Source organism: Macrotis lagotis, chromosome 2 (genome assembly GCF_037893015.1).
Source record: "Macrotis lagotis isolate mMagLag1 chromosome 2, bilby.v1.9.chrom.fasta, whole genome shotgun sequence".
NCBI classification, from domain to species: Eukaryota; Metazoa; Chordata; class Mammalia; order Peramelemorphia; family Peramelidae; genus Macrotis; species Macrotis lagotis.
The window spans coordinates 139,157,674-139,229,762 of record NC_133659.1 but is presented as its reverse complement, the minus strand read 5'-3'; the positions used below and the strand labels follow the sequence as shown (position 1 = coordinate 139,229,762).

General features: G+C 35.5%; 1 protein-coding gene across 1 annotated transcript; it reads left to right on the top strand.

Annotated features, from left to right (window-relative positions):
• Nucleotides 1–36,462: 36,462 nt before the first annotated feature.
• Nucleotides 36,463–64,049, top strand: EXO1 (exonuclease 1). Its single transcript, XM_074222904.1, has 14 exons — nt 36,463–36,554; nt 36,897–37,058; nt 40,985–41,104; nt 41,522–41,645; nt 42,544–42,681; nt 43,290–43,502; nt 44,626–44,813; nt 45,271–45,367; nt 48,006–48,234; nt 51,603–51,849; nt 54,710–55,274; nt 59,518–59,622; nt 62,111–62,304; nt 63,808–64,049. The coding sequence occupies exons 2-14, from the start codon at nt 36,898–36,900 to the stop codon at nt 63,953–63,955; spliced, it is 2,529 nt and encodes an 842-aa protein (XP_074079005.1). The 5' UTR covers nt 36,463–36,554; nt 36,897; the 3' UTR covers nt 63,956–64,049.
• The last annotated feature ends 8,040 nt before the right edge of the window (nt 64,050–72,089 follow it).

The following is a 72,089-nucleotide window of genomic DNA, read 5'->3' as shown; positions in this document are numbered from 1 at the left end:
AATTAACCACCTCCTAAAAGAAATCCCAAAAGAAAAACTTCCAGGAATATTATAGCCAAATTCCAAAGCTTCCAAGTCAAAGAGAAGATACTAAAAGCCACCAGAAACAAGCAATTCAACTACCATGGCTCTAGAGTCAGGATTACACAAGATCTGTCAGCATCTACCTTAAGGTCTCTTGGGCTTGGAATATGATGTTCTAGAAATCAAAAGAGCTTGGATTACAACCAAGAATCAACTACCCAGCAAAACTGAATGTCCTCCTTCAGGGGAAAAGATGAATTTTCAATGAAACAGGGGACTTTCAAACTTTCCTGTTGAAACAACTAGAACTGAACAGAAAGTCTGATCTCCAAGTACAGAAATCAGGTGAATCACAGAGAGGGTGGACAAGAAGAACTTAATGAACTTAATGAAGTCAAACTGTTTGCATTCCTGCATGGGAAGAAGATACTGATAACTCATATGAACTTTATCATTTATAAGAGCTGTTAGAAGGAACATATATAAACAAGGTACAGGAAGGAGCTGAATATATAATATAGTAAAAAGATGGAGTCAATGGGTGATAAAGGAAAGTACTGGGAGGAAGAGAAATGAGAAGAAAAGGGGGCTAAGAGATTTCACATAAGAGTCAAAAAAAAAGCTTTTTCAATGGAATGGAACAGGGGGAAGGCAAGGGGGAATGATTGAGCCTTCATTCTCATAAGAAATGGCTCAGAGAGGAAATAACATACACACTTAATAGAGTATAGAAGTCTATCTTACCCTAGAGGAAAAATGAGAAGAAAGGGATGAGATAAGGGAGAATGGGGGGAGGGAAGGGGGGGAATAGGTGATCGAAGACAGGGAAGATCATGGGAGAGGGCACTCAGATACAACACACTTTTCACCAGGGACAGGATGAAAGGAGAGAGAGAGAGAGAATAGAATAAATAGAGAGTAGGAAGGAATAGAATGGAGGGAAATACAGCTAGTAATAGCAACTAGGAAAAATATTGAAGCAACTCCTTTGGTGGACTTATTATAAAGAAGGCAACTCATACCAGAGACAGAGCCATTGGAATATTGGAAGTACATTTTTTTCTCTCTCCCTATTCTTGGAGTTTCTTATCTTTTGGGGGGATGGGGGCTTTATGTTTACTCTCAAAACAAGATTATTGTAGGGGCAGCTAGGTAGCACAGTGGATAAAGCACCTGCCCTGGAGTCAGGAGTTCCTGGGTTCAAATCCGGTCTCAGACACTTAATAATTACCTAGCTGTGTGGCCTTGGGCAAGCCACTTAACCCCATTTACTTTGCAAAAAAAGATTATTTTAACAATATTAAATAAATAAATGAATAAATGGATGGATGAATAAATGAATGAATGAAGAAAGAAAGAAAGAAAGGAAGGAAGGAAGGAAGGAAGGAAGAAAGAAAGAAAGAAAGAAAGAAAGAAAGAAAGAAAGAAAGAAAGAAAGAAAGAAAGAAAGAAAGAAAGAAAGAAATTTAAAAGCAAAAGGTAATTGAATCTATAACTTCTCTGGGGAGAAAAAGATGGGCTTTTTGCTAAAGGCCACAGTGCCACCTTAAAGTATTACCTAAGCTAATGTTTGGAAAGACCTCTTGAGAGAGATATTCTACATTTTATACACACACACACACACACACACACACACACACACACACACATACACACACACACATACTAAATAATAAATAATGGGTGTGTATACATACACATATGTATACATATATACATATGTGTATGTATCATATAATTCACTGGAGCTGCCATGATTTTAAGGATACTAAGAGAGTACATGTTTAAGATACTTGAGTGGCCAAAGGAGAACAAGTAGGCTAGAAACAGGAGAGTGAGGAATCAAACACATTTAATTTCAAAGTGTGGAAAATTCTTGCAAGCAGAAGTCCACCCTCTGAGAAGAACTTGACTTGCTGGGGAAAGGGTAGAGCTTATATAAATGAAAACAACAGGGGACGGCTAGGTGGCACAGTGAATAGAGCAATGGCCTTGGAGTTAGGAGTACCTGGGTTCAAATCCAACCTCAGACACTTAATAATTACCTAACTGTGTGGCCTTGGGCAAGCCACTTAACCCCATTGCCTTGAAAAAAAAACCTAAAAAAATAAAATAAATGAAAACAACAAAGGAACAAGATCACAACACAATAATTTCTAGGTTTTAAACAAACAGTTCCCATGCAGGTCTATACATGGACATATCTGGGTCCTGTGTGAACTGTTTCCAAGATGATTGTCTCACATCTTAAGGATCACTGCAGCATGATGGGAACAATAGTGAAGTGCCTGGTTTGGTTTACTTAGCAAAAATTGTGTGTCAGGATACCTGATTGATATATTTTTTTTTTTTTTGCTGCAGCCTGTTGGTTGCTTCTGGCCCTCAGGTCCCTGGGAGATTGAGAGAACACCTGGTTAAAGGTGTTCTGGTCAAAGGAATGCATTTTGCTAGAGGGTGAGATTATCCAGAAGTGAGTACAAAGGATTGTTGGTAAACCAAGCTGAGGGCACAACCCATTTTCTGGACCTTACCTCTGGGAAAAAAACAAGTGTTTCCCAATATCTTGATTCACCACACCCAGCGATATTATCTGAAGAACCAGAATTGTAGGTCAGCCAAAGGACATTAAGAGATTCAAGAAGTATAAAAGATATCCAAAAAACATTTGACTAAAAAAAGGTGGTAAAGTTATTCATGTAGAGTCTACCTATATAGAGTCTAAATAAAGTCATCTAACACCTTGGATGGGCCCTAGTGGTAGATTTAAGGGAGGTCAAGCACAAGAGTTGCACAAAATAAGAAGTCACTTAATGGTGGCATAGGAGGGAATGCCTATAACAATGAGGCAAGAGAGGTGGAGTCAAGGTGGAAGATTAAAGGCAAGAATTTGCCAGAGAAGTCCTGCCAAACCACTCTAAATACCTTTAAATAATGAGTATAAACAAATTCTAAAGTGTCAGATCCCACAATAGGATGGAGTGAAACAATTTTCCCGTCAAAAATAACTTAGAAAATGGGCAGCAAAGGTCTATTGCACTGAGTGAGAGAAGACAGGCCACACCAGTATAGAACAGGGTCCAGCAAACCAGGAACAAATTTCTGTTCCTAAAACTTTTATTCTATAGATAATAAGGGGATTACATAAGGGAGACTACAAGTGTCTCTTTGCTAGCACTGGGCAGGACTCTTTTGTGCCACCCATACTAAGATCTGGGTTTCAATACCTGGTAGCAGTCCCAGGATGAGGAGAAGCAGCAGCAAATAAGAACTTAGCAGACACCATGAGGGCAGAGACCCTCTTCACAGTGCCAGGGTAGAATAGAGTACTTGTAGCCCCTCACAGACCATAGCAAAAGCTAGGAAAGAAAACACACCTGCCCTCAGATCATACCACTTTGGATGAACTGAAAATTTACAGGTCCCTAGAAGTATATCTGGAATTAGATGTACAAAGTCCCTGAAGTTTGGTCAGAGTACCTTCCAACCTGAAAGCAGAGCTCTACATTACATAAAGTTAAAAATCAAATAACGGGCTGGAAAAATGGACAAATGACAGAAAAAACACCTGACCACAGAAAGTTAAAGAAAGATCAAAACACACACACACAAAAGATAACAGATCAAAGTTCCTACATACAAAGGTTCTAAGAAAAATATGAATTGGACTCAGGCCATAGAAAATCTCAAAAAGTATTTTGAAAATCAAGAGAAGCACAACCAAAATTGGGAAAAGAAATGAAAGTGTTGCAAGATAATGAAGAAAAAGAGTCAACATCTTGATAAAGGAGATACAAAATATTTTGAAGAAAATAACACCTTAAAAAACAGTCTAGATCATATGATAAAATAAATACAAAAAAACTAATGAGGAAAAGAATGACTTTAAAAGTTGAATTGGAGGTAGCTAGATGGCACAATGGATGAAGCACTGGCCTTGGAGTCAGGAGGACCTGAGTTCAAATCTGCTTTCAGACACTTAATAATTACCTAGCTGTGTGACCTTGGGCAAGTCACTTAACCTTATTGCCTTGCAAAAAAAAGCTGAATTGACCAATAGAAAATGAGTTACAAAAGTTCACTGAGGAAATACTTTCTTAAAAATTAAAATGGAGCAAATGAAAGTTAATGCCTTTAGAAAAATCAAACAATAAAACAAAACCAAAGGAATGAAAAAATGAAGGACAGTGTGAAATATCTCACTGTAAAAACAACTAACCTGGAAAATAGATCCAGAAGAGATAAATTAAAAATTCACAACTACCTGAAAGCCATGGTCAAAAAAACTAAAGCCTATATCTCATTATTGAAGAAATTGTCAAGTAATACTGTCCTGATAGTCTAGAACCAGAGAGGAAAATAGAAAATGAAAGAACCTGCTCATCACCTCCTGAAAGAGATCTCAAAATGAAAACTCTCAGGAATATTTTAGTTAAATTCCAGAGAGCCCAAGACAAGGAGAAATTATTGCATGCAACCAGATATATACAATCCACATATTATGGAACCATAATCATGTTGAAGCTGTTAAATGTTGTATCATAACCATATTATCATAACCAACTAAATATTGTATCACAACCATAACTATAGTCATGTAGAAGCTGCTAAATATTGCAGCCTCTACATTAAAGGATCAAAGAACCTAGATATTTAAGAAGGTAAACTATTTTGTATTATAAGCAAGAATCAACTACCCTGAAAATTGAGCATATTCTTTCAAGGAAAAGATAGACATTCAATGAAATAGAGGATTTTCCAACTTTCCTAATGAAAAAACCCAGAGCTGACTGAAAATTTGATTTTCAAATACAAGACTCAAGAAAAACATAAAATGTTTTAAAGGAAAGGAAAATCATAAAGGTCATGATAAGGTTAAACTATTTACATTTCTATATGGGAAGATGATACTTGCAACTCATAAGAACGTTCTCATTATTAGGACATTTAGAAGGTGTGTATATATAGACAGAGGACACAAATTAAGTTGAATATAAAGAGGTAATATCTTAAAATATAAAATCAAAGGATATGACAGGAATGCACTGGGAGAAAAGGAAAGGAAGAAATAAAATGGGATAACTTATCTTACATAATAGAGGCAAGAAAAAAGTTTTTACAGTGAGGGGAAGAGGGGGAGGTGAGGGGGAGTGAAAGAACCTTACTCTCATCAGAATTGTCTCAAAGGGGTCATAACTTATCTAGGTTTAGGAATCTATCTTACACTACTGAAACATAGGAGGGGGAAGAGATAAGAAAAGGGGGGAGTAGATAAAATAAAGGAAGGCTCATTGGTTTGGTGGGGGTGGAGAAAGGGAGTAGTCAGAAGCAAAATACCTTTGAGGTGGGACATGGTGAAAGCACAGAGAGATTAAAATAAATGGTAGGGGGAGGGGAATGTTTGAAAAATTGAAAAATTTTGGGGGTGGCTAGATGGCACAATGGATAGAGCACTGACCCTGGAGTCAGGAGGACCTGAGTTCAAATCCAACCTCAGACACTTAATAATTACCTAACTGTGTGGCTTTGGGCAAACCACTTAACCCCAATACCTTGCAAAAAGAGACCTTAAAAAAAGTGAAAAAATTCTGAAGCAAGATTTTCTTATAAAAACTGCATTTCTCAAACATATAGAAAACCTAGTCAAATTTGTGAAATTAAGAGCTATTCCCCAACTGATTAATGATCAAAAGATATGAATAGTTTTAGATGAAGTAATAAAAGTTATCCATAGCCATATCCCAAAAATACTTTAATTAATTATTGATTGAAGAAAAGCAAATTTTTAAAATACTGAGGTATTACATCATACCTATTAGATTTGTTAAAAGGACAGAAAAGGAAAGTGACAAATGATGGAGGGGAAGCAGGGAAAAATGCATTGTTGATGGAGTTGTGAACTGATTCAACTATTCTGTAAATCAATTTGGAACTATGTCCAAAGGGTTATAAAACTATGCATACCCTTAGTCCTAGCAATACCATTACCAGATCTGTATCCCCAAAAGGAAAAGGATCTATATGAGCAAAAATATTTATAGTAGCTCTTTTCTGTGGCAAAGAATTGGAAATGGAGAGGAATTCAATTGAAGAACGATTAAACAAATTGTACCATGTGATTATGATGGAATACTATTATTCTATAAGAAATGATGAGAGAATGCTCTCAGAAAAACCTGGAAAGTTTTGCATGAACTGATGCTATGAAATGTACTATGAACAGTGTAAAAAAATAAAAGGCACAAAGTAACAGCAGTATTGTTAAGATGATCATCTGTGAACGACTTAGTTATTAACAGTAGTACAATAGACAGACAAATCTGAGGGACTTATGATGAAAAATGCTCAAAAAATGCTCAAAAATTTTCCAAAGAAATAACTGATGGTGTCTGAATACAAACTGAAGGATCATTTTTCCCTTTTATTTTCTTGAGATTTTTTTGTTCTATATTTTCTTTCACAGCATGACTAATATGAAAATGTTTTGCATTGAATATATTGATATTGCTTGCCTTTTTTATGGTGGGAAGTTGGGTGGGGAAGGAGGTAGAAAGAAAATTTAGAACTCAAAGTTTTAAATTAAATGCAAAAAAGTTTTTACATATATCTGGAGGAAATAAAATACTAAATTTTTTAACAATGAAAGAAATATAACAGAGTCAATAGTTCCACTGAAGATCTGAAAGAGAATTTGTGTGCTGTCTTCCTTAACTGATGGGCAGAAGAATTGTGTATATATTTCCAGTAAGTATGTCCATAATGCCCTTAATATTCATTATATTGGTTTTGCTATATGTTATGCTTTTTTAATTTTCTTAATGCCTGTCTAAACATTGCCTGTCCTATTTCGGGGGAGGGGAATGTCTCAGTTGTTTGATTCTCCTTTTTAATTATAGTTTATTGTTAGTCTGTTCACTGAAAATATTCATTGGAAATGACTACCAGAATTCAGTGAAGATAAAATAACAAATTCCTTAGTCTAAAATTTTCAAATTTTATTAGAAAATTGCTTTAGTGATTTTGTTTTCTACAAAATATGAAGAGAAATGTTTTATAATGCATTGTTAAAATTAAATTGTCATATATACCAACTGTTTTTGATGGAGCAAAGAACTAGAAAACTGAAAAAGTTCCACTTAACTGGAGAATGACTGAACAAGTCATATGAATGCAATATAAGATTATCATATTGTAAAAAATGGAAGAAAAAAATTTAAAACTCTGAGACCTGTATCAATTTAAATATAGTGAATTGGTCTTCAATTCACTTATATTTGGAGAAAGGGAGAATAATATCTGTGTAAAAAGAAAAAAACTTTGATGGTGGAAGGTGGAAATATCATATACATTTTAAAAATATGCCAATGTGAGAACTTGCATATTTGTTAAAAGTGCTTTGCATTTCTCTTATTTCCCAAAGGGAGGAGTTGGGTAAGAAGTAAAAAAGCAAAAAGAAGAAAAGGTTTCTGTGATTTCAGGAAGGAAGACCAGAAAGGACATCAGGCATACAATAAGAAAGCTAAAAGTTGCACATTAAATTTATTATATTTTTAAAAGCAAGTTGAACATAATAGACAACTGCAGTGTCATGTTCAATCCTCTTTCTCTTCTAGTATGTAAATGCCAAGTTCATTTGGAGCTAAGTTTCCAAATTTTAAAATGAAATCTTTACCAAAAAATTAGGTCAAAATACAAAAAGATTAAAATTCAAGTTTTGTTTTATATATATATATATATATATATATATATATATATATATATATATATACATATATATATTTGTGTTTACATCCTTTAACTCAAGGATACTCAATCATTTTTTTTGTGACATCAGTCCCTCTGGCAGACTGGTGAAGCCTGTGAATCCCTTATGTATTAAATACATAAGATAAAATACATAGTATTACAAAAGAAATCAATTATACAAAATATAGTGATCAAAATATTTATAGGAAAAAAAATTCAGGTATCTCAGGTTAATAACCCCTGCTTCCATGCTGCTATAAATCTACAGTTTTCATACTCAGCTAAAAAAAATCTATGTGAATGTGTTAACTTGAAAGTTATTTACAATTCAGGCAAATATTGCAAAAAGTTAGATTATTATTGTTTTCTTTTTATACTTTTGTATGTTTGCAAAAGCTGCTTAAACATTCAATTAATAGGATTTCATGTTTCTATCTTCAATATACTTTCTGTGACGATATTATTTTAGTGGAATAGGATCTCTTATACTTACTATAAATCAAAGATTTAGAGCATCATAGTGAAATTACCTTGACAGCATATTCAAATCTTAGTTATATCATTTTATAATATAATACCATCTTACATTTATGTGGTGTTGTAGTTTTCAAAGAAACTTCCCTCATCTATTATCTCATTGTTTCTATCTTTATTTGCTTATACAAAGTAGGAAATCTATCTTTCATAATTGCCTGAGGCTAGAGCTCAGAGGTCCGTCTGAAGATGATGGTCATGGGGAAAAAGTAAAAGTAAAATCTACTCCATTCCCCAGAGACTGGAAGGGCATCTTCTCTCCCAAATTAATGAGTTGAAAGTAATGCCATGGAAATGGCACTCTCTATTAGCAACTTGGGGAGTGAATGAGGTTATACATTGTGATTCAGGTCAGTGGAAGTGGAGACATATTAAGAAGTCCCCTGAACTTATCTTTTTGAGTTGTCGTTTTTTCCAGGAATACTGGATCCAGAGCATGAGCATGCAGGTGGCCCTGGGTGATAGATGAAGCTCCTCCTGAACTGATATAATGTTGCACTCCAAGTTGGACTCCCTGTGTGTCCTTGGTAGGCAAGACAAGTAACAGTCAGTCTGTGCCAGGTTGACATAATCCTTGTGTAGTTGAGGTCCTTTGCAAATAAGCAGATCCTCCTATCTTCCTAAGTCTGGTAGTTCCTAAGGGAAAAGAATGAGACTTTTGCCATTACCTTGCTCCTCTCCAAGGAGAGTGGTCCTGTATTTTTCCACCTTTGCTAAACCCTTCACTCTCCCAGGTCATATTTCCTTCTCCATTGATCATGCTATTATAAAAGAAAACCAGTAAAGACTGGGAACCCGCGGCTCGGCGCCAGGCTCGGCCCTGCGTGCGCACGTGTCGGGGCAAGGCCGGGCCCCGGCGTCCCCCCGGCCCGGCCCCGGCGTCCCCCCGGCCCGGCCCCGGCGTCCCCCCGGCCCGGCCCCGGCGTCCCCCCGGCCCGGCCCCGGACCAGGGCGCCCGGTCCGTGACACGAGGCCCGCACCGCGCGCTGCCGCCTCCCCCGCGCCCTCGGCAGGAGAGGACGGACCGGAGAGCCACCGCCGCCGCCCCGATGGCAGCGCCCGGGCCGGGGCCCGAGGGCACCTTTCCAGTGCCACCTGTGCGGCCTGGCTCCCGTACAGCTACGAGGGCCAGAGGCCGCCCGGCGCCCGCACCCCGCTGCTCCTGGAGGGGTGCTTCATACTGAAGGACCCTTTCACCTCGGACAAAGACAAATGTGTGATCCTTGGCTCGCGGTGTAGCCTCTGTGGCAAGCTGGTGTGCGTGGCTCCGGAGTGCAGCTTATTCTACTCGAAAAGATTTTGCCTCCCCCTGTGTTTGTGAGAATCTCAGCGCTTTCCCTCAGGAGATAAGGCAAGATCTGGGGAGGAGACACTCTCTGTCTAAAACTGCCCCTGGGAAGCTTGACTCCAGGACCTAATTGAAAGGCTTTGGCCAGAACAGAGGCCCTGGCTGCTTTTTGCTGGGGTGACCCTATTCTTCCATTTTGTTCCTGTCAACGGAGGCCCTGAAGGAACCTGTCTGTCTCTGTGACTGCTCTAGGGGCTAGAACCTGTTGGATGGGAAGTGTCTCATGTTGCTATGGTCACTGTTTCCAACCCCAGAAATCAGTGGAAATTCTGACTTTAGTTGGCAAGCTAAGCCTGTGGTAGATTGATGGGCCCCAGACTCGGCCCAAGGGGGCTGCATGGTGCCACTGAGTGAGGCCCTCTTGAGCTTAGGCTTCCATCTACAGGGGCTGAGAGAAGAAGGATGAAGCAGTAGATAAGAGGCCCAATCCTTTGGCCAAAGACCCACTCCCTCCTCTTCTGGCTTTCTCTACCAGCCATAGGCCTATGCTTCCTATAACTAGATTCTTTTCCCTTCATGCCCATGTTGAGGGATCTCCTTTGCCTTTCGGCCCTGGTTGGGTAAAAGCTCTCCAGGGTGGCTACCCCTCATGACATCACTTTCTATTGATGCACTATATGGTATTCCTGCTTTTGTTCATTTGGCTTTTTCAGACCCATTAGCAATCTAATTCAGGAGTGTGCTAAGGGAGGGCATATGGACCAGGGATTCTCCACAATCACTGCATTCCATCTTTTCCTCCTTTACCAGGGTCAGACCCATTGACGGGCTTGTGAGGGTCAGTTAGACCTCTCACCCAGGGCAGGGCCCTGCCTTCATGGCTTGGATAATGTCAAAGGAGAGGTTTCTGCTGGGATGAGATCTAACCTATTTTAAAATGGCCCCATTTTCAAAAGTTAGAAGGAAAGAGAATCATCATGTGGTTCTCCTAAGTGCCTTATGCCAGCTGCCTTTACAATCCAGCCTTGTCCTGTAGGTGGTAATTAACTAAGAAAGCCTCCAGACCAACAAGAACTCGCTTCCCATGGAGAATCAGCTGCTGTCATCCAGGAGAAACATTTCATCCCATCAAATGAACAGATCATTAGAAAGCCCCCAAATGATCTTTAAAAATAGTTTATTCTTTTAAAAAACCTTTCAAGGCAAACTATACCTTGAAATTAGCTCTTTACATTCATCAGTCTTATAGTATGACATCTGAAGAACATAAGTTCCTATAAAGTCAAGCTATAAATCATTAGTGGATATTCTCAATTCAGTCCCTTCTTAGTGAATGAAAGCTCATAACAAAAGATAAAAAATTGAAAATGGCTCTAGACACATTTATATTCTACCAGACAGGAGGCACTCATGCTCCATCCCTGGGAATGGAAAAGGTCATTTCTCTTCCTCCTTCCTCCTTTATCCAAGTGCCAAACAGCAACTTGGCAATCAAGGCTTTGCTATTCCTGAGGTCCTGAGCATTTCATTTCAGCTCCATTCCATCCCTGGCCTGCTGTCATCCAAGAACATTAGAGACATTCACCTGAGTTAGTGGGGTTAGACAGGGAGTTTCATCAGTAGTTGCTCTTTTGAATTCTCCCTGATTAGTAGTGTTATGAATGACCAGCTTCACTAAGCCTTGTGACATTTTCAGGGCAGTAAAGGCACCTAAGAAGTTTTGAGATAAACACATCAAGAGACAATTGAATACTGCACTCTGGAAATTGGCAATTTTCTGCACAGGTCCAGGAAGATCCTCTTTCTTGGAGGTCCTGGCTTAGCAGAAACAAAGAGAAATATGGGCATTTTTCTTAGTTACCAGAAGAAAGGACGTCAGGAGGCCCACACTGTCTTTGGCAACATGGCCCGGTGAGCTAAAAACTTGCTGGGTCTCAGTCACAATTCTGTGGTCTTTCCTCTGAAATACTGAGCACGGAGATGTAAATGAACCAGTCTCTATAGGTGACAGCTTGCTTTGGTAAGAATACTTGATGATGAACAGCAGCAATGAGAGAGACCTTCCTTAGATGGGTAGGTTTCCTTTGTTAGGCAAACAGTATTTTGTGAAGTGAGGCATTGTTGTTCAGCTGACTGAGAAAAAGAACAGCTAGTTTGTACAAACACATGACTGGACATAGTCAACCTTGTCCTGGTAAGTTGGCCAATGAACATTGAATAAATGCCTACCATGTGCCAGACTAAGATGAAAATAAATTCTGGGTAGCTAAGAAATGAAATGTTCCATAACAAAGGTCTTATTGCCAAGATGTAGAAGAATAAGAGGTAATTTTCCAATTGTAAGATAGATGGATATGAACAGGCAGTTCTCAGTGGTAGAGATATGAACTTTCAATAGCCATGTGAAGAAATCACTAATAGAGAAATGCATCTTAGATGGTTCTTCCTCCAGGATGGGCAAAGTCAACAAAAGAGCAAAATGGCAAATTTTGGAAGGGCTATGGGAAAACCTCTAATGATGCTCTGCTGGGGAGAATGGACCAGCCATTCTGGAAAGTAATTTAGAATAGTGCCTAAAAAAGTCACTCAATGCATACTCTGACCCAGGAGTAATAACCTTACTTGGCCTATCCTCAGAGCAAAGAAGAAAACTACTCACATGTACAAAAACATTTAGAGAAATTTTTTTGTGGTGGCAAAGAATTAGAAAGCCTCAATTGGGGAGTACCTGAAGAAATTATGGCATGTGAATGTAATACACTACTCTTGTGCATCATAAAACAAGATGGCTTCAGAGAAAACTGGGAAGACTCATGTGAATTGATCTAGGGGGAAGTGAGCAGAACCTGGAGAATGCTAGGTATAGTAACAACATTAAAGAAATTTTGAAAGACTTGGGATCTTGGGTCAATGCAGTGTCCTGCCACAATTCCAAAGGACCAAGCTTGAAACATGCTCCCTCCTGACAGATTGGGGCTGGTATCTACATACACGATGAGACAGTTTTGGATCTGACCAATATGGGAATAAGTTTTACTTGACTATATATTTGTTACAAAGGTTTTGTTTTTCCTTCCCCCCCCGCCCCAAGGAAAGAGAGAAAATAAGTGCCTGTTAATGGGGGGGGGGGAAGATTAATTTAAAAAAATAAATGAATGACTTTTAAATAAAAAAAAAAGACTGGGAACCCTTTGGGTTCCATATGTATGTTGATTTCTCTTGTCATAAACCTAGTTTTCACATAAGTCTCATGGTTTTATAATTATCTGTTGATATTTTGGTAACAGTATTGGGCTATGATGAGAGAAAGGGACTCTGACTGTCCAGAGGATTCAGAACCATCATGAAATTGTTTCTTTCCCCACCTGTATTAGATCTCTGATTTGGAAACTTTTTCTACTCATATTTCAAACTCTCCTCTCTTTAGATTGAGTTCCTCATTATAAGAGAAATTCCATGTCAAAGGGAATAAAAGTAAAACCTTGTTTGATTAAGGGTATTCCAGCCTCCAGATTTGAGAATTGAGTTTGTATAAATGGGCTAGATGTTTGGATAAAGATTATCTCAGTTTGGTCAAAATTGGGACAGGATTATTTGTCCCTAGCTGGAAAACTTGACCAAAGAAGGCTTTGGGAGGGGTCCCATTTTAGATTATACCTTCTTTGGGATGACTGAAGGGGCCTGGGATTTTGGTACTAATTTCGGGGCACTGGCCAAGGTACTGAAGTTGAAGAGGCTATCAAAAGTAAAAGTCCTCCTTCTCCAGGATGCACGACTGCCAAGGATGAGGATTAGATATATTGACATATGTGCATGTATGGGAAAAAAATTTGGGGTTATTTTGTTGTTTTTTTCTTTCAATCTCATTGTTTCCCCATGGGTACTACTATTGTGTCCCCAAGAGAACTGCTGACAGCCAAATTTTATAGCTATAATAGCCCTGAAATCTGCAGGTATTTATGTGATTGGTGTGAATATGCATTTTAACTTGATTTGATGTCAAGGCTACCTGGACTAGCAAGGAATTTTTAGTATTGCTAATTTGTTGATCTGTTTGTGTTTTTTACATATGTTTTTATGTCTCTCTGTGTCTTTTTATCTAATTTATGTTTTTAGAAATATTTTGTTCTTTTCCTTTGAATTTCTAAAGTGTGGTCAAGTTCTTTCCATTACCCCTTGCCACCCTTCCCCAACCCTGGAATGACTGATTTATAGTATTATAGTTAGAGAAGGTCATTTTATTGATTGTAGAGAGACAAGTTTAGAAGCTATGTCAGTGAAAGTTTCAAGGCTTACACATTAGAACTGGACTGGCACTTAAGTCTTTCCCAGCTCATGAAAAAGGAAACAGTCTTTTGTAAACACAACCAAAAGGTAATTGAGTTTGAAAGGAATATTGAGTTTAGCATTGGGGATCATACAAGTCAAAATTAAGCACTCACCAATGTAAATGTAACTTTTTAAATTGGTATATATAGTGAAATTAGAAATATTTCTATAAATTATATGAGAATTATCTTCATTTTATTATAGATTTCTGTATTTTGAATGTATTGTTCCTTACCATACAAGAGGAACTTATTTCTAAAATAATTTGAAAATGCTTTGTTGTTATTTTTGTGAAAAATATTCCAGAACTTGACTATTACTTTAATAGACCAAGTTTTGAAAACTATTAAAGATTTTTGTAAGGGATGGCTAGGTGGCGCAGTAGATAGAGCATTGGCCCTGGAGTCAGGAGTACCTGAGTTCAAATCCAGCCTCAGACACTTAATAATTACCTAGCTGTGTGGCCTTGGGCAAGCCACTTAACCCCATTGGCTCGCAAAAACTAAAAAAACAAAAAAACAAAGATTTTTGTAAGGGTTAAATGTATCTTTAAAGGATTTTTGGTACTTTCATCGCTTAGCAAATAACTCTTAGCAAATAATTCAATAGCTTAAAGGCATATTAATAACCAAGATTTGTACTTCAAGAATAAAGTTCTTTAATGTTTAATACCACTGTATACTAAACTTTTAATGAGAATTTAAGGAGTAAACAACGTAATGGATGGTACAAGGGAAGAATCTGAAGTTAATATGGAAGTAGTTCTAAAAGTAGGTGGGGAAGACAGACAGGGGAATTAGGTCCAGTCCCTTTTTGGAAGTTCCTGTCAATTCCCCTTATATTGTAAACTTACCAGATTCCTGGAAATCATCTTTTGTGGACAAAGTCATCAGTCCTGGGAATTGAGCTAGTTTAGATTAAGGAATTCCTAAACAGGAACTTGGCTTGCTGAGGATTTGCAAGTTTTTATATAATATAAAAATGATTTCTAATGATTGTTCTTTACACCAGGACAAATTGAAACGTTAGTAGAAAAGAAAAACAAGTGAAGATTGTTAATTAAAATTTCATATATACATACATATATATATATATGTATATATATATATATATATATATATATATATATTTGAGTCCTGGTAAACTTTTATATTGCTCACTGCAACTCCATAAGAGGAAAAATAACTATTTTTACAAAAAAAGTTGTTATTGGTGGAACTTGCTATTTGAGGCAAAACCTCTTGGAACTGGAACTGATTTTGTTTTGAGCTTTGAAATCAGGTATAATTGTCTGGTGGATCATTAAGAAGGCAATTCACCATCTGAGAGAAATACCACAAGTTACTCAGAGGATTGTGATCCTAAATTATTACAGGTAGAAGTCTGTATCTAGGATAAAGCCAAGAGGATGACCTTGACCCTCTCCTAAGGTAGGATCCTTCTGGTTCTGTTTCTCCATTGTGTTCCTTTTGAAAAGGAAAGTCCCACTTGGCTATTCATGAGTCTGGTTACATGGTGGAGAGATTACTGTATGGTTGACCGTAAACTGTGAATCTTACCTGAAGACAAACAGAGCTAAGGATGCATTATCTTGCTGTATATGTGTTGAGACATCAAGGACCAGCATAATGTCGTTTGTTTGTATAGGGTTTTTTAAGATCTTATCAAAAGCATTTGCCAATATTCTGTGTTAAGAATAGTTGCAAAACAACAACTACAACAACATTCTCATAAATACAAAGCTATTATAAATACACTATTACAAATACATATACCATCCACGACAAGGATGAATTGAAATTTAGAGGAAAAAATGATACAAAAGCATACATAGAACACAGGTATTGGTAAAGGCACCTTTTTTTAATTGATTTTTTTCAATTAAAAGCTATGAAAATTTTTCAGAATTCATCTACATGCATTGTCATATTTTTTATGTTAGATAATTTCCTTCCCACCCCTCTCCCCTCAGTGGTGAACAGTTAGGTTAATATTGTACATACACATTGTGTTTAGCATGTTAACAGATTAGTCATTTTCTGTATGAGGGATTAGGATTAAAGGAAAAGAATGAAAACCATGAGAAACAAGAAATTTTTTTAAAGTGAATTTAATGTTCATTCAGATTTGATAGGGTTTTGGGGGAGCTTTGTTTTCCTTTGTTTTTCTTCCTCTGGTTGTGGATATCCTTGTCCATAGCAAGTTTTCTAGCATTGTCCTAGCTTTCTGAACTGCTGAGAGGAGCTGCCTCCATCAAGATTGATCAATTCACAATATTGTTGTCAACATGTACAATGTTCTCTTGGTTCTACTTCCTTTGTTCCTGATTTCTTATAGTACAATAGTACTCCATAACATTTATATACCATAATTTGTTCAACCATTCCCCAATTGAAGGGCGTCTGCTCAGTTTCCAATTCTTTCTCACTACAAAAAGAGCTGCTATGAATATTTTGGAACATGTGGAACTTTTCTCACTTTTTTATGATTTCTTTTGGATATAGGCCTAGAATTGGAATTGCTGGATCAAAGAGTATGAAAAATTTTGTTGCAATTTGAGCATATTGCTCTCTTGAAAGGTTGGATCCCTTCACAATTCCACCAGTAACGCATGTTTCCCAATCCTCCCACAGCCACTCCAGCATTGTTTTCCCTTTTTGTCATAGCCAATCTGATAGATGTGAGGTGATACCTCATAGTTGTTTCAATTAGCATTTCTCTAATCAATAATGATTCAGAGAATTTTTGCATATGATTATATATATATGGCTTTAATTTCTTCCTTTGAAAATTACCTGTTCATATCCTATAGCTAACATTTCTAATACTATATTCAACAGTAATGGTGATAATGGACATCCTTGTTTCACCCCTGATCTAATTGGAAATGTTGCTAATTTATCCCCATTGTTGATGGTTTTAAATAGATTCTGCTAATTATTTTAAGGAAAACTCTACTTATTCCTGCACTCTACTGTTTTTAATAGGAATGGATATTGTATTTTTGTCAAAGGCTTTTTCAGCATCTATTGAGGTAATCATATGATTTCTGTAGGCTTTGTCATTGATATCTTCAATTATATTGAGTGTTTTCCTAATATTAAATCATCCTGCCTAGCTGGTATGAATCCTACTTTGGTCATGGTGTATTATCTTCATAATAACTTACTGTAATATCTTTGCTAAAATTTTAAGATTTTCATGTCAATGTTCATTTGAGAGATTGGTCTATAATTTTCTTTATTTTGGTTCTTCCTGGTTTAGGGATCAGTACCATATTGGTATCATAAAAGGAATTTAAAATAGTTTATGTAGAATTGGGATTTATTGTTCCTTAAATGTATAGTAGAATTCACTTGTAAATCTACCTGGATCTAGAGACTTGTTCTTAGGCAGTTTATTGTTGGCTTCTTCAATTTCTTTTTTTTTCTGAAATGGCTATTTAAGGATTTTACTTCTGTTAATCTGAACAGTTTGTAATTTTATAAATATTCATTCATATCACTCAGGTAATCCAATTTATTGGCATGCAGTTTGGCAAAATAGCTCCAATTTATCTCTTCAGTTGCCTCCATTTTTGCTACTGATAATTTGGTTTTCTTCTTTCTTTTTTTAATCAAATCAACCAAAGGTTTATCTATTTTTCATAAAACCAACTCTTAGTTTTATTCATGAGATCAATGGTTTTCTTGCTTTCAATTTTATTAATCTCTCTCTTGATTTTCAGAATTTCTAATTTGGTATTTAATTGGGGATCTTAAATTTGTACTTTTTCTAGTTTTTTTACTTGTATACCCAATTCATTGACCTCCTCTTTCTCTAATTTACTCATATAAACATTTAGAGATATAAAAATTTCCCTAAAAACTGCTTTGGGGGCAGCTCATAAATTTTGGTATGATGTCTCATTGTTATCATTTTCTTGGATGAAATGATTGATTATTTCTATGATTATTGTTTGATACACTTGTTCTTTAAAATTAAGTTGTTTAGCTTTCAATTATTTTTTGGTTTCCATGGTTCTTTATTGCATGTAATTTTTATTTCACCATGATCTGAAAAGTATGTATTTATTATTTCTGCCTTTCTGCATTTGATTGTAAGGATTTTATATCCTAGTACAAGGTCAATTTTGGTATAGGTGCCATTTACTGCATTATCCCCATTAAGTTTTCTCCAGAGGTCTATCATACTTAAGTTTTCTAAGATTTTATCCATCTTCTTAACTTCTTTCTTGTTTATTTTGTGATTAAATTTATCTAATTCTGAGAGAGGGAGGTTGAGGTCCCCCTTTATTAACATTTCACTGTCTTGTAATTCACTCAGCTTCTCTTCTAAGAATTTGGACACTAAACTACCAGATGTATGCATGTTAAATAATGATATAGCTTCATTGATTATGGTGCCTTTTAAGAAGATGTAGTTTCTTTCCCTATCCCTTTTAATGAGATCTATTTTTGCTTTTGGGAGATCAGGATTGCTACCCCTGATTTTTTTACTTTGGCTGAAGCATAATATAGTTTGCTCTAGCCTTTTTATCTTTACCCTGTATGTACTTCTCTGCCTCAAACATAATGAAGTTTTAATCCTGTCCATATTTTGTTCCTTTTTTTGTTTTTTTATTTTGTTTGGGGAGATTTTTTGCAAGGCAATGGGGTTAAATGACTTGCCCAACGTCACACAGCTAGGTAATTATTAAGTGTGTGAAGTCGGGATTTGAACTCAGGTCATCATCCTGATTCCAGGGCCAGTGCTCTATTTACTGTACCTCCTAGATGCCCCCTACTTATTTCTTCTTAACAAATTTCTATAATCCACATGAGATCTTCTTATTTTCAATCTGACTGTATAGTAATTCCATATCCTAAACAATTAGGTAAATTAATACTCAGGCTTCTCATTTGCCTGCTAATGTTTACATAGAGATGTGTATGATTAAATCCCTGAAATAGCTCATCCCTTCTGAATAACTTGTGAATAATAGGCAAAGATTTTTAAAAGTTTGTGAATCAAAGATGCAAATAGAGTGGTACATCATTATTCCATGGACGAAGGCTGGGATATATCTGAACCACTCTAATTCTTTCTGTGCAAAAAAAAAAATCCATTCATCTCAGTGCTGAATATTTTGTGTCAAATTTAGGCCAAAATACGAATTTCACAAGGGATCAGTTATAGTAGCAGTTTGTTAATTTCTTCCTAACCACCTATAAATGAACCTAAAACAACTAAATAACAAATTAAACTTGTTTTATTGTCAATAACAGTAAAAAAATCATTCCAAGCAATTTGTTTTTTTGGTTACAACTTATACTGTTGCAATGTATGGTAGGGCTCAAAACAAGTATTTGCATATATTGGTACTTGTGAATTAAGCTATCACAAACTCATTTGCATGCACAGTGGAACTGTATGAGTTTCACCTTCTGTCAACAACAAGTAATGAAACTGTAAGCAAATGAGGAAATTAGCATTGTTGCCATCTTCCATCACCAGTTAAGTATGGCTGTAACACCAAAATCCTAGAGTCAACCTTATTGGCCTGCCTCACACACAGCCGCTGAAGTCAACTTCAAATGTCTCTCACACAGAAAGAACTAGGAAAATGCAGATATGTAAGATCTGAACTATTTAGCTTAGAATTATAGACATTTCTATATCTTAAACAACTTAGTGAGTACTTGATCTAGATATATTTCTGTTAGTAGGATAACTAGTTGGTGCAGAGGATACAACACTGGCCTTGAAGTCAGGAGGATGAGAGTTCTAATCCAACCTCAAGACACTTGACTCTTACTAGCTGTGTGACGTTGGGCAAGTCACTTAACCCTGATTGCCTCATCTCCAGTCATCCTGATTCATATCTGGCCCCTGGATCCAGATAGTTCTGGAGGAGAAAGTGATGCTGGTGACTTAGTGCAGTACTCCCTCACTCAAATTCAGTTTATGTGGTTAGCATAGCACCACCTCCCTGATGCCATGGTCTTCTTCAAACATGAAGGACAAATATTATTATTATTTCTGCTACTGTCTATCTACTTATATGATATATATATATATATATATATATATATATATACCTATATGAAATAAGGTCATGAAATATTTTAAAATAATGTAAGACTAATTGATATATTGTATTAATATATTGATACAGCTATTTGTGGGACCTAGCTATTAGTCTGTTATTTATTGAAACTAAATCAGAATCATCTTTAGTTGGTTTGGAGAAGAAAATTCTAGTGCAGTTTTCTTAGAGGGATGTAACTTACTATTCAAGTTTATTATTAATGTAGAAATAGCATTTGTTTCTACTATGTATTCTATGGTACAAACATTTTCTTATAAACAATTTATTTAATATGCACTGTTTTGAACTTTTTTACTTGGCTTCTCGCCTTTTGCTATTTAGTGACTTTTATGTGACTTAATTTATGTATCATGGATCATCTTCCAAAATATATTCTATACCCTGTTTTTGTGTAAGAATTGAAATTCTAGGGGAAGCTAGGTGGCGCAGTGGATAGAGCACCAGCCCTGGAGTCAGGAGTACCTGGGTTCAAATCCAGCCTCAGATACTTAATAATTACCTAATTGTGTGGCCTTGGGCAAGTCACCTAACCCCATTTACCTTGCAAAAAAAAAAGAATTGAAATCCTTGTCTGTCTCTGCTACTCCTAAAAGGGAAAGGTGAATAATTGAACTGAATCAGAATTAATTTAAATCAAACAGTATTTACATGTAGAGTTCTAAAATAATTAACAGTTAATTGGTAAATATTGTGAAGTTACAAAAAAGATTTGAGTAAAAATTTTGAATAAATATACAAATGTACTTTGGAAGATTTTGAGAGTTCTGCCTTCTGAGGTATTTAAAATGTTTGGTTTGTGTTGGGATGTTACATATACATAGCCCTTTAGCTTGTTGTTACCAGTGTTCATGTCAGATAGAGTTTAGGGTAAGATAGAAATGGCATGGGGTATTTGTAATCTAAATTCCTAATGTTTCAGTTAAACTCTGGGTTCCTATTTTTGTGTTCCTCCTTTAGTTCTGTTATTGTAGAAGCAAATTTTGAGAGTCTGTGCCAAATTGTATTGGGATCTGTTTTGTTAGCTGTTCTAGCATGAACAAATAAGGAGCCTCTACAAGTAACCTGGAGACAGATTGGAAAAATCAAATGGGGGTGTGTCCTTGAGGCATTTCCCAGATTAACCCAAGGAAAGCTGTCAGGATAACTGTTATTGGGACAGTCGGAAATCCAGGAGTAATTGAATGGATATTGTGCATCAATGTTTTTGATATCTATTACTGTGTCCCTTTAGCTTTTTCTCTTGATTGTCTTGAATTTTTTTGATATTCCCCTTCAATTTCCCCTTCAAATTAGTCCCTAATTTTTGGTCACTCTTACTACAATTTATACTGTGCTTGGTTGATAGTTTGGGATTTGTATTTGGGGTTGTCCTAGGTATTATCCACAATACTATTTTACCCAGTGTGTTCTCTATGGTCATTGGTGTGCCCTGGGTTTACCTTTGACTAATGCAGTGGAAGGAATGTTAAGGGAAATTAAAGGATCCCATGAACTTGTCTTTTTGACATATTTTGTCATATTTTCAAGAAATCTAGACACAGAGGATGCAGGAGACACTGAATGTGTCAAAAATGAAGCTCCCATAAATAGTTGTTGGTAGGGGCAGCTAGGTGGCACAGTGGATAAAGCACTGGCCCTGGAGTCAGGAGTACCTGAGTTCAAATCCAGAATTACCTAGCTGTGTGGCCTTGGGCAAGCCACTTAACCCTATCTGCCTTGCCAAAAAAAAAAAACTAAAAAAAATAGTTATTGGTACCCCAAGTTGGATTCCCTGAGTGTCATTGACAGGTAAGACAGGTCCCAGTCAATCTATACCTGGGATCCTTTCCAGATAAGCAGAGCCTACTACCTTCATAATCTAGAAGTTCACAAGGGGAAAGAATGAGGCTTTTGGGTCATGGGGGGTGGTCTTTTTTCCACACCTTTGCTGGACCATCCCCCATCCCAGGTCACATCCCTCCTTATATGCCCTTCTCCCTTTGTCCTGCTATTATAAAAGTGTAAACTTCTATAAAGACTGAGAACCCTTTGGGTTGCATAATCATATTCATTTCTCTTATAATGAACCTGGTTTTCACATAAGTTTCATGGCACTGTGATTGCCTATGCCAGATTGGGGGGGGGGGGAACTGTAGCTTAAATTACCTCATCCCACTCATAGCTCTTGATTTATGTATAAATCTATGATGACTTTCAGTTTGAGTTCAGCTTTTTTACTCCCTAGGAATTAATTGCTTTAGCTTGCATTTGCATTTTCACAATAAGAAGGGAAAAGTCTTTCTGACCTTACTCTATTCTGGCTCAAAGTATTTTCATTGAAAATATATTTGAATTAGTTGACTTTATATATATATATAACAAGCTTTACTTAAAATTGTGTTGTCCTTTTTTCCCCTGCCTCATCCATTTTTTTAAAATCAAGTTTCTTTTAAAAGATTTTATTTTATTTTATTTTGAGTTTTACAATTTTTACAATTTTCCCCCTAATCTTACTTCCCTCCACCTATTCCCTATATAAGGCAATTTGCCAGTCTTTACATTGTTTCCATGGTATACATTGATCCAAATTGAATGTGATGAGAGAGAAATCATATCCTTAAGGAAAAAACATAAAGTATGAGAGATAGCCAAGATCAGACAATAATATATCAGTTTTGTTTTCTAAATTAAAGGTAATAGTCCTTGTTCTTTGTTCAAATTCCACAGTCCTTTCTCTGGATACAGACGGTATTCTCCATTGAAGAGAGCCCCAAATTGTCCCTGATTGTTGCACTTGATGGAATGAGCGAGTCCACCAAGGCTGATCATTGCCCCCATGTTGCTGTTAGGATCTACAGTGTTTTTCTAGTTCTGCTCATTTCACTCAGCATCAGTTCATGCAAATCTTCCAGGCTTCCCTGAATTCCCATCCCTCCTGGTTTCTAATAGAACAATAGTGTTCCATGACATACATATACCACAGTTTGCTAAGCCATTCCCCAATTGAAGGACATTTACTTGATTTCCAATTCTTTGCCACCACAAACAGGGCTGCTATAAATATTTTTGTACAAGTGATATTTTTACCCTTTTTCATCATCTCTTCAGGGTATAGACCCACTAGTGATATTGCTGGATCAAAGGGTATGCACATCTTTGTTGCCCTTTGGGCATAGTTCCAAATTTCTCTCCAGAAAAGTTGGATGAGTTCACAGCTCCACCAACAGTGTAATAGTGTCTCAGATTTCCCACAACCCTTCCAACAATGATCATTATCCTTTCTGGTCATATTGGCCAGTCTGAGAGGTGTGAGGTGGTACCTCAGAGAAGCTTTAATTTACATTTCTCTAATAAGTAATGATATAGAGCAATTTTTCATATGACTTTGATCTCCTCATCTGTAAATTGCCTTTGCATGTCCTTTGACCATTTGTCTTTTGGGGAATGGCTTTTTTTAAAAAAAAAATGACTCAGGTGCGGCTAGGTGGCACAGTGGATAAAGCACCGGCCTTGGAGTCAGGAGTACCTGGGTTCAAATCCAGTCTCAGACACTTAATGACCTAGCTGTATGGCCTTGGGCAAGCCACTTAACCCCATTTGCCTTGCAAAAAAAAAAAAACTAAAAAAAATATGACTTAGTTCTCTGTATATTTTAGAAATGAGTCCTTTGTGAGACATATTGGTTGTAAAAATTGTTTCCCAGTTTACATCTCTTTTGATCTTGGTTACAGTGGTTTTGTCTGTGCAAAAGCTTTTTAATTTAATGCAATCGAAAGCATCTAGTTTGTTTTTAGTGATGTTCTCTATCTCTTCTTTAGTCATAAACTGCTTCCCTTTCCATAGATCAGACAGGTAAATTAGACCTTGATCTTCTAGTTTGTTTAAAAAAATTGGTTTTTATATCTAAATCCTGTATCCATTTGGATCTTATCTTGGTATAGGGTGTGAGGTGTTGGTCAAATCTAAGTTTCAACCGTACTAACTACCAATTTTCCCAGGAGTCTTTATCAAAGAGAGAGTTTTTATCCCAATAGCTGGACTCTTTGGGCTTATCAAACAGCAGATTACTATAATTGTTTCTGCTATTGCACCTAGTTTCTTAGCCAATACCAGACAGTTTTGATGACTGATGCTTTATAATATAATTTTAGATCAGGTAGGGCTAAAACATCTTCTTTTGCATTTTTTTTCATTAAATCCCTGGAAATTCTTGACTTTTTATTTCTCCATATGAATTCACTTATAACTTTTTCTAACTCATTAATTTATTGGAATTTTGATTGGTAGGGCACTAAATAGGTAGTTTAGTTTTGGCAAAATTGTCATTTTTATTATATTACCTCTACCTATCCATGAGCAGTTGATGTTTGTACAGTTATTTAAATCTGATTTAATTTGTGTGAGAAATGTTTTATAATTGTTTTAAAAAACTTTCTGGGTCTGCCTTGGCAGACCCAGGTATTTTATATTGCTGAGGCTAATTTGAATGGGATTTCTCTTTTTAGTTCTTCATGAGTATCTTGCTAGTCATATATAGAAAAGTTGAGGATTTATGAGGGTTTGTTTTATATCCTGCAACTTTGCTAAAATTGCTGTTTGTTTCCAGTAGTTTTTTGGTTATTTCCTGGGATTCTCTAGGTATACCATCATATCATCTGCAAGAGTGAGAGTTCTGTCTCTTCCTTCTCAATTCTAATTCTTTCAATTTCTTTCTCTTCTCTAATTGCTGAAGCTAACATTTCTAATACCATATTGAATAGTAGTGGTGATAATGGGCATCCTTGTTTCACCCCTGATCTTATTGGGAATGCCTCTAGCCTCTCCCTATTGAATATAATGCTTGTTGATGATTTCAGATAGATACTGCTTATTATTCTAAGGAACAGTCCATTTATTCCTACACTCTCTAGTATTTTTAGTAGGAATGGGTGCTGTATTTTGTCATAAGCCTTTTCAGCATCTATTGATATGATCATATAATTTCTGATAGGTTTGTTGTTGATATAATTGATTATACTAACAGTTTTCCTAATATTTAACCAACCCTGCATTCCTGGGATGAATCCCACTTGGTCAAAATGTATTATCCTAGTGATAACTTGTAATCGTTTTGCTAAGACTTTATTTAAGATTTTTGCATTCATTAGGGAGATAGGTCTATAATTTTCTTTCTCTGTTTTAACTCTCCCTGGTTTAGGTCTCAGCACCATATTGGTTTCATAGAAAGAGTTAGGCAGAGTTTCGTCTTCCCCTATTTTTCCAAAGAGTTTATATAGAACTGGAACCTGGAGATTTTTTCCTTAGGGAGTTCAATGATGGCTTGTTGATCTTTTTCTGAGATAGGGTTGTTTAGGTATTTAATCTCCTCTTCATTTAACCTGGGAAACTTATATTTTTTGTAAATATTTGTCCATTTCACTTAGATTGTCAAATTTATTGGCATAGAGCTGGGCAAAATGATTCCGAATTATTACTTTAATTTCCTCCTCATTGGTGTTGAGTTCACTTTTTTCATTTATGATACTAGCAATTTGGTTTTCTTCTTTCTTTTTTTCAGTCAAATTGACCAGAAGTTTATCAATTTTTATTGGTTTTTTTCATAAAACCAACTTTTGGTTTTATTTATTAATTCAATAGTATTTTGCTTTCAATTTTATAAATTTCTCCTTTAATTTTTAGAATTTCTAATTTGATATTTAATTGGGGTTTTTTAATATGTTCTTTCTCTAGATATTTTTAGATGCATATTTAGTTCATTGGTTCCTCTTTCTCTAATTTATTTATGTAAGCATTTAAAGATATTATATATCCCCTGACAGGTTTTGGTATGTTGTTTCATTATTGTCATTATCTAGGATAAAATAATTAATTCTTTCTATAATTTGTTGTTTGATCCACTCATTCTTTAAAATGAGGTTATTAAGTTTCCAATTAGTTCTGGGTCTTTATCTCCTTGGCCCAATATTGCATGTGATTTATTGCATTGTGATCTGAGAAAGATATATTCACTATTTCTGCCTTTCTGCAGTTGATCATTAGGTTTTTATGCCCTAGTACATGGTCAATTTTTGTATAAGTGCCATGTATTGTAGAGAAAAGGGTTTTTAATCAAGTTTTTACAGCCTTATTTTATTCCAATTATTTTTCACTGTCTGTAAGTTCAGAGTCCCTATAGCAATTAAGTTCAGGCTAGTCCCACCTGCAGCTTTTTCATTTAAAAAAAAAGGCAGGGGCAGCTAGGTGGCGTAAGTGGATAAAGCACCGGCCCTGAAGTCAGGAGTACCTGGGTTCAAATCTGGTCTCAGACACTTAATAATTACCTAGCTGTGTGGCCTTGGGCAAGCCACTTAACCCTGTTTGCCTTGCAAAAATCTAAACAACAAAAAAAAAGGCAGGGAAGGTAACATAAAATACTTTGTCTACTACATTTCTTATTTCTTAACAATTAGGAGACATGATTTTATTAATTACACCTCAATTAATTACACTAATTATGTAAATAATTACCAATTATAGGCCTAAGGCTGTTTCAAGTACCATAAAATAATGTAATGTCAGTGTTGACCTCTAGTGGCATCAGAGCTAAGAGGGCTTCTAAAGAGTTAATTTCCTTACTGGGCAATGAATGATTTTACTTATGGGAGTAGAATGAACACAGCAATTTGGAGTTGGAATGAACGTTTGAAATTATCTAGTCAAGCTCACTCACTTAACAGATGTGGGCAAACCCTGAGAGGTAAGTGAAGCATTTAAGGTCATACTAATTAACAGAATTTACTTTTAGTCAGTTATATTCTGTCATTAACTAGCAGAGCTCAGATTTTGTATATTCAAATGAAATCTAACACTTTTTTCTCCATTCTGTTTCTACATGAATGCTCTATAACTAAGAAATTTACTCTCCATTTGTAGATGACTCTAATTACTATTAAGTTCATCCTAATAGTGAACCAAAATCTGTCTTCTTATAACTCTAAACAACTGATCCTAGTTCTTTCTGCAGAGAACAACAATCATACCTAATGGATGATATTTATATAGCAAATCAAGTTTTTCAAATGCTGTTTACATATTCTCTCATTTGATACATTGGCTCATCCCCATTAGGTACACAATAATGGTTTTGTTGTCCCCATTTTACAATGAGGAAATTAAATCTGAAAGAAGTTGTGACTTACCTGTAGTCACACAGATTGTAAGTGTAGTTAAAAATCAATCATTTTAGTACTGAAAGTTTTTTAATAGACAGGTACTACCTGAGTTCAAATCCACTTTCAGACACTTAGTAGTTGTGGGCAAGTTATTTAGCCTCTGTTTATAAAATGGATTAATAGAACCTATCTCTGAGTTATGAAGAAAAAGATAATGGGATAATAAACCTCAATAAGTGCTATATAAATGTCTTCATGTTGTTATTATTATTGTTATCACACAAGGTAAGGATAAATGAATATAGATTACTCCCAACTAAGCAGGCATTTTATTGCCTCAAATAGACATTTTCAGAGGAAAATAATAGAAATAAAATCTCCCTGTCCAGTGTGTATTCTATCACAAGTGGAAACACCAAAAGCAAGTAAAATTCCTAGTCTTTCAATGCATATACATAATGTGTGTGCATATACATAATCTTGTTTATACTTAGTTGCTTGCATTTTGTCTCATTCAATCTGAGTTCTTTAAAAGTGGTAACTAATTTTGTTTTTCTTTTTATCCTCAGGACTTAGTATAGCACCTAGTATATAGCAGACATTTAATAAATGCTACTTCCTGACAACAAATTATTTATGACTACATGGTGATATAATAATTTAAACAAAAGTACAATAAAAAATTCTATAACCATAACAATCAGTCTTGACTAGGAAAAGAAGGGGATGCTTCCTTCCTTTTTGTTATCAGTTAGAAGTAAAATATGACATACATTCAGAGGTGATAGCTGCAGTGGTTTTCCTTAACTATTTTTCATTTCAGAACCCATAAAGGATAGCTAAGAAGAGCAACATAGCTAAGCACAGAATCTTAGATGATCTGGAAGCCACCAATGATAATTTTTTGTAAAACCAGTACAGAGATATCAAACTCACAACAGAATAAAATGAAATTGAGAATTGTTTACCAAAATAAATAAAAATGGAAAACAACATAGAAAATATGAATTTGCAGTTTTCTAAGTACATTTGAGTTTGAAAACACTAAGCTAGAAGACTAACTGGACCCTGGACTTGGAGACAAGAAGACAAATGTCAAAATATTGTCTCAGGTATTTATTAACTTTGTGACCCCATACAAGTCATTTTACCTCTTTGCACCTTAATTTCTCCATCTGTAAAATACAGGAGGTAGACTTGATGATATCTAAGACCCCTCTACCTCTAAATCTATGATACTATAACTCTAAAGTCCCAATCACTTCATATTTAGATCTTTTGGTCTTTATCATCTTCCCTGCTCCTTATACCCTTTATATCCCTGAGTACTGCCATCTGATCTGTAGATGCACACTAAGGATCCCAGACTTTGCTATTCCTTCTGTAACACCCATGAGTCTTCTAGGTCTTTCCTAGGGCCTGAAGTGGATCTTTCTTATATGTGTTGGCTAAAGAATAAGCTCCCCAGAACTAGAATTATCTTGTATTTTCTATTTGGTTTCCCAACTCTTAGCATTATCTTTGGCATATAACAAACACTGAATAAATGATTTATCATTGATTAATTCATTCATTGTTACAAGGGAAAATTAATTCAGTAATAGTGGCAAGGGATGGGAAAGGAGGTAGAGTTTATGCAGATATGACTGTAATATAAATACAAAGAAAAGCACATTAATAAAACTTTTCCCAAAAATAGATTGACAAAAATGTTGCTAATTGATGGCTATGTGATCTTTGTTAATCACTGAATTGCCACAATCCAGAGTGGTCAACTTTATCCTTCAGGGATTCCTAAGTAATTAAATTATCATTTTACAAAGATATCTCCTACATCCAGAATTTCCCAAAAACAATAGTTTCTGAAAAACTTTTTAAAAAATCACATTCAAAAGAACATGTAAACTTTCTCCAAATATGACAATGTGGACAGAAAAGGTAACTATATCAATCATCAATCAATCAATATTTATTAAATACCTACTATGTGTCAGATGCTATAGAAACACTGGGGATAGAAAAAAGAGACAAAAGACAATCCCTATTCTCAAGGAGTTTACAATCTAATACAACACATTTATGAAAACAAGTTATGTACAGTATAAATATGAAATAATTAACAAAGGAAATGTTGGGATAGAGATAAGAAATAAGAGAGCTTGGGAACAACTTCTTATAGAATAAAATTATTTAGTTGAGACTTGAAGGAAGCCAGGAGAAATCAGGAAGCTGAGATGAGGAGGGAGATAATTTCAAGAATGAGAGGAAAAAGTGCAGAGATCAGAGAGGAAATTTCTTATGCATGGAACAACAATCAGTGCATCACTGAATGGAAGAGTATGTGACCAGGAGCAAAGGGTAAGAAGCCTGGAAAGGTAGGAATGGACTAGGTTATAAAAAATCTTTTTAATCCCAGGGAGAGGATTTTGTATTTGATCTTGGAGGCAAAAGGGAGGCATTAGAGTCTATTGAGTAGGAAGTATCATAGTCAGACCTGTGCTTTAGGAAAATCATTTTGGTGACTGGAGAATGAATTAATGGGGGGAAAGACTTAAAGCAGGCAGACCCATCTGCAGGTTACTGCAATATTCCAGGGTGTGAGGTGATGAGGGCCTCTACTAGAATAGTGGCAGTGTCAGAAGAGAGATAAAGAAATATCCAAGAGATGCTGCAAAAGAGAAACCAGAAATACAATCAATAGATTGTATATGAGGGTGAAAGATAGTGAAGAATCCAGAATGACTCCTAGGTTGAAAGTCCAAGAAACTAGGAGATTGGTCTTGCTCTCTACAGCAGCAGAAATGGTAGGAGGAGGGGGGAAAATTTAGAAGGAAAGACAATGAGTTCTGTTTTGGATATAGTTAGTTTAAGATGTCGCCTGGACATTTAGTTTAAGATGTATGAGAGAAATTTAAAGATGTGAGATTAGGGGCCAGCAGAAAGGTTAGGGAAGAATAGGCAGATCTTAGAATCAACAATATAGGAATAATAATTAGGGCAGTTGATGAGCTCACCAAGTGAAATAGTATAAAGGGGAAAGAGAAGAGGTCCAGAACAGAACCCTGAGAGATATCTTTTGTATACCTTTCAAGAGTTCTTCTCTTGAAAAAGAGATTAAAGATGGTCAGATAAGTAAGAGGAAAACTAGAGAGGGGTAGCCTGAAAACCTAGGGAGAAGAAAGTATCAAGGAGAGGGTAAATCAATAGTGCCAGAAGAGGCAGAAATATTAAGAAAAATGATGATTAAGAAAAGTCCATTGGATTTCACAACTAGAAGATTGTTGATAACTCTGAAAAGAGAAGTTTCAATGGACTAATAAGAGATTAAAGAAGAGAGAAGAGAAAAAAGTGGAGGCGCTTACTGTATGCCACCTTTTTTGAAAAGTTTAACTATGAAAGGTAGAAGAAATATAGGAAGTGGGATAGGAAGAATCAAGTGAAGAATTTTTTCAGTATGGGAAAGACATTGTCAAGTTTGTAAACAGCTGAAAATGAGCCAAAAAAAGGTAGAATTGATTTCTTTTTTAATTACTATTTTATATTCTGAACTTTATAAGCAACAAAAAATGTTTTCAGTTTGCAAAAAATGTAAAGAGAAAACTATATATGAACTACAAATCTTACAGTGTAAATGTTTTTATTAATATGTATAATCAATTTATTATATTAACTCCAAAGATACTTCATTTTTCTAAAAAACAAATCAAATAGTTATTAATAAACTGAGATGGTTCATGGAGAAACTAGTGAACTAGAAGTTTTCAAATGACCAAAAAAAGAGAAAGTATGAATATTATTACTGGTCTACAAATTCTCCTATTTATCATTTTGCTTTCTTTTTAAACTAACTTGGCATGCAATAATAAAATGGAATCTTTGTACTAAACATCTTCAGATTTTAGTATTATACACAAATCAAGCACCTACTGGTTGGTCCTCCCCACTCACCAAAAGATAAGCCTCTATGAAAGCTAGCTGTAGATAAGTAAAAATGTGAACAATGATTCAAACATTGATAATACTCTTTAAGTCCTTCATACTGGGTTAAATGCCAAGAAACACAATGGCAGTTTGGAAAAGAAGGAAATTTAAAAAAAAACTCAGGTTGATACATACAAATATGCATGTGTACATATGTGTTTGTTGTCCAAATAAATATATTATGTTCTATATGCATGTCCTTTAAATTCTCTGTACTCTTATTTGCAGATGTTTAAAACTGGGACAGTATTTTCATTCATATGATTTTTTTAAAGTTTATAAAGCATTTTCTTTATGTCTTCTCTATTTTGAGCCTCAAAACAATACTGTGAAAGATATTCTGAGTGACTTCTAGGATTATAGGTCATTTTACAGTTTTTTTCCCTCATTCTCTCCCCTCTAATTATTCTACTTATGTTACAGAACTATTATCAAACCAAAATGAAATCAAAAATAAGGAAATGGAGGGCCATGTGAAAGGAGGAGGAGGAGAGAGAGAGAGAGAGAGAGAGAGAGAGAGAGAGAGAGAGAGAGAGAGAGAGAGAATGTAAATGCAATCCATTATATTAACTGAAATGCATACACATATACCCTTTTCAATAGAACATATCAAAGAGTTAGATTAGCTGGAAAAGAAACTATCTTTGATTTAGACTTAAGAATGCATTAAACCTAAAATTCCAATATTTCTTTAGGACAATAGTTATCAACAAAATGGATCAACATGAAAATGAGAACAATGAGGGCAGCTGGCTGATGCAGTAGATAGAGCACTGGACCTAGAGTCTGGAGGACCTGAGTTTAAATGCAGTCTCCAACACTTAATAATTACTTAGCTGTGTGCCCCTGGGCAAGTTACTTAATCCCATTGTTTTGCAAAAACCAAAAAAAAAAAAAGAGAGAGAGAGAGAGAGAGAGAGAGAGAGAGAGAGAGAGAGAGAGAGAGAGAGATCAATGAAAAGAACTGCCCTCAGATGTCTGGTGAACATATTTATTAGATTTGGTGGAATAAAAGATCTATTAGTCTTTTGTATTTTAAGAAGGTGATGTTGGCAGGGGAATTTCCTTTGTGAGCAAATGTGGCTGAAAGACCAATCTGTGATCAAGAATTCATCATAAGCAGATTTTGAGAGCAGCTACTTCCTGAGTTCTTGGCTTCACTGCTCAAGGACCTCTTAGCCTGCTAGTCAATGTGACTCTTTTATTTAAGTTATGCCTCTCCATCTTGGATTTCTCCCCACTAAGCAGTCTGTCTTTGGCTGCTCTTTTAAGATCATTGACATATTGATGAATGTTTCATTGCTCTAGGTTGGATTTCAGAAAGTCCTTGAACTGTCCCTTTCTGTCCATCTGGTGGAGTATTATTCTCTATCAGCTCTGCACACTGTAACTTTCTGGAGAATAGTGCATTTCATGCCCTCACATGAAGAGTATAATAAAGGATGATTATGGTAATTATTCCATGCCTATGGCATGACTAAGCCCCCAAGCCCACAATTAAAGTTTCTGTGTCAGCCCCTTACAGTTAGCATCCTATGTAGATATCACTCTCCAGATTGTGCAAGAAGCTAGTCCAACCAAGTTTTGGTCCCTGTGGTCTATTATCTCTTTGAGAGACCTTTCACAAAATTTATATTTCTCTCATTCATATACCCTACTGCCTAATATAATGGGTAATCATGAAGCAGGGCAATTAAAATAGATCCTATGGGTCATGATAAGTAGTTTATATCTTCCTAAGAATTTCTGGATTTATAATATGTTGCTCTAGCAATAAAAGAACCTGCTCACTGATAAAACTGGTCCCTTGGAAGTAGGGTAGACTGAGGAGCTCTTTCTATATTTTTTAATATATCTAAGATAATAGCTATAGAGCAGTCCCTTTTTGTTTAAAACATTTTCTCTGTTTCATGTTGCAAGGGAAACTATTCAGAGACATCTAGTTTTCTATTGCCTGCTGAAATGGAGGGCCCTAGATTTTAGATTTAGAAACAGATCATAGAATAGAGCATAGAATCAGGGCTCAGTAAATCTGTCACCAAGAATTTATTAAATATATTGTATGTTATCTGGTAGGGCAGCCAGGTAACACAGTGGATAGGATTTACCTGAAACTTTAAGGAAGCCAAGAAGTCTAAGAGAAATGACGAAATAAAGAATTCCCAGAAAGAGGGACAAGTACTAAAAATACCTTGAAACAGGAGATGGAGCAAGTTTCACTGGTTTGGGAAGAGAGGGAGATCAAGTAAGAAGACTGGAAAAATGGAAAGGAGTGAGGTAATATTTGATTCTGGAAATGATAGAGAAATAATAGAGTTAACTGAATAGGAAGGTGACCTGCTTATACCTGAGCTTTAGGATGATCAATTTGACAGCTGAATGGAGCATGGACTAGAGAGAAGAGGAACTCTTCAAGCCAGAACTCATATCCAGACTTCCTATTTGCTACTTGTGTGACCTGGATTAAGTCACTTAACCTGCTAGACCTCAGTTTTTACGTCTGCTAAATTAAAATCTTTTCCAATTCTAAAACCTATAATCTTACTGCAAATAAATATTTTGAACCAACATTGTTTCCAAGTTCCAGACAAAATCACATTCATGTAAACTCTTAACTGCCTCATTAACGTGTGACTTAGAGCTTCAGATACACTGAGACTATGGTTAATTGAAAGTATAGTCTCAGGATATACCTCATAGAGGCAGCATAGTCTAGTGGATAGAAAAAAGAACTTGAAAATAGATAACTTTATTCAAGTTCTGCCTTGATAGCATTTTCCAGAGATTAAATTTCTAAACACATCAGGGATGTATTGGAACCAGTTCAAACCAGCAGTCAAACACTACTGTTGTGCAGATTTTTGTTGAAATTAGTACAGAAATGTTAACATTGTAGATTAAATCTAAAGGTGTGGCTTGTACATTTTTTTCTGGAGAACCTGTTATTAAATCTTTACCAGCATACACATTTCTAGATGGAGAAATAGTGAATACAGTAAGGAACTGAATCTTTTTTTATTTTGTTTTTTCCTTTTTATTATTATTTTTCCTTCAAAACAAAAATAAGTAAACACAAATGAGGCATTGCAGACTCATCTATCTTTTTTTGAGAGTAAAAAGTAGAAGTTAAGATAAAACTTTTGGTTAGATATAAATAAAACTAAGCATCAGAAGAAAACTGTGTAATAGTTATCTTTTAGAAATTGGGCTCAATTGGCTGCTATCTTGTGGTACCAGATGCTGTTTGTAAATTATCAAGGAAATTTTAACATCTGATGAATATAATATTTATGACTTTCAGTTCCATATTATACAATAGTTTCAGAATTGCTGAGTCCTTGGAATCAGAGTTATCCAGGAAGGATGTGTTTAAATGAAGAGGAAGTTCATACATAATATATATATATATGTATATATATATATATATATATATGTATGTCTATGAAGACTTCATTTAACTATAAATCTGGTTTACAATTACCTCTCCTCTTTCACAAATTCAGCACCATTTATAATATAATTTTTTTGTTATTCTGAGGATTTTCATATATAAAAAAGGGGGGAAAGTACATGAAACCATGAATCTTCTTTAAAAAAAAGTTTACAGTTAAGATATAAAATACATTCAGCATATTAATATCAAAGCTGTCTTGCTCATTTGCCTTTTTCTGGGAATTTTTTCCATTTTCACTAGCCTGCCCCATCCTAATTCTTTTAAAAGAACATTTCTTTTCACCTAATGAGTATGGTCAAGAAAAACACAGATACTGACCATTTCTGAAAATGTAGGTCTCATTCTTTACCTCTATAGAAGCAAATTTTATCATCAGTCTTCTAGAGTGATGGCTGATCAGTGCATTGATCAGTCTTTTGAAGATTTTTCTTCTCAATTTCTCACTTTGCATCAGTACATAAAAGTGAGGCTCTTTATTGTTTTTTTCTGAATCATTTTCATCACTTATATTAATCACTATAATCCAATACATAGTTTGTTTAGTCGTTACCCAACTGAAGATCCTTAGATAAATAAGGTAGAGAGATAGAGAGATATATAGAGAGACAGAGAGATCCTTTCCCTGTAAGCCCAGCTAATAATGGAGATGATGTCTGTCCTTCATTCTAGATCATAACATCAGGGAAATGAGTGAGGGAGTGCTGTACTGTCATCACCTTAGCCCTGAGATAGCCCTGGATGGGAGGCAATCAGGATTAAGTGACTTGCCCAAGGTCACACAATTGGTGAGTGTCTGATGATAGATTTGAATTCAGGTCTTCCTGACTTCAGAGCTGGTGCTCTACCCACTGTGCCATCCCTGGGACAACAATACATATACTTTAGAGATTTTGGTTTTATAATTCTAAAATGCTTTCTAGAATAACCAGAAAGGCTGACAACTCCACCAAAATTGTTTTAATCATTTATTAGCTCCATGGGTTCATCTTCAAAGGCACCCCCCCCACTTCATCTATTCTTCTCTTTTATCTTATATTTTATATCATTTTGAAAAGCTATAAAATTAAATTGTGTATCATCCTACAAATAAATTCCACTTTTTTGCTATTAAAAAGAAAAAGATAAAGATGAGTCTGCAGGGTGGCTAGGTGGTGCAGTGGATAAAGCACCGGCCCTGGAGTCAGTAGTACCTGGGTTCAAATTCGATCTCAGACACTTAATAATTACCTAGCTGTGTGGCCTTGGGCAAGTCACTTAACCCCATTTGCCTTGCAAAAACCTAAAAAAAAATTAAAAAAAAAGATGAGTCTGCAATGGCTTATTTGTGTTTAATTTTTTTGTTGTTTTTAAGGAAAAATGTATAGAGCAGGAGGACTTGAGTTTAAATCCGACCTCAGATGCTTCCTAGCTGTGTGACCTTGGGCAAGTCACTTCGCCCTGATTGCCTCTCATCCACGGCCATCCCCCAGTCATCCTGATTTATATCTGGTCACTGGACCAGAGGGTTCTGGAGAAGTAAGCGAGGCCGGTGACTTAGCACAGCTTCCCCTCACTCAAATCCAATTCATGAGCCTGTCCCTACATCACCCCGCGATGTCCAGGTCTTCTTCCAGACTGAGGACCACATCCACTCCCCTGACCAGACTTGCCCAGGGAGACTACAATTCCCAGAATGCCCCTCGGGGACTTCCAGGAGCGCTAAACGAGGCTTCCTCCTGCCCCAAGCGAAGCCTCTCCTGATTTGCTCCGAGGAGCCCAAGTCAATCAAGAGAAAAGCGAAGTGGGCGGGGAGGGGGCGGGAACAGAGAAGCGGCCGACGCGGATTCGCCGCGGTGCGATGGCGTCACTTCCGTTAGGGGCGGTGCTCCGCCTCCTCCTTAGGCGCGTAAATTGAAAGCGGGGTGCGGTGCTTTGGCGCCTGCTCCTGAGTGTGTGCCGAGTCGGGGCCGGGCCGCGGCCTCTGGTGCCGGGCAGAGGAAGGTGAGAGCCTGGGGAGGAGACAGCCGGGGGGTCCCCCTGGGGCGGGAAAGTCTCGTGACCTCGGCCCGGTTCGGGGGATCCGATGAAGCCGAGGCTGAGGCCCAGCCGGGCCCCGGGGAGGGGGGCAGGGAAACCGGCCCTGAGCGGCCCCTGAGTGCACCCCTTAAAACGGAAATCAGAGAACTATCCCCTGTCCCCCTGAGCTGGGGGTGTTTAAAGGTTGAGAGTTGCCCAAAGTTCAAAGAAATTCTTCTTTGTCTTTTGTGAACTTTTTCTTAGAGATTTTGAAATTTCCCATGTTTCCATTTTCTTTTTTATTTGATGGTGACGTATACCCGGCAGGATGGGGATACAAGGTTTGCTTCAGTTTATCAAAGACGCCTCTGAACCCATCCATATAAAGAAGTATAAAGGGCAGGTGGTAGCTGTGGATACATACTGTTGGCTTCACAAAGGAGCCTTTGCCTGTGCTGAAAAGCTCGCCAAAGGGGAACCTACTGATCAGTAAGTATGAATTGATCTGTTTTTTATTTATTGGTTATTTTTTTTTAGGTTGTTGCAAGGCAAATGGGGTTAAGTGGCTTACCCAAGGTCACACAGCTAATTATTATTCCCTGATTATTGTCTGAGGCCGGGTTTGACCTCAGGCACTTCTGACTCCGGCTGTGCCACCCCCATACCAGCCTTTTTTAGACTTGGTCCTCCCTCTGTAAATTCTACAATTCAGCAACCCAGTTACAGTTCCTCAACTTGACAGACCATCTCCTATCTTCATGCTTTTGCACTATCTGTCTCCTATGCCAGAATTTCTCTGCCCCCTCATCTCCACCTCTTAATTTCCTTGGCTTCCTTCAGGATTCAGTTCAAACCAGACCCTCTACAACACCACCATCACCACCCTTTCCCCCACCGTCCAATGCCTTCTCCATCCACATTGCCTTCCATCTAGCTTATATGTCTAATATATACATTTTGTCTTTCCATTAGAATGTATACTTCTTGAAGGCAGGATCTGGTTTGACTTTTCTTTGGTATCTCCAGTATATTTAGCACTTAATAAATGTTTGCTGATTGCCTGCCATAAAAGACTTGTTTTCATTTAATCCAATACTAGAATTTCTCATGAAATATGTGAGGAAGAGTGAAATTGATTTCTGCTATTCCCATCGAATATTCAGCCACTCTGCAAGTTGTTTTCTTGCCTATGTTAACTGTAAATATTCAAAATTTTAGTTTGAATATTTTTTTTGCTACAATTAGCAATTAATTTCTTTCAATTTTATATTTTTGTTAGGAATTAATTCTTGCTTTCAATTTGGGGAGATGCTAAGAACTTTGGCTAAAAGTTTAGGTAACATAGCCTCTTTTGTAAAAAATGAGAGTCAATGAAATCTTTAAATAATTTCTCATTCTCATGTTTTCTAATATATTAGAAGTTTAAAAAGTTAATTTTTATCTGGCCTGCTAATAAGAATCACCATCTCCAAATTTCAGCTTCTGTTCACAGTCTCCCATGTTTATAGCCTTAGGATTATCTTTGATTCTTTCCAGTTGTTCACTTGTCATATCCAATCAAGTTAACAGATCTTAGTCATTTCATTCCTATAACAGCCATCAGTCCTATTTGTCACTGCCTCCACTATGGTGCAGACCTTCATTACCTACCCTCCATGTGTTCCTAGTTCTCCTACTTCCCTTCTCCAGTCTTTTTGGCCACAAAATATCATTTTTCTTATGCAAAGATCAAGTTCTCTACCCAGATGTCTTCAGTATGCTCCCTGTTCCCTACCCAATAAAGTTCAAACACCTTGTTCAAGGCATTAAAGATTAAATACAATATGACATCATTCTACCTTCCCTGCTTTTGTCTTTTATTGGATTAGGGAAGGAACAAACATTTATTAAGCTTCTATTATGTGCGTGGCTTGATGTTAAATACTTTGGAAATATTAACTCCATAGCACCTTCCTTACTTATGAGGTAGTTATTATTACTATCTCCATTTCACAGTTGAGAAAACTGAAGCAGCAGCAGGTAAGTGACTTGCCCAAGGTCACACAGCTACTTAATAATCTGAAGCCTAATTTGAACTCAGATCTTCCTGACTGGAGCTCACCTGCTTCTACTATAGCTCCTCTCTGTGTATTTCTACACTATAAGGAAGCTGGATAATTATCAGATTTACTAAAATAGGGATTGTTTATTGTTGTTCAGCCATGTCCAACTCTTCATGATGCCATTTAAGGTTTTATTGGCAAAGACATTGAAGTGGTCTGTCATTTCCTTCTCCAGCTCATTTTACAGATGAGGAAACTGAAACAAATAGGGTTAAGTGACTTGCTCGGGGTTATCTTTGGGGTGAAAGTGCCAGTCTGAAGAAAAGGTATATAACATGAAGCAACAATGGGTGTGAATAATCCATAATGTTGATAATTTGCCAAAGAACAATATGTGATAATCCAGGAACATATGAAGTGAATTTAAAGATCCCCGAAAGGGCTTTAAATTAAATATTAAAAACCACTCTGTTTTACAGTCTTTCTCATTAGTAGCATATTTCTGTGGCAAATAAGTTATTGACCTCTGGAGATTTTAAGACAAGATTTTTTTGTGTGTTTAAGACATTCCTTGACAGTAACAAATATAGCATATATGTTGATAAGCAAAAAAATATTCAACAAAGATAACTTTTGTGTGTCTATCAAGGAATCTTATATAATCTTAATATCATATATGGGAGACATCTTGTTTGAAGATACCTTTAAGGTTGTGGTTTGTTCTGTCCTATCAAATGTTTTGTTAGATGGATTTTGATCAATAAACAACAGATACTTCAGTTGAATAACTATGAAGCTGTTAAGAGCTATGGGAAATTGTCCACAAAAAAGCTGCCTGTTTTTTTCCTCTTATCCTCAAAGTTAATTTTGTAGTTGCAATGATACATTGAAAAAAGGCAGCAAAGTATAAAGATATTTAAAGGGGAGTCAGGATAGATTTCAGTTCAGTTTCCATATCTAATACTTAATAGTGTACAAGTTATTTAACATCGCTGAGACTTGTCTATAAAATGGAGATAATAATACCTCATAAGTTTGTGAGGCTAAAATTAGGTAATGGATATTGAACACCTTAAAAACCTTATTCAATTGCATCTGACTCTTCATGACCTCATTTGGGGTTTGCCATTTCCTTCTTCCACTCATTTTACAGATGAGGAAACTGAGGTAAAAAGAGTTAGGTGACTTGCCCAGTATCACATAGCTAATAAGAGCCTGAGATTTGAACTTGGGTCTTCCTGATTCCAGGCCCCATGCTCTATTCACTAGGCCACCTAGCTATTCTCATTTATCTTTTTGTTTTCTTTAATACTGGGGATGGGAGAGTGGAAGGGTGCAGAAAGAGACAGGGAAACTTATATTCATTAAGATATCTTTGGTCCCCTAAGTGCTTTTTAAATTGCATTCAACAATTCGAGTCAACAATCATTTAAGTACCTTCTATATTCTAGACTCTGGCCATCAAAAAGACAAAAATGAAAACTGACCATGACCTAAAGGATATTACGTTCTGCTGGGGGAAACAACATAAACATAATTAAGTAAATATAAAATACATTAAGAAAATGGAAACTAATTGAAAGGAGAGCATTTACAATTGGAAGAGCAGGAAGGGCCTCATATACTAGATGATATTTGAGTTGACCCTTTAATGGTAGTTGGAATTCCAAGAAAGAGATAAAGATGAGATAAGATCATTCTAGACTTCAAGTACAGCCTGCACAAAGGCAAGGAGATGGGAAGTGGAATGTTCTGTGTGTAGAACAGCAAGCAGGCTAGTATGACTGAAACGAAGCCTTCCCAGTGACTCTAACAGTAGAAATCTAGGCTGGTCCAGTAACGAGTATTTTATGTGTATCTGGCTAAATTACAGCTGCTTTTACAAAACGACATCATTTATTTCAGCACCATTTCTACTTCCTCATGTAATTTATATATCTGGCATTTGGTGTAAAATTAATGTGTTCCACTGTCTTCAATGATTATCTGCTGTTATTGAAATGCCAACAAATGTGTTCCATTTCATGTGCTTTTAGTCAAGTATTTTGGGAACAATCTGGTTTAATTAACTTCAGGCTCTTTACATGTGTTTACTTTTCAATGTTTTATGAGGTGGCTCAGTTCATAATCTCAAATCTGGATAGAGCACTGACCCTGGAGTCAGGAGGACCTGAGAAATTAAGCCTCAGACATTTAATAATTACCTTGCTGTGTGACTGGACAAGTCACTTAACCCATTGCCTTGCAAAAAAAAAAAATACAAAGCTTAATCTTTTTATCAAAAGCCATTATTTTCAATAATACTGGATTTTCATGTATTTTAATATTAAGGCTAACGATGTATGTGCTAAACTATTTTGTTTCATCTTACAGGTATGTTGCATTTTGTATGAAATTTGTAAGTATGCTTCTATCTCATGGAATCAAGCCCATTCTGGTATTTGATGGCTGTACCTTACCATCTAAAAAAGAAGTAGAAAAGGCTCGAAGAGAGTAAGTTGTTTCCTGTATTTTAGTATTTCCTTTTCTTCCCTACTATGCTTTCATTTATTTCCCCAGTTTTCATTTGGGTTTAATTTAATTCCAATTTAAGCAACCAATAGTGGAACAGCAAGGTTACCAGAAATAGAAAAGTTTTCATTATGGAAGATGGTTGACTAATTTAGGGTCTTGTTTCTTTCCTTCTCTGACAGAAAAAAGACATCAAGTGATTTTTTTTCCCCTGAGATATTTAGACTGTTGTAGTTAAAAACCACTTATTAAATGTCTGCTATTTTGCTTTTTTTTGAAAGATACTTAAGAAATATAAGTCATTGAACCTGCTCTCAAGTTGTTTTCAAGTTATTGCACATGTCACTTTCTGGTGTAATGAAAGCTATTGAAAATGGCTAATATTATATTCACCTGCAGAAGACGGCAGACCAATCTTCTAAAAGGGAAACAGCTCCTTCGAGAGGGAAAAATTACAGAAGCCAGGGAATGTTTTGCCCGTTCTGTCAATATCACACATAACATGGCCCATCAAGTAATTAAAGTAAGCTATACTATTGCTAATAAATGGGTTATTATGCTGATTTAATGTGAAAATTAATTATAAACTATTAGAATTTGTTGGAGGATAAGGGTAATAGAAAAGAAGATTTTAAAAAAGTGTCCTGGGAGCATCCTCTAGGAATGAAGGACTTTCTAACAGATTTTCAAAGACAGATGTCCAGGAAAGAAAAAAATTTAACAATTTGAATTTTAACATCTAATGAGCCTCTAGTCTGTGTGGAACTCTGCACTGAAGTTTCAATTATGCCAATTCAGAATGCCAGTATTAACTTGTCATCTTACAGATAAATTCTAAGGATTAGGACAAAGTGTGAATGAAATGGAATATTTTGGAGGCCTGCTTGTTCAGTTGGAAAAGACTGGTGTCTTGTGCTCTTGGAAAAGAGTGGTCTATGATATCTGGGGGCTAAAAACACCTTTCATCTACTTACATAATTTATTTGTAAATTGAGTAATTAAAAATAAATTTTAATTTCATTTTTAAAGAAAGATCATATTATAAGATGTAATGTCCCTTTTCTCAAACATATCTATACTTTAATTTTTAAAATTACTGGTGATAAAGAGAGAAGGAATTTTCTTCTGTAGACAGCAAATATGGACAATTTCTACTTCAAAGAAAACTCTCAAAAAGTTACAAATACATTAATATCTAGACTGATAATAAAATAGTCTTGTGTTTGATAGGGATGATATTAGAAATACAGTATTGCTTTGCTCCTCTGTACTGTATTATGGCCTTTCAGCTCCTTCCTAATTCTAAAATCACCTAGTATAGCTTGAACTTTGAATTTGGATAGTTAGTGCTGCAGTCAGTGTTGAGGACCAGGATGATAAGTGGTGCCTTGCAAGTTCTTCACATTGATCTCTTTGTTTAGGCTGCACGGTCCCAGGGAGTGGATTGCATAGTGGCTCCATATGAAGCAGATGCTCAGTTGGCCTACCTTAATAAAACTGGGATTGTGCATGCTGTAATAACAGAGGACTCTGACCTTCTAGCTTTTGGGTGTAAAAAGGTATTTAAAAATTTATTCTAAGATGGCTTTTATTGTTGATGTTAATAGTATGAATTTTGAAGAGAATTACTTGATTTAATTAATACCTATACTTAAAGCATCTATTATAGAATGTTAATGAGTAAAGTTCATAATAGATCTTTGCATTTTAAGTTTTTGTTGTTTGCTTGGGAATTAGTACAATTTTGGTGCTTTCCCTAATAAATCCTGAAAGTTTGGACTCTATTAGCTTTACCTCATGGTACTTTGTGTACTTTAAAATGTTTTCATATACTTTATTTGATCTTCAAAATAATTCTATGAAGTAAGAAGAAAATCAGCATGATAAGATTTAAGGAATACTGAATGAGTCAGAACATCTGAATTCTAGTCCTAGCTAAGGCACCAGCTTTGTATCCCTAAACTGGTCGCTTTTATCCCTTTGTTTCCCTTTCTGCATTTTGGTGTTATTGTGAATGAGGTTTAAATGAGAATTCTTGAAGTAATTGCAGTAGACAAGATAATAAAAAGATTATAACTTATATAATATCTAATTGATGACCTGTTTCACAAAAGAAAATGACTACTTGAAGATTAACAATTTCTTTTTCTCTTCTACCTTACTCAAGGTGATTTTAAAAATGGACAAGCTTGGAAATGGGTTGGAAATTGATCAGGCTCGACTCGGAATGTGCCGGCAGCTTGGGGATGTGTTCACGGAAGAAAAATTTCGTTATATGTGCATTCTGTCAGGCTGTGATTATCTCTCATCACTCCATGGAATTGGCTTAGCCAAAGCATGCAAACTACTAAAAATAGCCAATAATCCTGATATTATAAAGGTATGCATCATTTTACTCAGTTCAAACTTTAGTCCCTGAAGACTAAGTTTATATGTTTTGGTTTGGGTTTTTATTTCCAATAATTGGATAAATCAATTGAAGGGAGGTAAATCTGAAATGTTCTAGTATCTGAGAGGCATTGTGGTGTGCTGCATAGAACTTGGGAATCAAGACTTCTTAGGTTCAAGTCTAGTGACATATACTGACTATGTGATCCTAGGCAAGTCACTTAACCTTCTTTCCAGGAAGCTTTCTAAGCCTATAAGTTTCAGATAATTAGCCTAAAAAGTTCCCTATACTGATAAAGTCAGGACTACAAATCACTGTATTAATAACCTATTTTTTCCTTGATAATGTTATGTATTAATTATCAATAGGTAATAGCCTTATGTATTGGAATAACCTTGCCTCCTTTAGAAAAACATTGTGCTGCATTTTTCTAAAACTTGAGAATCATACATTTACTTCATTAACATAATGCATCTCAAATTTGTTGTTTTTAACATTAATTTGTCCATGTATTTGAGATGAAGTATTATTTTCTATTTTCCAAAAATGGGGCATCCACCGAAAGAAATAAAGGTAGATTAACTTCAGAATCAAGGATAGAATTGATTCCTTTCTAATTACTTATCCTTTATTTTCCTTGCTGTTTGTGCTTAGCTTTAAAAAAAATTCTGATTTGTTCATTTTTTCCTCATAGCAATTAAATTCACCTGTGTCTATATCTACCGAAGAAGTTTTCTATTTAAGACAATGGAAATAATCATTGGGGAATTCAATAAATTATTTGGGTGTTTTAATCCTAAGGGCTTTTATTGAAGAAATGGAAACTGAGGGTGGATTTTACTATTTTGATGTTAGTTTTCATCAATTTTTTGTTATTGAATTGATAAAGGAATGAATTAAAGAATTTTTACATATTTTTTGGTATCTTATCAACAGCCATTTTGGTCTTGTTCGTTTGTAACTGTTTAGGCAAGAATAAGTCATTTATTTTCTTGTCTTTCCCAGAGTTAAATAAAATAAAGTATAAAATCTCAGAGGTATATGGAGAGTGTTGCATTATTTTCTTTTCTAATTGAAGATAACTCATGAGTAACATTTTGATATTCTTCATTAGGTTATCAAGAAAATTGGGCATTATCTTAAGATGAATATAATAGTGCCAGAAGAGTATATCAAAGGATTTATTCGAGCCAACAATACTTTTCTTTATCAGCTAGTTTTTGATCCTATCAAAAGGAAACTTGTTCCTCTTAATGCCTATGAAGATGACATTGATCCAGATACACTACATTATGCAGGGCAGTATCCTTTGTGAATTGAATAGTGAAATTTTACTTTGTCCTTCATCTGTACTTTTCTGGTAATGTTTTCATTGTAACATTCTAGCATAAGAGAAGTTGGGTATTAATTTTTATTTTTTCAGTACATAAAAATCTGTTGTTTTTTTATAAATACTCTTATCAACAGCAGCAGCATAGGAATAAGTTTTGCACTTATTTGAAACTGGACATGTTTTTAAAAACAAAAACTAACGAGAGTAATATGTAGCCCTGAAAGGTATTTGAGATTGTGGGGATACAGTGGTAAAGGTGACCTTTACCTGCCTTGGACTATCTTTTTGTTGTGTATACTAAGTATGTGGTCTTTGTGCTAATTTGTGGATTTTTCAGTTGCAGGCAATATAGATAATATTTTCATTGTAGAATTTTTTTGTAGTGGATAATATTCAATGTTTTTCCTTAATCTTAATGATTTTTAGACATATTGATGATATCACAGCCTTTCAAATTGCACTTGGTAATAAAGATATAAATACAATGGAACAAATTGATGACTATAACCCAGATTCTGCTACGGTAACTTTTTTTTTATTTAGCTCTATTCAAAAGAATACATTTCAAATACACTTCTGGAGATGAACCATTGGCTTCATTTGGTAAATATTTGCCAAATTAGGCCTTAAGTTTGTGTGACAGTAAAAAAATTGTTTTTTTACTGTAGAATTAGAAATCAACACTTTTGTTTGCTTTGTTACATCTCATTTTTTAGAAGTTATATTGTTTATCCATAGGAAAAGAAAAACTTTATGGCACTCTATGGTTATATGATACAATAACAAATATGTTTTTGAAATCACTTTTTTCCTTGAGATTATGCTATATAGTAGTTGAGTTTTGGTCTTATTCTCATCTTGACTTCTTTGGAACATTTGATACTCCTGATCTAACTACTCCTTTTTAAAATTTCCTTTGACATCTGTAACTATTCTTTGCTCCTCTATTCTTCTGACCATTGAGCACTTGTGGCAGGCACAAAGCAGGCATTTAAAAAAATATAAGTTGACTAACTTCTGTCCTCTTGTTTTCAACTTCCAAAAAATATTTTATACTTATATTACTTTGATATATGTATTAGTTTATTCATTATTTGTATTCTCATTCTCTCCCTTCTCATCTCTGCCTCTTGCCTTTTCTGACTTCCTTCAAGTCCCAGTCCAATTCCCCTTTGTCCTAGTGTTTTTCCTTTGTTGATCCATCTTCTCTTTTTCCCCATATGTATTTTGTATCCTATTAGACTATAAGCTCATTTGAGTCCAGGGACTGTATTTTGTGTTTATTTGTGTTCCTAGAACTTAGCATAGGGCCAGGCACATTGTTGGAAGATTGGCTCACCTGCAAAATGAGGAGGTTGGAGCATTAGAAGATCTTTAAAATCCTTTCCTATTTCTGTTGACATCTGGGGAGACTTAAAAGTTACTTAAGATTTGCTCTTACCCTAAGAATCCCATTTGGGAGCCTACACAAGTAGTTTTGTGTCTTCAAGCATTGAACTTTTACTAGAAACCATAGTCAGAAATCCAGAATTCTGCTCTTCCTCTTTTTCCTACATAGATATCAAAAAAAAAAATTCCTTGTCATTATATATATCAAACTTCTTAATTCTTGTCTTTTAACACCTCCAATCAATTAAGCTCTACTACAGCAGTTAAGATTTGTCTTTCTTCATTTTAATCTTTTGCCATAAATATTTAATCATTTTTTATCAGTAAACCCTCATACAATTTGGGTCATAAAATTTAGAACTGAAAGATACCTCAGAAATAATCTAGCCTTAGCCCATAACTTTACCTATGAGGAAACTAAGATCCATCAGGTAAAAAGTAGCATCTTAGGATTCTGGATTTTTACTGAGAGAGACTTTAGAAGCCATCAAATTCTATCCTCTCAATTTTTATTTTATTTTGTTTGTTGTTTGGGGTTTTATTGCAAACTTTGGGATTAAGTGTCTTGCCCAAGGTCACACAGCTAGGTAATTATTTAAGTGTCTGAGTGTCTGATTCAGGTCTCCTGATTCCAGGACCAGTACTCTATCCACTGTACCACCTAACTGCCCACTTCAATTTTTAGATAAGGAAAAAAATAGCTAATAAGTATCTGAGGTGGAATTTGAACCCAATTCTCCCTGACTCCAATACAAGTGCTTAGCCACTCCCACCGATCTTGAGTTCTATTCCAAAGCTGTTGACTTCAACCCTGTAGATGTGCTCCATTTACCATATCATATTGTGCAGTCATCCTACTGACTAGGTTTGGGAAACTGTATTGTGTCCTAGTTTATATTCAATGACTAGCCTAGAAGGGTGGCTTCTCTTATAAGATACAGATCATTAAACTAACTATTTGAAGTAGCTTTTCCATTTCTAACTGACTGTAATTGTTGGTAAATCCTTTCCTTATGTTAAGGCAGAACCAGCCTTCTTGTCACTTAAACTTGTTCTCTCTGACTTTTCCTTCACAGATATGAACAATATCTTCACAGGCTTTGACTTTTTCTTCACAGAAGTGAAGTATATATCTCTTATACAAAAAGAGAATCTTTTTAAAGTGGAAAATAGAAACATGTGAATTTAACATGAATTAACAGTTTTATTATTGAAATAATTTTTGTTTAAACCTAAACTAAGTTCTAGAAGAATAAAAGCTCCTACACAAATATTGCTTTATGTTAGTTTTTAGAAGGATTAGAAAAGTCATAATCTGAAATCTTATTTCAAACTGAGCTTAATGTTCAAGAAGTGTCTTGCTTATCTCCAGAAAATTATTAAAATGTTGATATATTTCATAGTTTATCCAAATTATACTTCAAATTTAAAAAAAATAGCATTTTTATGCAATAGCACTTAAAGTAAGTTTCTTTCTGTACTGCCATCTTAGGCAGGGCTGTTCTTTATTTCTTAGAGATGAGCATTCAAAGTCATTTACACTTCATTGAGGAGAAACAGACCTAGGAATACAAGATATTTAATGGAAAGTGTAGACTGCCAAAGTAGAAAATGTTAATAGAGGGCAGATGTATCCTCAACAGCTGTTCTTTATAAGGGTAATTTATCAACTTTATATACTTTATATGTAATTTATATTGATCACAAAAGGAAATTAAGTTGCCTTTTTCCTTTGATGTGGATGTTGTGATTTTTGTTTTTTAACTTTCTAGCCTCACCATTCAAGAAGTCAAGGGTGGAATGACAAAACTCCTAATCAGAAGCCATTGAATGTGAATAGCATTTGGAATAAGAACCATTGCCCTATCCTTAAATTAGAAGTTGCTACACATAATACATCTTTACTGGAGAGATGTACTACTGCAGGAACTGAAAAAATTATTAGTACTAAGGGCCTAAATCTTCCAAAGAAGAAACTATTTATAAAAAGACCAAGAAGTGGTAAGTGTTTTATATTTGTTGAACATCATTTCTAGAAAGAGACAGTAGGACAAGGCTTCACTGATTTTTTTTTTTGAACAAGTTTCTTTTCTCTAGTTGATTGAGATTTTTTGATGCTTTTTTTAAAATTTAAATTGTCTTCCTACTTTCTTTCCCAAACTATTTAAATTTTTTAACCATATAGGCAATTAAATAAATCTCTTAGATAACATTTACTTTAAAAATTTGAATAACAAATATATTTAGTGTTATTTAATGATATGACACTATATTAACTTTATTATTGTTTGACCTTGAGTCTTAATCATTTATTATAATCTTCTTCAGGACTCGAGTGTTTAATCACAGTGCCCGGAAAATAGTGGGCACTTAAAAAATGTTTATTGATTGGAGTCTGTGTTTTAGAATTAGAACATCCTTACTTATTTAAATAACTAAATTATTATAGAGTGTATTTAGCACAAACACAGAGGTACATACAGGCACAAACATATGTATACAGTGATAATAACTATTCAAATGTTAATTGAATTTAGCACAGTGTAATCCAAATATATTTGTTTAGATTTTATTAACTTCTACACCTTGAAATCATTGTAAAGTCATTATCTTAGAGTTAGAAGGGAACTTAAAATTCACTCAATTCAAACTTCTACCTAAAGGAACAGTTCTCTACAGTTATCCTATCATAGAGTCACCTATTCACTGCTTGAACACCACCCGGATCACTGAACTAACTCTTTGAAGTAGCCTTTTCCACTTTTAGCTGTCTCCAAATGTTGGTAAGTCCTTTCCGTATGTTGAGGCCGAACCAACCTTCTTGTCATTTAAATCTGTTGTCTCTGGCTTTTCCTTCACAGATATGAACAATGTCTTCACAGGCTTTTCCTTCACAGAACTAAACCATGTCTAACCCCTCTCCATGTTCAAATATCTAAAAATAGCAACATTGAAGTGTGTCATACCTATATCCTTTTTACCTTCTTTTTCTAAACTTAAAACTAGTAAGGAATAAAGGGAAGGAGCAGTGGGAAAGCAGGGGCTTCATCTCTTCATAGTCCATCTTTTCATTCATTCTAAAGGTCAATCATACTCATAGTACCAGAGCTTCCAAACCTACCTTATTCTCATTCCCCAGAGTAACAAAAGAGAAGAGAAGAAAAGTTTTCTATGATAAAAACAAAAACTTTCAGACTTGTTGTAGGGTAGAATGTAACCATAACAATAGGATTGATGTTGCAATTTATGCTTAGCAATGCCCTTACAAATATTATCTCTTCATCCTCACAATCCTAAGACTCATTATTATTCTTTTTTTTATACTTTAGATACTAAGACATAGAGGTTCAGTAACTTGCCCAGAATCACACTGACATTGTCTGAGGTTGTATTTTAATTCAGGTTTTCCTTACTCCAGAGCCAGTGTTCTATCCAGTGTGTCAACTGCTTGTCCCCTTTGAGGAACAAAACTCTGAGATTTGATTATTGTCATTAGAAAATGCTTTCTTAAAGGTCCTTAGTGGGGGCGGGGGGAAGGTCCTTGGTAGAAGCCCAGTCACCAAATCTAATTGTCTTTTCTCATTTTTCATCCTTGATACTTCAGCATTATTGCTGCTTTACAGCAGTTTTTCAGCATACTTTTACACTGTTGGTCACACTTACTTTCTTCTGAAACTCTTCCTTTAGCACCCTTGATGCTGAATTCTTGACCGCTTCCCCCTCTCTGATTATTCCTTCTTTCTCCTATAACTCCTGTTTTTTCCTTCCTACATTTCCCTGTAGGAACCATAGGGCACTGTTTAGATGTTCCACTAATGCCTCAGATTTCATATGATAATTACTTATTTTCAACTAAATTCTTCCCTCTTCCAAATTGTCTCTCTAAGCCTCCAAATGTCATATAAACGTTTTTTGACTCTTCCTCAGTCACCAAATACTGATAATTCTGCTCTTCTGCACACTTGTATTTCCATTTCTTCCTTTGCATTCCCATTACCACAGCTCTGGTTTAAAGATTTCTTATCCCAGTAGCTTGGATTACTGAGAAAAGGTCCCTTAACCAATCTTATTAAGTCATGGAGCATCAATGCTGAAAAGGGGCTTGGCAATCATCTAGTCAAACAATCAGATTTTACAGATGAAGAAACCGAAGCTCAGAACAAGTAAGTGATATCCCAAGATCACCTAGCTGATATCTTATTTAAAGCTTTCAACCTATATTTCCTGATTCTGGATCTAATGATCATTTAACCATACATTGCTCCTCTTTTTTTAGTCTATCCTATACCTGGTTGCCTAATTATTATTCCTAATCACAGTGCTGATCTTTGTTATCCTTCTGTTCAAAAAAAGTTTGACTATTCAGTGTTTTCAGAATAAAGTCTAAAGTATTACCCGACCTTTTAGGTCTTCATGATTTATCCTTTGTGTACCTTTTCAATTATTCAATTAAATTCAGCAAATATTTATTAATGTCCTAGTGTATGCTAGATGCTGGGAATGCAAAGGCAAAACCATAATTTAGCACTTAGCCTAACAATTCCTTTCTTTGCTACTCTGATCCCTTTACCTAGAATTCTCTTCTCTACTTTCCTATCTCTGCTTGGTTCAAATTCTAGAATTCATGATGCAGTTTACATGCTCCCTCCTCTATGAAATCTTTTCCGATCTTTTCCTTGCCCCAACTAGAAGTAATCCCTACCTGTTTTACTCCTCATACTTTATTTGTATATCTTAGGATACTTATTCTCTTCTTTGCTTTGCGATAACAAGTCTTTATATACATGTTATCTCCTCTGTTGGTCTATAAGCTCCTTGAAGCTAATAACCATATCTTTTCACTTTCCACTCAAGGTCAGTATATACACTGAATGGATTTGAAATTGGAGGTACAAGATTATGCCATGTACTTTCCAAAGAAATATGCTTAAAATACAGCATATGGCATCCAAAGCTGCTGTTATGAAAAATATACTATTTATATTATACACATTTGCTTGGAAATTATTATATTTGTGTTTTCTATATGGAAAATTCTCATTAACATGAGATCATTTATTTGTGTATGGAAAGTTGCCTCCAACAAGAGTGCCTAAAGGATTCATTCAAAATTTTTAAATTGTACAAAATTAATTATGTATCAGATTTTTGGTTTAGGTCATTCATTATATAACTGTAGATAAAGTAGGCATTAAATATTTATTCATTCTTGAAATTCAAAAACTCTTGGGACTTTATATAAGCTATTTAACTTAGCCCTTAAACATCAGTCATTAAAAAAATAAGTAAATTCATTCTTAGGACATTTATTTACAATGAAATGTTTTTGCTCTAAGTTAAACAAGTGCACAATTTATGTTTGTTTTTAGAAGAACTATCAGAAGATGATCTTTTATCCCAGTATTCATTTTCAATTACTAAGAAAACCAAGAAAGAGCACTGTGAAGGTAACAAGCCATGGAAGTTCTCTGAAGCATTCATCCCTGACACTCCACCTGCCACTTCCTGTAAAGAAACCTTGAATACTCAGCCTAAAATAAGAAACAAATTTGCATCCTTTTTGCAGAAGAGAAATGAAAAAAGTGGTGCCGTTGTGGTTCCAGGGACTAGAAGCAGGTATAATCATATTAACAGAATCAATTTCCTTTTCAACTCCATTCTGTTAATCATTCACAAGCATTAATTAAAGGCCTTTTGTTCTGGCCACGGTGCTAATAACTAGGGATATAAGTATAAAGATAAAATGGATTCATCCTCAAATCACTTGAACCATGCATGTTAAAGTGTATACAAAATAAATACAAGGTAATGGGGGCAACACTAGCCCCTGGAGGCATCTACTTAAGCAGAATTTAGAAAACGAGGGGTTCTAAGAAAAGGGATTGTACCCCAGATCTGGCAGGGAATAGAATAGTACAAAGGCCTAGAATTGGGAGCAAGAAGGTCAGATTAGATTGAGGATGGGAAGACATGAAAGACAGGCGTCTTGGTGCAATCCAAGAGGTAATAGGGACCCCTGGGATCTGTGGAGTTGGAGGAGTCTATGGTCAGAATTGTCCTTGTGAAAGATGGATTAGAAGGGGGAGAGACTTGAGATCCCTTAGGAGCCCCTCACAGTGCCTGAGCTGAGGGGGGGGGGCTCATCAGCCAACCTTGCTTGTGACAGCACTGCTGTGCTAAATACTGGGGGTACAAAAAAAAGTCATAAAGGGGGAAGACCTTCACATCTTAATGGTGGGGGAGGAGATGACATAAAGAAAAAACTACATATAAACAAGCTATATAAGACATAAATGAGAACTAATGAAGAGGGAAAACACAAGAATGAAGAACAGGCAGTGATGAAAGTCCTTTCATAGTAGGTGCAAAGATGTAGCAGAAACAAGATTGGGTCTCATCTATGAGAACAGTTAACAGAATGCTGAGAGGGGAATAGAGTGGATGGTGAGGTCAGATGGGGCCAGATGGTGGAGAATTTAAATGCCAGAGTTTATATTTTATAATAAAGTTATCAGGGGCCACAGCAGTCTACTGGGCAAGATTGAATTTAGTTATAGATACTATGTTTTAGAGCACTGATGACTGAAAAATATCCTTAAGAGGGCCCAGGATAATGCAGGGCCTTGAAATTGTGCCAGGAATAGGTTGGGGGAAGGACTCGAAATGCTTATCTGGGAGAAGTAAGAAGAGGTGGGGGTGGGAGGGTGACACCTTCAAGGATTTGAATGGTTGTCATGTGGAAGATGGGTAAGGCTTATGTTTCACCTCTGCGGGTAGAAGGAGAATTTTCAGGGTAAAAATTTCAGAAGAATTACAGAGATGTAAGGAAAAACTCTAGTCACCTAGAGCTGTCCAAGAATGGAGCAACTGCCCCCCACAGCCTCTTGTGGACCCCAGGTTGGAATGGCAACAGCATTTTTCATCAGAGGCAGATAGACCAGACATTAGGTGTCTGTTTCTTTCTAGATATGGTGACAGCAATAGATCCTTAGAAGAACAACCATATGCAAAGCATGGGGCTAGACTGAAGAATCAGAATTTATGAAGTGCTCACTATATTCTAGGTGCTATGACAATTCTTGTCATCTACTTGGGAGTCAAAAACCAATTTTGTTAACAATAAGATAAAGAATATCTGTTAATTCATCAAAAGTAGGCAAAACACACTAGACATATTTATAGTTAACTCGAGCTATAAAAACACCAACAACATCCCAGTAACCCAGTCACATAAGCAATGGAGCTATTATTATTCCCCTTTTTACAAATAAGAGGTTAAATTAGTTGTAAGAGTAGACTTTAACTTTATTTTTTTCCCCCTTCTCTAAAATATATTTCATTTCAAAAGATCCTTGATTTTGTGATTATGGGAGCCATCCTGCTCAGTAGAGATAATCCCTTCAAAGCTTAGTCTTTTTCTTTTTTAACATTCATCCATATGCTTATGTATATTAAGTTACAAAATCTTCTTCCCAACCCCCTTCCCTCAGTGGCCAACAGTCAGTCGGGTTAACATTGTACATGCATATTTTTGGCAAACATTTACAGATGACTCATTTTCGGTATGAGGTATTAGGGTTAAGAGAACATAGATCATTTTTATAAAGTATTCATCAGATTCTGAAGGGTTGTTTTTTTGTTTTGTTTTTCTTTCTCTGGATGGGGATAACGTTGTCCATAGCTAGTCTAATATGGTTGTCCTAACTCTGAACTGCTGAGAGGGAGCTACTTTCATCAAGGTTGAACATCCCACAATGTTAATGTGTATATTTTTGTCTTGGTTCTGCTCCCTTCACTCAGCATCAAATCCTGTAACTCATTCCGTATTTCTCTAGAGTTTAACCATTTATGGTTTCTTATAGAACAGTTATATTCCATAGTATTCATATGCCATAACTTGTTCCAAGACTTAGTCATCAATGCATTGATACCACTCTCAAAATTCATCATTATTGCTAAGCTTCTGAACTTAAGTAAAAAGCTGATCTTCATATCTCAGATTTGGGGGCATTTATTCAAACCCTTTCTTTGTTTCTAGAGTCTACCTGAACTTAAACTCCCCTGAAATAACCTGAAACCCTAGGGTTGTCTTCATGCCATGATGAAGTATTGACATGGTGGGGGGGAATCACTGGTTCTGGATTTGGAGGGCCTGAGTTCAAGTACTACCCCTGATGCTTTCTCTGGAAACTAGGGTAAATTTATTTAATTTCTCAGGCCTTAATTTCCTTATCCTGTAAAATGAAGGGTTTGATTCTGTCCAGCTCTTGATCTATGATCCAAAAATATAATAACCAATTGTAAAATACATTTATTTCCTTGAACTATTTAAATTAGAAGAATCAAATCTCATAATTTGAATGACTCATAATCATTATTGCTATTATTTTCCTAGAACTAGTTAATATGTTGAGCTGTGCTATCCTTTGAGAAAAAACTTTGCAATTAGCTGGATCTTATTTTTCTAATTTTTTAGGTTCTTCTGTAATTCTGTGGATGCAGCTGACTTCACTGCAAAAAATAGAAGCAACCAACCTTTATGTGAAACTCCTGTCTTAGGGAAACAGACTGAGCTAAATGAATCAGATGATATGGATAGCCAGAAGTCTACTGATACAAATGTAGCTCAGAATCCAGGTGATCAGAATATGGATGATCTAAATGAAGGATCTGATGATGATTCTGTATCTTCCAAGAATAAATTCACAAGGACAGTCTCACCACCCACCTTGGGAACACTAAGAAGTTGCTTCAGTTGGTCAGGAAATCTTCAAGATTTTTCAAGGACTCCTAGCCCATCTCCAAGTGTTGTTTTGCAGCAGTTTTTAAGAAGGAGTGAACCCTCAATCCCTTTGATAAAGAATAATCATGAAATGTCCAATTTGTCTCATGAAAGCAATGATTTGGATAGTGAAATTTGTCCCATACCTGAAATGGAATGTTCTTCACAATCTCAGGAAGGCTTGGAAGTATCACAGAACAGTTTGGATTCCTCAAGGCTCTCCCAGGTATCAAGCAAGGATAAGGATTCAGATTCAGAGGTATGTCATTTAGTAAAGCCTTTCTTTTCATATTAATCTGTGAGAGAATATGATTTCATTGTCTTTGATGATTCATTTATCTTATAGCTTTTCTGTGACTTCCTTTAAATGATTCTGTGAAAGATTAGGACATTTTTAAAATCAAATATATGTCCTATGGAAAGATATTAAGAATGATAGGATTTGGGGTGGCTACGCAGTGAACAGAGCACTGGCCCTGGAGTCAGGAGTACCTGAGTTCAGGTCTGGCCTCAGACACTTAATAATTACCTAGCTGGGTGGCCTTGGGCAAGCCACTTAACCCCACTGCCTTGCAAAAACCTAAAAAAAAAACATCAAAGAATGATAGGATGTGAGGGGTTTGTAATCCCCAATGGTAGATGAAATTGCAGTCCCATCAAAGTGTTCCTCCTAGACTAGTCTGTGTTTCCCTATTTTAATTACTTATGAGTTTCCCAAACTGGAATCATTGGGCAGCTAGATGGCACAGTGGATAGCGCACAAGTCAAGAGGACTTGGGCAAGTCACTTAATACTGACTGCCTCACATCCAGGGCTATCTCCAGTCATCCTGATTCATATCTAACCACTGGACTAGATGATTCTGGAGGAGAAAGTGAGGCCAGTGCCCTAGCATAGCACCTCCTCACTCAAATCCAGTTCACTCGCTTGTTGTGGCATCACCTTCAAGAATGAAAGACAAATATCATTGCTCCTACCTACTACTAGCTAGGCTTATATACCAAAGAGGGAATGGACTTTCTATCTATCAAAGGACCATCAGATGAGTAGCGACTAAACGGACTATGCAATGGATTATTGTGATGAAAATAATTCAGAATTAAAAAATGAGACTCACTTTTATGAACTGATGCAGTGACAAACACAAACATCAGCACCATCATGTAGATAGATATACACAAATAAATTATATAAAAAAAGTATGTATATTACCTGTATATGTGCATGTGTGTGTGTGTGTGTCTGTGTGTCTGGTAGAGTTTCCAGTTAAACTTATTGTCTCATCCCTGGTATTGGTATAAACAGAGCTCAGAATAGTATTCAGAGTGCCTTATAAATTTTTTTCTAAATTGAATTGAAGTGACTTGGTTATTTTTTTTAATTAGATGCTTTACATCAATTGTCATTTCTTAGCTAACTAAAATTCAATAAAGTAAACTTAATATTAAAACTCAGCTCAAGGGCAGATAGATAGTGAAGTGGGATAGAGCACTGGCCCTGGAGTCAAGAGGACCTGAGTTCAAATCCAGCCTCAGACACTTAATAATCACTTAGCTATGTGACCTTAGGCAAATCACTTAACTCCATTGCCTTTCCAAAAAAAAAAACAGTAACTACTCCACCTAGTAGCTTTCACTGAGTCACATGGCACATAAGAATTTTTTTTTGTCTCCATACTGCCATTGTGAACTTTTTCTTTTTTAATAGTCTATTAATAATCTTTATTTTCAATTAACAAGTGTTTTCTTATCTCTAACTCACAGTTTCCTGCAATGAGCAGATTTTTAAAATGCAAAGTCCAGAGTACATGCTTTATAGTCTTACCAAACAAATTTCATATTAGCCTTGTGCAAAAATGCTTTCTGTATTCTGTCAAATGAATGGAGATGTTTCATCTTCATTCTTTTAGACTCATGGTGGGCAGCTAGAGGGTGCCGTGGGTAGAGCACTGATCTTGGAGTCAGGAGGACAGGAATTTGAATCCAGTCTCAGACACTTATTAGCTGTGTGAACTTGGGCAAGTCACTTAACCCTGATTGCCTCTCATCCAGGGCCATCTCTAGTCATCCTGATTCGTATCTGGCCACTGGACCCAGATGGCTCTGGAGGAGAAAGTGAGGCTGGTGACCTAGTACAGCACCCCCTCACTCATATCCAATTCATGGACTTGTCATGTTATCACCTCCATGCTGTTATGGTTGTTTTTGAAAAAGGACAAAAACAGATTCATGGTTCATCATGGCATTATCACTAGTCTTACAGATTAGTTTTTCTAATAAATTTTCACATAAATTTTTTCTTTTTCTATTCACTGTGCTCTTCGTTAATAAAGTTTACTTACTTCCCTTTGAAATTGTCTATTTCAGGGGTGGCTAGGTGGTGCAGGGAATAGAGCACTGGCCCTGGAGTCGGGAGTACCTGAGTTCAAATCAGGCCTCAGACACTTAATAATTACCTAGCCGTGTGGCTTTGAGCAAGCCATGTAACCACATTTGCCTAGCAAAAACATAAAAAAAAAAATTGACTGTTTCATCATTCCTGTGGCATGGTAAAAATCCATTTTGTTCGTAGACTACAATTTATTTAGCATTCCCCAAAAGGAAGACAGCTCCTTAGTTTGTAATTTTGATCTACTGCCCCCCAAAAAAGTCCCTCTAATTTCTTTCTTTCTTTTTTTAAATATTTAGATCCTTTTTAAATTTACTTAGATTTCTATGAGCTAGAGACCAACAAGTGTTATAATCTAAATCACTGAGTATAATCCCAAATTGCTTTCCAGAATGACTAGATCAGTTCGTAGCTCCACAATATTTGATACTTGGCATTTTGGCATTTTACCAATCTAATTAGATGTAAGATAGAATCTCAAAGTTGCATAAATTGCATATTTCTAATCATTGCTTATTTAGTGCATTTTTTTATGATTGTCAACAGTTTGAATTTCTTCTTTGACAACTCCTGTTGACTATTTGGGAATGGCTATTAGTCTTATAAATTTCCAATCAGTTCCTTATATATCTCAGTTGCAAAGCATTTAATAGAGAAACTTGCTGCAAAGACTTTCCCCCCCAGTTACTGATTTCCCTCCTAATTTTTTACTATGTTAGATTTGTCCAAAAACTTTTTATATTTTATGTAATCAAAATTGTTGATTTTAATTTGTGTGTGATCCTGCCACTTGTTTGATCATGAAATTTTATCCTATTCATGTACCCCCTATCAATATATCAGAAAGGTAATTTGCTCCTCCAAGTTGCTCAGTTCGACCTTTTTATAACTTGGTCATGTATCCATTTGGAACTTATCTCGGTGTATGTTTTGAAGTATTGATCTAAACCTAATGCTATTCTTAGTAGTTTTTGTCAAATAGTGAATTCTTTAGCATTATCAAACTCTGTGTCACTGGGTTTATTTGCTTTTTAATCTATTTCATTCAGTTACCCATCCATTCACTCTCACTAGAACAAAATAAATGTAATCATCACTGTTTTTTTTTATATACAATGTAATCTTCCCTTTTTTTCTTTATACTCTTTTGGAAGTTTGTACATTATTGATTAAGTAAATTCATTAAAATATTATTGTTATTTTTTTAAAAATGTCGACTTAACCAGTTAATGGGTCTCCAATTATTTAGGTCTGTATTTCTGCCTGATTGTTTATTCCATGGTTTCTGTCATTGTAAAAGCTTTCATTTATACCATTAAGAAAATTTGAATTATTTGAACTTTCTATAGTTTAGATTCTGGCCAAAAAGAATTTGTGATAAAAAATGATCCTACTTGATCTGAGTTTTAATACCAGTTTTTGTCGGAGTTTAATTTTTGTGGTTTTTTTTTGTGCATAGCATCATACAAAAAAGTTATGAAAATTAAAATTTGGCCAGGGAACAAAAGCAAAAATGATGCCCATGAAAACCAAGGAATAAAACTAGGAGAACTTAGTGAACTCCATTTGTTTGCTTAGAAACATAAGAAACAGGTTTAAGTCAGTAGTTGGGGCAGAATTCATGTCAGTTTTGCAAGTTTGGTTATTCATGAAAACTGTAAGTCAGCTTGTAAAAAAGCAGCAGTAATCGGACATTAGGCAATTTTGTTCTGAATAGGATTTCAACAGCCTACCAAAACAGAATTGACATCAGAGTTGTGCAAGAGAGCTTTCACATTGTAAAGAAAATATTCTCTTAGGATTTATAATTACTTCTCCATCTAAATCTTCTGCCATTTCCTGAAATGAAATTACAGAACGTCATCTTTTTTTCCTTTCAGATAATTCTTCTCTCTTGTTATTTCTATAACTTTTCTCATGAAATTTCATGCAATTAATGCTTATATAAGATGATTCACATTTATAGTTACATACTGTTATGAGTTTCTTGAATAAGCACTGCCTTTCACCTCTTTTTGTAATTCAAGGACTTAGTACAGCACAGAGTAGATACTTAATAAAAACTGACTGTTCATCTATAAAAATGCTACACTAAAAATGTTTTTTTTTTTAAGGACTCTGACTGTAGTTCCAAATGGTCTGATAATCAGAGGTCACAGAGTTCTCATCTACATTTGTCTTTGTTTGCAAAAAGAAAAGACTCAACCCCAGGGAACAAAGTAAGTTGGGTCTTATCCATCTTATCTATATTCTTGCAGCATTGAATAAATGAGGTTTTGAAAGAAAAAAATAAGAAAAGAGGAATGGGAATCAATATCAGCTTAGCAATGCTAATCATTTAATATGGTAGCTCTTTAGGTTTTCCCTTAATGAAAATTTTACACAACTCTTTAATTCTCAAATATTAACTTTCATAGTACCTTGTTTTATGCTCTTTGTATATCCTTTTCCTAATGAGAGATCTTGACTTCAACACTTATGACCAGAGAGAGGTAGCAAACACTAGACCTGCAATACTCCCTGCAATACTGATGGGAACCAGATTAAAATGTAATTAGGAAATATTTAGCAGCAGAAATAAAATTACAGTAAAATATATATATATATAATATTTATATGTGGTTTTCTAAATCAATGTGGGTATCTTCCATTTCTATGTGATTCTAATATTACTTCCTTAGACTATCAACACCATGTGATTTGCTCCTAAATCTACTCTAGCTCTAACCTATTTCCTGCACTTCAATCCTGAATTTCTCCACAACTCAGCATGTTTAAAACTGAACTCATTACATTTCCCATAAAACCAGCTTCCCCATCCAAAAATCTTCCCTATTTTTCAAATATCATATTTTCTCAGTCAGCATTCTCAAAAATTTTAGTCTGCTTCCCTTCCTTTCCTTGAAAGATGAGCCCTTCCCCACCCTCTAATCCAGTCTATTATTTTATATCTGGTATAGTGTATCACCCAGAGCCCAAGAGTTCAGTCTTTTTTTTTTTTTATCAATTCAGGTTTCTAGAAAGTTTTAAAAAAAGGTCACCAAAGATACCCCTTGGCTTCATGAGGTCCCCATCACAATCCCAAAAATCTGCTTCTATATTCTTCTTCTCCAAATGCTCTGAAATTTGATCCCAGATAAATTCACCAGGGGATTAAGTTAATGTCAGATGTGTATTCAAGATTTAATATATAAAAAGTTCGAAATATAATTTCTGGATAATTAATTATTTTATTAATAATACTAGCATAAAAAGGGTTATAACACTCAAATTCCAAAGACCCTTCATGGAACCCATTCAACATTTTTTTTTTTTTGCCTTTAGAAGAGTGGTTATAACCAATCAACTGATTAGTTAGCAAGTAGTAAGAGACAATTGTATTTGTCAAATCTTTATCAGACCTTGGGGAACAGGAAGCAAAGGATGGTAGTAGGAAAAAAACCTATCAAAAGATGAATGCTGAGATCTATCTTTACATATGATTGAAAAAATAAAACATTATTAAAAACAAACTAGTAATGAGAAATAACAACTATTATAATGAGAGGTGGACCTATTCTATTCTAATAAGTGGATAGGAGATGTGACTGATCATTTCAAAAAAATTTATTCTCACCCAAATCTGAGTAGAACACACTGGGCAGAAATTCACTTATATAAGATGGTCTAATTTTTGGCAGAGGTTATTAATGTCCCCTAAAAACTAGGCTTTGAGCAAGGAAATAAGACAGAGAAAAGAGCCTGGATCTCCTCCATGATTGATTATTAATAATCATTTCTCCCAAAGATTCCACTATTCTATATATCTCACTTTCCTCTCACTATTTTCTGCTTCAGTTAGGTTCATTTACTTATTGCTCTTCAATTCAGTCAATCTGTATATATTCCCACCTTTGAATTTTTACTCATTCTATTTATTCTCTTCTGGTAATGTCCCTTCTTCATTTCTTGTCTGTCTTGTCTTATTTTTTCAAGACCCAACTTAAGTCCTACTTCTTCCCTCACTGCCCAACCTTTAAATATAAGTACTCTTTCCTCTGAACTTATGTATTTCTTGTCTTTACTACCTATTTTGCACTTGGAAATATAAGGCAAAACATGCTCTTTATTTTTTATGTTTGTATGTATACTGTCTTCCCAGTAGAATAATTCCTCAAGTGGGCAAGAATCATATTTTATGGCTTATTGTTTCCTCCATTGTCAGACATAAACATCATAAACACAGTGTTACTCAGTAAATGTTTGGCAGTAATGATTACTTAACTTGGATGAATTTATTTTTTAGCAAAATATTAAATGTTTGCCAACACCATAGTCCTAACACTGAAGCACTCCTTTCCTAAGAAAACAGTGACATCTTGTGTCTATTAAGTTACTCTTTCTGGAGAAACCTACTATTTTTTTTGTCTTCATCTCAAATATAATTTGAAGTCCAATTTGTTAAGAGATTTACAAAGACCTAATGAATGCAACCTTTTAAAATTTGTCTTCAAGTAAAATGAATCATGAGAATGTTCATTGAAAACAAAAATATGTAAAATATTAATTTGACCTCAATAGAACTTATAAACAAATGCCCTGCACACAGATTATGAAAAACATTTTGTCTCTGTGTTAACCTGTGAAGTATAGTATGCAATATATTGAAAATAGTTATAGATTCAGGAAGGATTTATTCCTAATATTATGTGGCATTTCAAACTATAGGTTCTTGGGCTCTCTAAATCCAGTTCAGTGGGATCTCTTTCTACAAATAAGATCAAACCACTAGTCCCAGCCAAAGTCAGTGGACTAAGCAAGAAGCTTGTGAGTATACAGAAGAGAAATCATCACAATGCTGAAAACAAGCCAGGATTACAGATCAAAATCAGTGAACTTTGGAAAAATTTTGAATTTAAGAAGTAAGTTTTCTAATTCTTGATAGTATTTTCTCCCTTCTTTTTGTTTTCAGGAAGCCTCTGAGAGGCATACAAACTCAGCTTTGATATTGACACTATTTGGCAGACAGGAACTTATCTCCTTATCCTCTTTTTAGACTTTTGCCCTCCACTTGTCTTTATGAACCAGATGAAAACCAGAGCACAAAATCGTTTATGCAGCTTTTACTTTTCTTATGGTGCAACTAGGTGGCTCTGGATAGAGAGCCAGGCCTGGAGTCGAGGATTCATTTCCCTGAATTCAAATTTGGATGCTGATAAAACTTGCTGTGGAACCCTGGGCAAGTCACTTTACCTTGTTTGCCTCAGTTCCTTATCTGGAAAATGAGCAGAAGAAGGGAATGCCAAATCACTCCAATATCTTTGCCAAGAAAAACCCCCAAAAATGAAGTCACAAAGAGTCAGACACACTGAAAAGACTAAACAACAGCCAACCTTTCTTACAGGTTTACTGAGAGAACAAAATGAACGTAAAAACTTAGAGAGTACTATGGAAATATAAAGTTATATTTCTGTCTTACTGTGGTGACTCAGATAATGCAAACCTCATTAATCTTATACTTCACCTCACATTTTATGGAATCAAACACTGAATTAACAGGTATAAACCTTTTTCTAAGATTTTAGAAAAACGTCTTTCTGATGCTGGGCACGTGTAGACTTGACATGAAAATAACTTGATAACTTCATTCTAAAAGTATGTGCTTTAAGATGTGTTTGAGGGGCGGCTAGGTGATGCAGTAGAGAGCATTGGCCCTGAAGTCAGGATTACCTGAGTTCGAATCCAGCCTCGGACACTTAAAAATTACCTAGCTGTGTGGCCTTGGGCAAGATTTAACCCCATTTGCCTTGCAAAAAAAAAAAAGATGTGTTTGAGAGGCAGTATCATGGCACAGAGCTCACCTCAGAACCTAGAGAATCCCCTCCGTTTATGTTTTGCTTCTGACTCAGGCTGGTCTGGGTGTTCAGTCTCTGGGTTCAAGTCAAGTCAGCTCTGAGACAGTCGGTTGAGGAGGTGCTGACCTGCATTTTAGTTGTGAGCATCTCAACCAGGCTTTCCCTATCCCAATGAAATTCCAGGCCCAGCCCTTCTCTCTACCAACCATATGTTCTTCCTCTAATGATTAAAGTTCTCAAAGGAATGCATACAAAGAATGGGTAAAGAGAGAGGTTAAAAAAAAGCCTAATAAAGGCATAGCCCAGAGCAAGATGCATGGCAGTATTTAAATAAATTCTTTGATGGAAAGGGAACTAAAAGGGGCGGCTAGGTGGCGCAGTGGATAGAGCACTGGAAGAGAGAGAGAGAACTAAAGGCCCCTTTCTTATACTTGCTATTGTCCCAGATGATATGTGCCAATTCCCAAGAAACCAGAATTGAAAGGTGAACATCTTTTAAGTCATTTGTTGCCATCTTCTCTAAAAATGTAAAGTCACATTGTCATATGATCATGTTCTCTTATCTTCCAGAAATTCTGAAAAGCTTCCTTCCTGTAAGAAGCCAGACCCACTTTCTCCAGCCAAAGATAATCTCCAACTTACTCCGGAAACTGAAGAGGATATATTTAATAAACCTGAATGTAATCATGTTCAGAGAGCAATATTTCAATCAGTATAGACTGCTGTTTGGCTCTTGGATGCTATGAAACCTTAATGTTTTGAAACTGCCTGTTATAAGAACAGGGAAGTTAATATACAATAAAATGGACCTATTCCAGGTTTAAAATGTACATTTTGTATATGAATTATGCTCTTTGTCTGAATTTGGTGTTTTTTTGGCTAATAACTCAAAGAATAATTTTATACTTCAGAGTTTTAAAAAAAAGTTTTCAGAGTCAAATCCTTATAATTTTAAAAATCTATTCTCATTTACTACTTGAACTATATTTGAAACATTTCCTCGAAAAATTTTTTAAAATGCAGTAGTCCAATGAATTATAATTATAACCAGTAAATGTTCTTCAGGACTTTAATCTATTTGATGTCTCAATTAAAATTATCTTTCAGACTCAGGTGCCCAGTTCAAGGTGAATGCATAGCAAAGTAATAGAAAAGTACTTGGAAACAGGAGTTAGTATTAGAGATTTACAGGGTGATCCAGGAAGAAGGGAAGAACAAAAGTAGCTGAGAAATCATAGGTTAATGGAAGTTTATATATGGTTGACTTTATATAAAGAGAAATGTATTTTGAGTTGGCACATTTCAGTTAGAACCCTGTTACCACTTATTACCCAAGTCATTTAACTTTTCTCATACCTTAATCTTGAAATTTAACTTCCAAATTTTCACTGATCTGAACACACTTTTAAATTGAAATCACCAAGTGTCCTTAACAGCTGACACACTAATAGAACTGTTGGTGGAGCTGCAAATTAACTACCTTCTTTATTTGCTTCTGAGAATCTATGAGCCTTCCATTTATCAGTAATGTCCTTATATTTCATTTAATTTATAGGGACTATGTTAAAAGGGATGTGGTTCGGTGCTTTCAGGTAGAACAACATTTGTCAGACAAAGGTGGTACATTAACTCTTCATGTCTTAATTGACAAGAATTTTGTATTTGTTTGGAGTGATAGGAAGGTCACCTGTTTGCATATCTAGTGATGGGCAAGTTCAACATACATATCTAGGTTGGTCACCAGACAAGGAACACAGTCCAATCACTGGGCAACTTCTACATGATTTTGAGCCTTTAAAAGAGGAATTTCATCTTTTTTGGATAATAAACAAATGTGCTTCTAAGATTCTCTAGGGAAAGGTTATTATTTTAATTTGCAGGGACTTCCTTATAAATAGCAACTTCTGCTTTAATGCATTTACAAAATACTTTCTTCACAACAACCCTGCTAGGTAATTATGACAAATATTACCCTCCTATTCCAGGTGGAGAGATATGCTCAGTAGACCTAAGAGATTTGCACAAAGTTAGACACCTAGTTTGGGGCAGAACTGGAATTTGAACCAAGGTTTCTTCTGACTTTAATTTCCCTATGCTTTTTTTTCATGGGTTAGACTTTGTGATCCAAATAATTTTTTTTAAGCTGTTAACTTTTGCACAGAATCCTAACACTTTGTATATCATACAGTTGTAAGGTGCTGTGTGTGGTGGACATAGAGTTGAATTTGAAAATTGGAAGTGTGTACAGGAGTTAGGCCAGAATGGGGAAGAATGAAAAATGGAAATTATCTTGAGGAAATGTAAAAAGCAAAAAAAGCTCCAGCTAACCCATAGGAAGACTTGCACATGCCCCTAGACCATCCTGATAATCTGCCTTCTTTGTTGTATTTCTATATAATACATGATGTGCCAGGTTTGTGTGGTGATCTACAGTATTACTTTGCCCTGCTGCCACACAGGACCAGTAGCATCTTGTGAGCATGCTTCCCTAATTAGCCTTAATACCTATTAAATTCCAAACTGGTATAAGCCCCCTTTAGTATCTCAGTATTCTTTGGGTAAGAAGGGATTGAGGGGTTCCTAGTCACTGATATTCAGGGCACTCAACAGCCTTCTGGGCCATCTCACTTCTTGCTCTGATCCTCATCACCCACCTTACCCACAGCCTTCCATTAACTGTTTCCTCCAAGAGGAACTGAAAGTAAATTACTGATTGGAGTTAAAGTCAAAAAATGATGCTAAGATTCTAAATCCAGGTGAGTAAAAGATTGATGATTCTGTAAACATCAGAGGTCAAGTTTGGAGATGGGTAAGTTTGGGGGAGAAAATTTCATATTGAACATAAGTTCTAAATCTGACCAAATTCATACAGTAAAAAAATCCATGTTGGAAATGACAATTTTAAGTCAGTGATTGATTCAGAATTTGATTCTCAAAATATTACAGGGGAAGAATCTTGAGTTCCAAATTTTTGCCCTCTCTTTTCCTTCTCCTTGAGAAGGGAAGTAATTCGATATAGATTACACACATGCAGATTTGTAAAACATTCCCATATTAGCAATGGTGCAAAGAGAACCTCCCAACCCCCCCCAAAAAAAAACTATTTTTATCCTTATTTTGAGATAAGAAAACTAAGAAGTTCCTGGTCACAAGGCTGATAGTTTCTAAGGACAGGATTCAAGTCTAGATCTTTCCTACCCTTATACCCTAGCACCATTTCCATCATAATGCTTCTTAGACAGACAGAAGGGATGCAAAGAGAATTTTATTCTATGAATACATTAAAACATAGGAGACTAAGACATAACAGTGGAAATAGCTTGGTTCAATGGTCTAGTAAATGTTAAAGATATAAGTTAAGGAGACATTTGGTTAAGCTATCTAGCAACAGGGCTGAGCCAAGATGATGAAATAGAGGAAGCACCTTCGGTGAGCTCTCCTAACAAACCCTTCCAAAATCTTTAAAATAATATCTCAAATCAAAATCTGGAGCAGAAGAGCCAACTGAGAATTTGGGTATAACATTTTTCCAACCCAAGACAACTGAGAATTTGGAAAGGAGAGGTCTGTGTCACAGATGGGGACAGCAGCCACATCTTCAGGAGCTCCCAAGTCAGATGCTAAGGGGATTAGGTTACTGGTTAGCAAGAGGATAAGGACAAGATAGTTCGGCAACTTCATTGGCTATACTCACTTCCAGGTCACACTTACAGGGCAGATTGAAAGCAAGCAGGTCCCCCTTAATGGTACTAGAGTACAGACTAGGAAAACCAAACATACCTCTCCCTTGATGAAACTACCTTGGGACCAAAACTTCAAAATCCTTAGAACTAGCTTTGAAAATAGTAGCTGTAAGTTTGAATGAAGCTACCCATCACTCATCAAATCCCCGACACTGGGGAACAAAGTTCAATGTTAGCATAAAATTCAAGATCAAGAAATAGCCTGGGGGAGGGGGACGAAAAGTTAAAAAAAAAGAATCTAAAAAGCTGTTTAAATGACAGGAAAGATCAAGACACAAAAATCAGAAGAAAATGATGTCAAAACAGCTATAAGCAAAACTTCAAAGAAAGAAAAAAGCTCAATTCCTGGAAGCTCTAAAAAAAAGTTATTTAAAAAATTAAAAGAGTAACAGCAAAAACTGGGGGGAAAATGAGAGAGATGCAAGAAAATTATGGAAAAACAAATGGCATAGTTTTTTTTTTGTTTTTTTTTTTAGGTTTTTGCAAAGCAATGGGATTAAGTGGCTTGCCCAAGGACACACAGGTAACTATTAGCTATCTGAAGCTATATTTGAACTCAGGTCCTCCTGATTCCAGAGCCATAGTGCTCTATCCACTGTACCACCTAGCTGCCTCTACCTGATTTTTTTTTTAATTTAAGGAAAATTTTTTTAAAACAAGAATTGGGCAAGTGGAAAATAATGACTCCATGAAACATCAAAAAACAAAACAAAGGTAATAGTGATAAAAAAAAAACAAAAGAAAATATGAACTATCTTATCAGAAAAAGACTTGAAAGTAGAGCAAGGAGAAATAATTTAAGAATTACTGGGGGGCAGGGGGCAACTAGGTGGTACAGTGAATAGGGTACTGGCCCTGGAGTCCAGAGGACCTAAGTTCAAATCTGACCTCAGACACTTAATAATTACCTTGCTGTGCAACCTTAGGCAAGTCACTTAACACCATTGCCTTGCAAAAAAAAAAAAAATACCGCCCCAAAAGAATTACTAAACTCCAAGAAAACCAAGATCATTTAAAAAACATAGACATATTTCAAGAGATTAATAAAGGAAAATTGCACCATCAATAGAGAACCAGAGGGTTTAGAACTTAACACAATCCACCTATCACCTTGTGAAAGAATGAAAACTCCCAGAAATTTTATAGTCAAATTTCAAAGCTCCTAGGTCAAAGAAAAAATATTTCCAACAGCTAGAAAACCATTCAAAGACCATGGTCAGGATCACACAAGATTTAGCAACTGGCATGTTAAAACTATTCCCTCACCTACATTTTCCCACATCAGGTCCCACAAATTAAAATACTTCTGAGTTGCCACCTCCTTGCATCCAATCTATGGGCAAATATAATTCAAAAAAATACTATTTGATACTAGCAGTACTAGAAGTAAACAGGTACTTGATTATATATAGTAGTGTTAAATTGATGTATTTATTTTTTTAAAAACAATTTGCAATGCTACAATAAAAATTACAAAACTGTTCATGGTTTTTGAACACTCCCATTGTGAGAGAAGAGCCTAGTTCTTAATGGAAGAATAAGGTGAGGGGGGTGCGGGGAGGGAGAAGGACCTGTAAAATGCTTCTAACATTCATAGTAACAAAAAGGTGGAAACAACCTATGTTTCTTTTTCTCCTCCTTTGCATCCTCCAAAACCTTGAGTCTATATTTTTTTTTAGTTCAACTACACACCATTCTCAACTCTTAAGCTTTTTGATTGTATTAAACATTACAACCTTCTCTTCCTTCCCCTTCCCCTGCTATTTGTCTCTATGTGACATGATCCTGAATGACTCCGGTCAATTGAAAATTTTTGTTTTTCTAATTTCATCTGAGCCCTTCAATTACACAAAAATCCTATTTTCCCTCGATTGACTGTCATCCTCCCTCTGATGGTTATTCCAACCTATTCTCTCTTCAAACTGCCCTTCATCTTCACTTTCATCAAATGATTTCACCTCCATTTTACAAAGAAAACCAAGTCCATCTCTCCTGTGACCTTGTTCCTTCTCTCAGAAATCTGATGGCCTTAGATTCCTTATTTCAAAAGCTTTTAATAATGTTGACCACTAGGGGGAGGCTAGGTGGCATGAGTACTGGCCCTGGAGTCAGGAGTACCTGAGTTCAAATCCGACCTCAGACACTTAATAATTAGCTAGCTGTGTGGCCTTGGGCAAGCCACTTAACCCCATTTTTACCTTGCAAAAACCTAATAAATAAATAAATAAATAAATAAATAAATAAATGAAATAATGTTGACCACTTCTGGATTATTGTGCTTCCCTTAGCTACCATGGCACTACTCCCTTCTACTTCTCTTTCTACCAATGTGATCTCTCTTCAGTTTCCTGTGTTTTCCATCATCATAACCCTAAATGTAGGTGCTCTGCTCAAAGTTGTATCCCGGAGTTTCCCCTCTTCTCCTACATATCTTTCTCCTTCCTCCTATAACTTCAATTATCATCTCGCTACTTCTTATTCTATATATCTAATTTGAGTCTTTCTCCTAAACTCTTGACCTTCATCATACACTTCCTGTTGAACAACTACCTGGTGGTGTTATAGAACTTCTTTGTGATCTTTGCCCAAAATGAAACATCATACCCCATAAAGCAACCCATCTTCCAACATTCTCTTGCTGTTTAAAGGCATTATCATTTTTTTAGTTATTTAGGTTCTCATCCTTTGAGTTTATCTTGCCTCTTCTCTTTTTTTTAGTTAATTTATGTATTTATTTTCATCCATATGCACATATGTATTTTTAAGTTACAAAATTTCCTTCCACCCTCCCCTCAGTGGTAAACAGTCAGGTTAGCATTATACATGCATATTTTGTATAAACATGTTTATATATGTCATTTTTGATATGAGGAATTTGGATAAAGGGAGACACAGAGATAATTTTTATAAAGTGTTCATCAGATTCTGAAGGGTTTTTTTTCTTTTTTCTTTTCTTTATTTTCTTCCTCTAGATGGAAATAACATTATCCATAGCTGGTATAAAACAGTTGTCCTAGTCTCTGAACTGCTGAAAGGAGCTGCTTCCATCAAGGGTGATCATCCCCCCAATGTTGTTGTTAATGTGTACATTGTTCTCTTGGTTTGCCTCTTCTTTTTCAACCAATCAGCAGCATTCTGTTCAATTCTATTACAATATTATCTCTCACCTCATTAATAAAACCTTCTCTATAGCATAATATATTCCATGTCATATATACAACTAAACTTAATTGCAAAATTCACCATCCTATTTTATAAATGCATATAAGTTTATTCATTCAGGACTGACTCATAACTTGATTTTTTTTAAAAAAAGGTACTACTTTTTAAAAATATGTACATGTTTTTCATTGATTTTTGTTTTTCTTCTTGCAATGAGAAAGCTTTTATGTACAATTTTACTGTCAATTTTCTGCCTGTTGATGCCTTGGGGAAATTATGGCCAACAGAACTCTCTCTATATCTTTATGCACATTGAAGCAACAATGTTGTAGGAGGATTTGACAGAGAAAATCTGAATTTTACAACAATTTACATACCCTTATGTCTGCCTGCTAACTGATTTGTTTGAAAGTTTTATGACTTGGTAGATAAAGCTTATAAAGTGCTTTTTAAAAATTGCCTTTATCCTCACAATTAACAGAGATAATAAGTATTATTATTATTATTCTCATTTTGCAGATTTGGAAACTGAGGCAGATAGAAGTGAAATGATTTGCCCAGGATCACACAGTGTCTGAGATGAAATATATACTCAGGTTTTCTTGATTTCTGGTACAGTACTCTATGACTTATACCAGTCAGCTGCAAAAAAAGGGAAAAAAGTCAAATGAGACAGATAATGAAATATACTTCTCTTTTCTTAGCAAAAAGGTGGTGAATGTCAGATGTGATCATTGTGTTAATGCTGCTTAGATGTTTCTGTTTTTCACTATTACATGAAGAGTTCTATAAGGGAGAGGGTGGGAGATGATTAGGAAATGATTTTAAGTATGAAAAAATCATCAAAATTTTATAAAGATCTATGAAAAATCTTCTTGTTTCCTTCAAATGTTTACATTAAAGATATTCTTTATGCATGGCATAACCCTTTCTCATATTGATATCTCAGAACTGACAAAGTAGGCAAATGGATTTGCAGTTGCTGATCTTTGGATCAGAGCAATCCTCTTATTTTGTAGATAAGAAAATTGAGACCTAGAGAAATAAAGTGACTTGCTTATGGTTACACAGATCAGAAGTGGCAGAGGTTACCTTTAATCATTATACTCTGACTTCAAAAATCTCTTAGTCATTTTTTCCCCTTTTTTGGTAAAAAATTTTAGATTTCATATTTTTTCAATTCATCAATTATATAACCCTTTTAAAAAAAAACAGCTATTGTACACCAAGAATTATTCTAGGTCTGTGAGATACAAAAAGCAAAGACTTCCTGAGCCAATAACATAAGAATGGAAAAAAAAATGCAAAATATATCCATGATAATTTGGGAGTATACAAAAGGGGAAATAAAAGAAAAGGCCTCTTTTGGTGTCATAAACTGAATTGTGAAGGACTTCAAACTCATTCTTATCCCCTTCCCCTTGCTTGCCCCAGTAGCTCCCAAGGCAAGATTTGCATCAGAAACCAAGGACAAACAAGACAGAGATTTATCTTGCTTTTTGGGCTGGAATTCAGGATATCAAGGGAATAATGAAAAAGAGTAAAAAGAAAGGTTGACTAGTTCTTCTAGGCATAAAAATATATAAAGTTGCAATCAAAACCATTTTGTAGTGGTTAGTGGGAAAGACTAGAGAAAAATCAGAAATAATTTAATTCAACAATCTAGTTTTTAATACCATAACATCAGTTACCCAGGAAAGAATTCTTTTAGATAGAATTCTATTGCATAATTACTGTTGAGAGAACCACAAAGCAGCCTTGCAGAAATTAGACAACTACCTATACAATATTTCATAATCAATTCAAAATAGATGTATGTCCTGTGACAGACAAAAGATTCCAGAGACATAGTTTCTAGGTAATTAATCATTGTGTTTATTATTGCTGTCAGATAAATTAAGAAAAGGGGTCAGTGGCAGTTGTCAATGCCAAAGACAAATCATGGCA

What these genes read in the sequence shown, in the direction of transcription:
- EXO1 (XM_074222904.1), top strand. Translation starts at nt 36,898, where the DNA reads ATGGGGATACAAGGTTTGCTTCAGTTTATCAAAGACGCCTCTGAACCC. An exon ending in AAAGGGGAACCTACTGATCA is followed by an intron (nt 37,059 to 40,984) that starts GTAAGTATGAAT and finishes TTCATCTTACAG; the next exon opens with GTATGTTGCATTTTGTATGA. An exon ending in ACACTACATTATGCAGGGCA is followed by an intron (nt 44,814 to 45,270) that starts GTATCCTTTGTG and finishes AATGATTTTTAG; the next exon opens with ACATATTGATGATATCACAG.